Source organism: Melozone crissalis, unplaced genomic scaffold (genome assembly GCF_028551555.1).
Source record: "Melozone crissalis strain CALT ecotype California unplaced genomic scaffold, PUWL_Pcris_2 ptg000007l_1, whole genome shotgun sequence".
Classification (NCBI taxonomy): domain Eukaryota; kingdom Metazoa; phylum Chordata; class Aves; order Passeriformes; family Passerellidae; genus Melozone; species Melozone crissalis.
This window is the reverse complement of record NW_026535785.1, coordinates 4,523,894-4,595,659: the sequence shown is the minus strand read 5'-3', so window position 1 is coordinate 4,595,659 and position 71,766 is coordinate 4,523,894. Positions and strand designations below refer to the sequence as shown.

General features: G+C 40.4%; 1 protein-coding gene across 1 annotated transcript; it reads left to right on the top strand.

Annotated features, from left to right (window-relative positions):
* Positions 1–20,106: 20,106 nt before the first annotated feature.
* Positions 20,107–69,526, top strand: PLCG2 (phospholipase C gamma 2). Its single transcript, XM_054296411.1, has 32 exons — positions 20,107–20,302; positions 32,390–32,530; positions 35,072–35,165; positions 36,299–36,346; positions 38,745–38,829; positions 39,539–39,622; positions 40,970–41,013; positions 42,083–42,155; positions 43,040–43,141; positions 43,295–43,413; positions 44,384–44,469; positions 45,379–45,499; positions 46,589–46,757; positions 48,579–48,683; positions 48,912–49,001; positions 49,554–49,732; positions 50,112–50,312; positions 51,584–51,703; positions 52,628–52,808; positions 54,010–54,078; positions 55,222–55,331; positions 56,118–56,214; positions 57,145–57,211; positions 57,462–57,619; positions 60,252–60,354; positions 61,305–61,514; positions 62,101–62,246; positions 63,248–63,362; positions 64,565–64,732; positions 65,041–65,129; positions 68,520–68,704; positions 69,484–69,526. The coding sequence occupies exons 1-32, from the start codon at positions 20,107–20,109 to the stop codon at positions 69,524–69,526; spliced, it is 3,798 nt and encodes a 1,265-aa protein (XP_054152386.1).
* Positions 69,527–71,766: the final 2,240 nt, after the last annotated feature.

Sequence of the window (71,766 nt, the reverse complement as noted above, 5' to 3'; positions counted from 1 at the left end):
CGGTGCTGTCCCCATGGAATGGCCCAGGAGCTGGCTGCTGGTGGAACAGCCCTGCCCTGGAAAACAGGACAGAACACAGAGGCAGAAGCAGGGTGGGCTTGTCCTGTGAGCCTCTAAAGAGGAGTTCAGCATTGGATTGACAACACTGGATGTTTGTCCACAATGAGCTGCTCTTTCCCACGGCGCTCAGGCATTCTCCTCAGGGGGATTAAGGCAGTTTGCATGATCAGTTCTTGGCACCCAACCCCTAATAATTTGTGTTCTGAATCCTGCCTGCTGGCCTGGGGTTACCCGCCCTGGTCATCTGCAGCAAAGCAGACCCAGGCAGGACCTTTCTGCAGCTCCCTCACTGTATTGCCACACAGTCCCACACCTGAACTGGTTTCTCTCACCTCATTCTCTTGCTGTATTTAAGTCTCCACATTTTGTGCCTGGCTGGCTGGAGGCAGACCTGTGATAGCACTTGGAAACAGCAAAGGGTTCTTAGTCCCTCAGTTAAAACACATCCACTTGCAACGTGGTACAGGTTGGGTTGGAAGGCAGCCACTGCTCCTTCTCCCTGGGTGGAGCAAGGGGCTCTCCCCCATCCATTTGTCAAATCAATGTTGTTTTAGAGCTGGGGTTAAGCAGTCACATAGAATTACCTGTGTAAAAATACAGTGCAGGGAATGTTAGCTAAGCTCCACTTAGATCACTGCAGATGTGTTATTTTGGGACACATTCATACTGTGCAGTCCTTATTCAGACGAAACTGCAATTGACGTAATTTTTTCCATAATGTTGCTTTTATTTGAAATCATATCTATACATCTTGTAAAAATCAAACTAATAATAAGCATTTCCATGTCAGACTCTACTTATGGATTCATTTTGGAATTTAGTTTATAGACATGATTTGACTTCAGTGGGATTTATGTCCCTAAAAGGACTGCAGCAACAGGGGACAAATGCTAGAAAGTGGCTTTTTGTCTATTCAACATATTTGTTTGTGGAACCCTGAACAGTGTTCTAATCTTCCATCTGAAAACTGCCTTGTCACCTCTTGATTTACAGTATTTTCCTTTGCCTTGCCTCTCTACGACTCAGTATTTCTTACAAGGCAGATACTGTCAAATCTCTTTCTTGAAACATATAATAACCACCTTTTGTATTGAACAGGCATATAAATTACTCAGCTTATATGACAGAACAGAAAATAGAGAGTTGAGTATCTGGCAGAGATGCTGAAGAGTGATGTTATTATAACCTTATTGTGAAAGATTTGCCAGCAGAAAGTTACATATCTGTGAGGTAATCAACGACAATATTCCCTTTATTACAGCAAATACCAGAAAAGATTATTGTAGGATGAATTTCCAGATAAATCACTACTCTCTTTTTGGGATGTTCAGTAGCCATTCTTGTGTAGCACAGATGGGATTCAGAGCTTAAATAGACCCCAGGCAATGAAAGCCACATGATCACAGGGGTTGCCTATCAGTGTTACAGATGTATTATTCAGATCTTCTTGGGAATTTTCCCAAGATGTTTGTTTTTCAGTGGGAAATAGCGTTCCTGCAGAATTAATATCTCACAGTTTTTCAAATTTTCCTTCATGAAAATTACACCAGGAATGGAACAGCTATTTCAATGTGGAATTTGGTCCAGATGAAACCAAATCACAGTGCTTGGCTTGGAGCAGTTTCAAACAACCATCCATCCTTGCCTGAGCTGCCGACAGACCTATGGGATTTGTGTTTGGATGCTTTGTCCCTGCAGCTCCTGCAAACAGGCTTGGCTCATCTTGTGGCTGAAGAAGGGCATCCACCCTGGCAGCCACCACGGCCCTGGGCAAAGACGTGCAGGGAAGCAGAAAGAAAAACTGAAGAAATCAGTTGACAGGGGAAAAGATTATCAGGTCTAGAGGCAGCTTAGAGAAAAGCATCTGCATCCATCTGTATCAGTCTCTCCATGCCCTGCTCGGGCCCTTGGCCCTCTTTAAGCCTCTGAACCGAGCAAGGGTAATTAGGACAGGTGCAAGGGTAATCAGGACAGCCCAACACAGACACGGAGGAGAAGCCCAAATCATTGTCTCACCAGCTCCATCCTTGGTGCCTGACTGTATCCCCATTACCGAGGGCATGGTGGGAATGGCCAGCCCTCCCCTAAACATCACCTGCAGCACCCGATCAATAACGAGCAGCATTACCGTCAGCGCTTTCTGCTTGATTTATCGCTGCTTGGAAACATCAGCTGACTTTGGATGGAGCCTTAGCATCAACCTGGCTGAAGTGGAAGAATAAAGAGCTAAAAGCCCTTGGTCGCCGTTTATTCGCTGCTGGGATTTGGTGCACGGCTCCATCTCTTGGCGACTGCACGGCAGCGCTGGGGTTTGTCCCCGCAGGATGGGAATGACAGCGTTTCCTTCGCTGAGTGTCACCAAATCAAACAGGCTTTGATTTGGAAATCAGTCAGGTGCAGCCGCAGTCTCGGTGTTGATTTTTTTGTGCTTAAGGGGTGAAAGTCGCTCACAGGCTTTGGCTGCTCTGTATCTTTTCCTTTCTCTGCATTGTAGGTGGATTAGCTTCCTGATAACCTTGGAGTTATCAGGAATATCCTGGTATCAGCTTGGAAGAGCCCTCTAAGATCCTCGAGTGCAAACATTAGCCCAGCCCTGCCAAGCCCACCACTGCGGCACGTCCCCAAGAGCCGCATCTGCACGTCTTGTAAATCCCCCCAGGGATGGTGACTCCATCGCAAATTTTAAAAATGTTATCACCTCAAGACAGACTTATTTAATAGTCTGATTCTCCGGACACAGTTTCCTCTCAGGCTCCGCATCCCGTGGGATGTCCGGGACGGATGGCAGAGTCCCTGTGGTTGCCGGCAGGGGCCGGGACACTCGGGGGCCGCTCCCGCCGTGTCCCCGCAGAGCCCGCACACGCTCCCGTCCCGCAATCTCTGCTGCCCTCGCATGGCACCTCTAGGAAAGGAAACGGGCCGGGTTTGGGCACACTGGGGTTTGAAGAGGACGTGTGCCATCAGTGACCGTCACTGCGGGCTCGCAGGCACTTTGGCAGGTGCTGATGGTCATGACCCTTTCCGCGGTAATAACACTGAAAATTGATCGTCGCTGGATTTTGTCACATTCAAAGCCGTGTTCAATAATAAACCTGAGCTTCTCTAGGAACGGTCTTGAAATACAGACCTAACAAGACAAGCCATCAATCTGCATGTGTCCAGGCAGGGAGTCCTTGTCTGCTCTTTGGTGAGTGGTTTCTTTCTTCATAATGTCATTTTGCTCTTCACTAATGCTCTCCAACTAAGGTTATCAGGAAGCTAATCAGCTGGACTTCCCAAGAACAAATCATTACCTAGCAAAATATTACTCATCCTGAAGACTAAACACAGCCTCAAGCCCTGCCCTGAATAGGTATTAAAGAAGGCTGTTCCAACGTGATGGTAAGAATAAAAATTTCACTTGCATTAGGGTCTTACTGCAGTTACTAGTAATAATTATATTTTATACAGTATCAAATTATAGCTCTAGCTATCAAGAAAGTCTGAATAGACTCTGCTCCTCAGCTATGAGGAACTCCAGTGCTCTGAGTTTCTCATACTCAGTACCATTCCTAGCTATAAATTTTGCTTTCATTTTGTTTAAGCTTAATTTTAATACAAGACTGTTCTTACTGTTCACTCCCAGTGGGTAAATCCCATGGTGATATCTGCAGTGTTTTGCACACCTGTGTGCCTGCTCTCATGGCAGTTACCAAACCCCAAGTAAGCTTGTTGTACAAGGGACAGTAACTACAGCATGCAAAGGACTGAAGGTGCTGTCCCATGGGATGTGTGCCACATGCAAATATGGGTCATATGTGCAAGAGCAGATTTGAGAAGATAAGCTGCTAAACTGGCCTATCTCTGGGAGAAAGTCAGGCTGGCAGACTGAAACAGCTGAGCTAACAGCTAAACTGATCTTTAATCCCTCTTTGCTGTAAACTATCTAGAAAGAGATCACCAGGCACTAAGTAGCCTGTGTGGATGAGGTAAATGATAAAACCTGAGAAAAATCATTGGGAAACTGGGAAAGTAATAATTTTGAATCATCAAAACTACTGGAATTGTATAACTGTATCCAGTGCAAGGCATATGGCAGTTGGCATGTCTGGAGGTGACTTTGCTGATGCAGTTAGATTTAGTTGCTCACTTATGAGTCCCCTTTGAAAGACACCAGTTCAAAAGACCCAGTGGGTGTGTAGCATGAAGAAGCAGCACTTCAGAGCCAAGCCAGAAACTTGTACAATTTCACTGAGCAACATTTCTCCTAAATGAATCCTGAGCAGAAATTCTGCTAGTACTGGATGTGGGCAGTGAGTGGCATTGTGGTATCACAGAAGAAGCAGCAGACCAACAAACTAAGAGGATTAGACACAGCAGAGGAACTGATAAGAGGCTGAGGAGGGGTAATTTTCAGGATGGGGATCCTACCTGTGTTTAGTGCTCTGTTCATATGCCCACACATGATAAGTTTTATACACTGCAGCTTATGGAAATGAATACCATGACCAGTGAATCTTGTGCTGCTCCTTCATCTCTGCAGGAAAGCAGGCATCTCTCCTCTCTCCCTGTGGACTGATGTGCCTTCTGCAGGGTTTGTAGAAATGCAGTGCACAAGGTCCTAGTGAAGGAAACACCTGGTACCTTTGGACTCACTGAACCATCACTAGTTTGTCATTAAAAGGGAGGATGGCATAAATGGTCCCAGAAGAATGCACACAAACCCTGGTATGAATAACAAAGCAAGTGCCAGAGTAGCATGGATGATAGAAAAAGAGAATTTTAGGAATCTGAACCATGCAAAGATTCTTGCTGGTGTTCCTGGGTCACTGGCTTGGAACCACAGCAGCCAGGAGCTCCTGGAAGGTTTGCTGAGGGCTCCAGGTGGGAGGAGAGGAATTGGAACTGGAGCAAGTTCCTGACTGAGACTCACAGTCCACATACCACACCCTTCTAGCTTGAGGACGTGTAGTAGGAGGGATATATAAATGTAATGTGACATATATAAATCAGAATATTACTTTGCCAGTCTCTTTCTGTGTTATATACTCAGTGGCAGCACCTATAAGTCATCAATTCTGTTATGTTACCTGTAAGTACAGGATGGGGCCGCCAGTATTGTTTTAAAATTCAGTTTATCCTACTGATTCCAAACCTTAGTGCTGTAATATTGACTTTCTTTTTATTACATAGTCCTTTGCCTTTGGGAAAGGAGTATAGAAGGTGTTAAAGTTGTCATCAACAACTAATGCTATAAAATATATTTCTTTTTTGCCAACATGATTGTATCATATGGTAGCTGAAATAATAGAGATATGAATAAATATGGTTGGCATATTGGCCTCAGAATTACAAATTGTTTTTTCAGTGCTACACTCATGCAGATTTAGTTTTTAAGTATAGCAAGATAACTTCTGATAGCACAGATTCCATCTGGAGTAAAACAATAGCAATGTTATTTGTAATAATGCAGCACTGGTGGTGGAGCCTTGTTGATAAATAGTGTACCACAAATACTGCATCCCAAACACTGCCACCTGTATTCCTGATCCAAAATCCCAGCAAAGTGAAGGATCCTCCTGTCCATTTTGCAGCTGGGGAAGGTGAGGCACAGAGTGACTTGCCTGAGCAGGTTACAGGGCTGGAGAGAGCAGTGTGGCTGCGATCCCAGCAGGAACTGTGTCCTGCCATGCCAACCCTGGGCTGGGCAGAGCAGCTGCTGCCAGTCAGGGACTCTGGGGAGGATTGGGAAGCTCCCATTGCAATGAGGTGTTCTGATCCCTTGAAAAAACTCAGTGTTTTGGAGTGCTGCTACTCTCTCAGGATGCCTGTGCAGTGCTTCCTGCTCAAAGTTGTCCCTGTCCCCTTTGTGACATCAACCTCCACCATATTTACAGTCCAAACAACCTGAGTGCAAATGAGGAAGGAAAACAAGCAGCCAGCTGCTTTCCATTGAGTTCATGGGTTTCTCCTGGATGCTTTGCAAGAGTTTTGTTTAGCCCAGCTCCGGTTTCTGCCCGCAGTGATGTGAACAAGCAGAGGAGCCATGACCTCTCTGGTGTCAGTGCAGGTGGCCCAGCTGTGGTCACACAACAGCAGCAGCTCAGGTGTGGGGGTTTGAGATGTGACCTGGTGCTACAAAACCACAGCACAGCCTCGGTGATGTCCTTTGGTTTGTTATTCTGCTCTTTGTTCTCAAGGGCCTGCAACAAGCCCTACAGAATAAAGAGGATCTGTTTGCTGTGTTCGGGATTTTAGGGTATCTTTTTGAACAAATTGTTGCAAATCAGCTGCTAAAAATGTGTCTGCCATTTCTTTAAAAAGGCATTTCCTGTAAAATCAGCTGGGATTGTCACTCTGCTCTCTTCTCATCTGCACTAACACAGCACTTTGGTACAAGAAGTATGGCCATTTCTTCCTTGTTCTTTTCTCAGCTAAAACATATCCAGAAAGACTGCTGGTTTCCTTCACTCAGAGGGAAGTCTAATTAAAAAACATATTTATTATGATGGCAGGACCAGCCTACCCCTCAAACATTCATCTTTCCTTTTAACAGTAAAAATAAAAAGGAGATAGTGTTGAACCAACGCGGTGCAGGGACTCCACACACACTGCGAAGCAACTGCAGCTTTTTTTTATCTTCAGCTGATCCAAATTTTTCTGCAGAGCCTGATTTTTGACAGAGTGATTAAAAACATTTTTGATCAAGCCTGGGAAGGCAGCAAATTTGTTCTCAGCACACACATAAATAATGCCATGTCTGAAGGTCTAAAAAATATCTATAAAACATATGTCAGCAAGAAATAGCATTTCCAAGGCAGCTCTGCTCTCAACTTTTCCGTTGGAATATTGAAACAGAGATTATTAGTGTGAATTTTTAAATAATCATGGAGGTTTTAGAAAAACATGTGCTTGGTGATTCTTTTCCTGTTTGCAAAATGTTTTTTTTTTCTTTTAAGTGAATAATTAACAAATTTCTTACTCTTTTTTTTGTCACATCAACTTAATATAGAGAGATATATCTTAATGTATTTAAAGTTGTTCATAGACGTCTTGGCACAACAGATTTTTCCTTTTCTCTTTGTCAACACAAGAATCAGTTCTTTGCTGGCTGGTTGGATTTTTCATTAACGAATTTCAAAACACACAGTGCTTTGCTTAATTACAGAGTGTCTATTTTCAGCTTCCTCATCAGAAGGTAGATGTAACTGTGTAACATGCAGATTGGATTCCAGGTATTTCAGCCAATTATGCTGTTCAAGGACTACTCTTGTGGGCTTCTGAGTGGTTCTGTTGCATTAATTTTCCATGCCCTTTTACAGCAGTAAAGATTATCAGCTTGTTTACTGCTAATAAGTAACAACCACAAAAGGCCAAATTAAAACCAGTTTTGTAACTTAAAGAGACATATCTCCAGCTGATCCTCTATTTCCCATTACCTTCAACATTTACAGTGTTAGTTTTGGATTTGTGTTTTCAGATTTTTCTTATCTCCATGGGCAGAGGTGGCAAGAGGCAGATGAGGACAGCAGGAGCAGGGATTGCCTTTTTCCACAGCAAGTGCTGGATGAATATGTGTGAAACTTCAGCTTGAAACCAATTATGCCTCAGCTCTTCTCTGGTGGGAATTGAGTTAATAATAATCTCTCATTGTCTTCCTGTCCTCCTTCTGCTATTGTCTGTGCTGCAATCCAAAGGAGCACTGGTTTTACCTATTTAGCATTTCTGTAATAACTGCAGCCACAGATGTAAAGTATTCCACTTAAAGTGGTATTCTTCAGAGTGAAACATAATGTTGATGCCTCAGCTAGCTGTAGGTGAACTCAAAGTTTGCATTTTTTAGCCAAAAAAAGTTTTCTTGCATGCTTTTTCTGTCTGAGAGAACCACAAAATAAAAATGCCTGTCTTTTAAATTCTCAGCCCCACATTTCCTGACTGACCCAATATGAACCACGGCTGCTCTGCACACATTATTTCCTCTCTTTGAAAAACAAAAGAAAAAAATTAGCCACAGTCTGGCAATACCTTGCATTTCCATTGACCTTATGTCTCATCTTTTGTGGGTAGCAAGCTGCTCTTGACATGAAGGGAGCTAAAAGCAGAGCAGGGCAGAGGCAGATATGGGGTTGGAGACATCACCTCCTCCAGCCCTGTCCTTTCTGGTTCTGCTGACTGATCTCCTCCCTGACATCAAAGCACCTCACCAGTGTCCACTGTCGTAGGAGGCTGGAAATATTTTGTTATATTCTTTCTGCAGTGTCAAGGATGTTCTTTTGCTGCCTTTTTTGTCTGGCAATTTTCTTAGCAAAACCTCCTGCTGCAGCACTGCTGCTATTGCACTGCCCGCTGCTAAACCTGGCTGTTGTCGCGCTGCAAAAATCATCAAAAAGCAACTTTAGCTCTTGTCTTTGCTGTGTAACTGAGGCTTTCCTGCCACAGCAGTGGCCAAGGTCTTCTCAGCCCACTGAAGATGTCTGTCACCAAGCCAGCAGCTCTGTGTGTTCCCTCCATCTGTGCTGCCAGACCAGGGGAAAGCTGCTGACTGGCACGCACTGGGAGCAGGATTTTCTTTCTCTTCCTTAGAGGTCCTATAAGGAGACTCTTCTCCAGTTATATTTCTGCATGGCTTTTTATTTTTAGTTTTCTGTATTTTCTTTTTCGTCAAAGAGTGTCATGTTTTGTTTTGTTTTCATAAAATGTCTCAAAAATGAACTCTGTTTTGCCATATTCAAACTCTGCTTTGATAGAAATACTTGTATTGCATTTCAATCTGTCAAAACAGTATTTATTTCTAAATAGATTTATCTACAGATCTCATAATAAATTCTGATTATTATTTGCATATAAATAAATTGAAAACCTGTATTATTCATCTTCAACATATTTGCTATTTTTAAAATAAAAAAATGACTGTCAATTATCAGTTGTTGACAAAGTGAACCTGTTCCTAGTCTATTTCCTTCAGGGTAACAAACCAGGAGTTCTTTTCTGGTCTAGCTTTTAAATCCTAAGTTCCATACTTAAACAATTTTTTCCTGACAGCACGTGGGTAAACACAAGCTGAATATTCGCATATATATTATAAATGCATATCTCAAAACAGATGTGGATTTTTTCAATTCTCAGGGTTTTAATTTTTTTTTCCCCAAGAATTAAAGATATTTGACATTTTCCTAAGAGCTCAATGAGCAGAGTCGCTGAGACTCTTTTTTTCGTGTTTGTTTGTAAAAAAAGTAATTTATAAACCCCTTGGATGCAGAAAAAACAAAGAAAGAAAAAGCATTCCAAAAGGTTACAAACCAGAAGGCAAATAATTTGAAATTTGCCTAAGACAATCAGAAACTGTTAGAATTGCTGATCTCAGGTGGGGGCATCGTTAACACATTGCCATGATGCAAGTGAGTGTGAAAAGGGCTCAGCCCAATCGGGGGCTGTAAGAGGGGAGAGTCCTGCTGGCTGAGAGGGACATTGTTCAGAATTAGTGTTACACTTCTTTCTTAGAACTTTTTTTGCTTTTATTTTTTCCCCGCTGCTAGCAGCAGCCATAACAAAACCTGTCCTTGCAAAGAAGTGAGTGTCATCAAAGGTGACAACTTTTTTGTCTTTTAAATTTTAAATTAGCTGAAAGGCCCAGGCTGTTGAGAACTTGACTAGAGATTTTGTATGCTTAAGGGTTCTTAACAGTGTGCTTTTACCCAGGTGGAGTCAGAGTACAAAGAGGAAGAAACCTCCGTTTGACACTGCCTCACTAATCTCAGCAGTGTATCGCTCATTATTCTGCACGGGATTAAAGGTAGACTCTGTATTGCTGCCTTTGAGGCTCAGCAAGGCAGTTATCCTTTGCAAAAATGGGGTTAAATAATTCCCCGTGTGTGGCAGAAAGGTTCTGGAGAGAACACAGTTGGGTTTAAATTACCTGGCAGAGCCTTCAGTGTTCCAGCCTTTGTCTTCTCGCTTGTAAAATATTCTGTAGTTAGTTCCAGCATAAAAGGACTTTCTTAATCATAAAGGAAATTTAAAAAGCTGCTGCTTTTTTTTTTCTTTTTTTTTTTTTTTCTTTTTTTTTTAGAGAGGGTGGTATTTAAAAATTACTTGTCCTGTCTAAGGAGAAAAGAGGAAACAATTTTTGTATGTGTATGTGACATTTTTACAATCCTTACAAGTACCCACAAGTCCTGGATGCTCAGCTAAAGTTAACCAAGATATTTTTAATTGGAGATCAGTCCAAATAAGCACTTTTAAATTCACTTTGCTGGGTTCTTTATTCTAGGCATTGTCCCCTGTTAAATGAAGAGCATGTTAGAAATTTTCCATGGAAAGAAAGTTGGTTGTTTTTTGTTGTTTTGTCTCGGTAGAATTAAATTCTTGTGTCTATTTTTAAAGCATCTCAGAGAGTGTCTAAGTTCAGATTTTCAGTCCAACATTAGTGATTGAGAGGTGTTGTAGCTAGTGTTTACAAACATATTGTGTAGTTTCTGAATTTTGCATAAATATAATCTGTTTGGAGATGTGAAAGAATTATTTTTTAATGTAATAAGTGAAACAATAGGATTCTACCTATATTCATTTTTATAGACCCACACACACATATATAGTTGAGATCAGGAGCCATATGGGGTTGTTGATATCTGCCTGCATTTCTGAAAAATGGTCCTTTGCTCTTCTAAACTGAGGCTCTTCTGAAGCTACAAAGGTAAATTTGCTCCCCATGATACTCAGAAGTCTCTTAGCAAAAATCATGATTGTAGATCACCCCACACCAGCTCCCACCTTGATCTGTTGGCAAACAGGATCTCTAACACTGCATGCTGAAAAGATGCTTATCACAAAAACTGGAACAGAAGGTTTTGACCCCTTAACATGACTCACTCAGTTATGACTACAGTGCAGAAAGATAACAGCAGTTGCAGGAGTGATTTGCATTCTATACAAATGTGCTGATCCTGGAGATATAACCAGATGGATGCTTTTCCAAGGCACAGGCATCTGGAAGGTGTATCCCTGTAGAGCCTCTCTCATTCTATCCCTGTTCAGAAATTATCACTCAAGGATATCATTAAATTTTCAATCATATTTTGATTTTAGCGACGTTTTGACACATATTTTTACATTACTACATGCTTATCTGCATTAGGACCAGCGTGCTCTCACCATCCCCAGAGAATTCTCGTGCTTTGATTAACTGGAGGGCTCTTCTAAACTTTTCTGATGTAGCATGTGTCAGATTAAAGCTGATCTATGCATGAGTGAGCACAGATGCAAGGAACTTCTCCTCCCTTCCTGTGTGCCCTGAGGGAAGGCCTTGCACAATAATAAATCCCTGCAATCAGCCGTGTAGAAAGTAGAGAAAAACCTGGCCTATCTCAGTTTTATGATCCCAGAAAAGCTTCTACTAGCAGTAGCAAGATCAATGCTAAGAAGAGTTCAGCAGAATGGGAGGAAAAAGGAAAATGCCCATGGAGAGGAGCCTTGGTGGTGTTCTGCTCACACTGAGTCCTCCCTGGGACAAGCTCAGCCCTGCTCCTTGTGCCCAGCCTGCCTGAAGATCCCTTTCCTAAACCTCTCCGGGCTCACAGGGATAATGGGTGAGAGCAGGAGGCTGAAGCAGATGGTAACAGAGCCTTTTCTCTCCCCAACTCACCCGTGGTGCTACTCTGCAGTGAGAAAGAATTGAAAGGCTGAAAGTTACCTAGGGGGGAGAAATGGACTATTTTTTGCTGAGTTACAACTCGCTTAATTCGAAACTATTGTCAAATGCTGTTTTTTTTCCAGTCCTTCCCACTCAAAAGCACATTATTTTTATGAAATATTTTAATGTAATTGGCTTAAAAAGCACAGGAGGAAATTTTCTCTGGTTCCCTGCAGAGTCTTCTGCAGTTTTCCTTTTTTGCTGAGGCCTTGTAACATCGGTATCAACTCACTGTTGATAATAGTGGTAATGAGCTGCTGGCCTTTTATCACTGTGGATGTAGTGACTGTAATGTTTAACTCTTCATCTGAAGGTGGGATTGCAAGCCCTTTAAACATACTGGTGTTTTCTGTGGTCAAAGCTGGCTCAAGATGCTGAGTAAATAACTTGTTAGTGTATGTCTAAAAAATGCACTTTGACATTTATTTCAAATATTTTCACATGTATTTTTAAAAGGTTTTTATTGAGCATCCCAAACCACACAGCAGAGTTTTCACTTGACTGAAACTTTTGAAAGTATAATTCTGATAAATGAAAAGGTTTCTCCTGGCACAACGAGCTTTGCTATGAGGAAATGCCATTCCAAAGTCAGGACATTAGGATAAAACCTGGAAGCAATGTTCTGCCCAAGGCCTGTAACTGCTGTGAGATCTTTGGCAAACGTCCTCACCCTCTGGGCCTGATGCCTTTGAAAATGTGATAGAATGATTTCCATTATTTTTTAAAAATTGCTTAGACATCTACAAATGCCAATTGTTACAGAAATTGTAAGGGACAGCACTGTATTTTGTGTATGAGGCCAGTGGGCAGTAACTCCTCAGAGGATTTTTTAAATGCAGATCTTGCAAATAACAAGAGGCAGGGTGACTGAACTGAGGAGTAACTCAGCTTTTGAGGACTCAGACAAACATTTCAGCAGGCACCAGGTCAGCCACTTACAAGTACAACCTCCCTTCCTTCATGTCAGCTTTCCTGCTAGTGACCTTAGTAGCTTACTTTAAGTCAATATTTACTTTAAATATTATGATTAAGTGACAATAATTTACCAAGATTAAAATGCAACTCTGATAAGAATTGAGCCAAGTACACACTAGGACACTTTCTACAAGAGATTCTCTTCAAGGAGCCTGAGCTCTGTTATGCTGAGAAAATGTGCTGGGAGTGTTGACCTGTCAAGCTGTGATGGTGTTGAAGGTGGATCTGTAAAATTCACTACTTGAATTGTGCTGCTACAGCTGGACATTGCCCTCAAAGGTCAGTTTCCTGCTACAAAGGCCCTTTGAGCCACTAAAGATGATCACTAAAACCTGATCAAGGCTTCCCAGAGTAGCTGAAGCTATTGCCACGGGGAGCTGGGGTGGCACAGGACAACTCTGCCAGTGACAACAGTCACATCCTTCCCCTCTTCCCTCAGGGCTGCAGCAGTTGTTACTACCTCAACTCTGAGTATGTGAATTCTCTTGACAGGTTTAAAATCAGCTTGAGTCCTGCAGATGAAAACTTCATAAAGGCAAACCTTGAAAATTAAGTTTTCTTTATGAAACATCTGGTTATAGTTTTGCAGCTCTAACCAGAAAATCTAGCTGAGCTAACATACATCCTGCTAAGGAGTGCAGAGGCTGTGGTGGTTAGTAAATCCTTTGGCTACAAAATGTCTGTGACAGCCTCTAAAGTATTTGTTCCTCCTGCCTAATCACTCTTTAACATTTCTTAAAATTGATGGGGTAAAGGTTTTCATCTTCTGTCTTCTGTACAAAAGGTGTTTTTTCTCTGTATCTCCTGTGAGGAAGTGGCACCAGTTCTGTGACCATTATTTATGATATCCACGAGGCTGCCTAGCCAGTCCTGTGCTTCTCTTTCATGCCTTGCTTTATTCTTCAGGGGAAGCAATCAACACTTCATTACCAAATATAAGACAGGGTTGAACTTTTCAGTGCTGTAATTAAGAGAGTGTCAGCATGAACACTATAAATTCCTTTTCTGAGGGATTTACGACCAAAATATAAAACTATACTCTAGATGAAAAACTTGCCTTTCAGATCTTATACTATAAATTGTGATATTTTAACAACTCAAGGGGTCTTTAAATTTTTTAAGAAGGAAGTTAAACTGAAAAGAAAAAAGAATAAAGGAAGGAAGATTTTATTCTAGTGGTTAACCTTCTTCTTTTTAAACACACAGGCTTTGCGGGGGCAGATTCTTCAACTCAGAGACCTAATTTTCCCCCACCTGTCCTCAGCATATATTTTCCTCAGAGAAAAAAGCTCTACAGGTCTTTTTTTCCTACAAAAAAGGACTGTAGATGTCACCTGGTGGTTATCTGTGACTATGAAATCCATAATCCTTACAGGTAATTATGTTGTCTGCCTGGAAGTTATCGCTTTTGAGGTTTGGTTGTTGGATGGCAGAGCTGCTGATTCTGACAATAACTCAAATCTGTTGGGATTGTGAGAAAGTCTAAGTACTCTTATTTCAGGTCTAGTGAATGTGCTGAGTAACAGCTGGTGTTTCTAAGAGTTACTCTTTTATTGGTTTGGTTTTAAGGATTGCTTACTCCATCTGAGATTTTGTTACATCCAGCAATTTTCAGGATTCACTGTTATGATCCCCACTGCAGCTATGACTCTCTTCAAGATACATATTTTCTCAGGCTATATAACAACTCTTCAGCTTTAAGAGCGTTTTCTCAGGTAAGTCTAAGGTCATGCAAGAAATGTTGGGAATGGCTAGGTTTTATTTGTCCTTCCAAAACACCAATGAGGCACAACCACAAGTATGTCCAGACCAAAGTTTTCCTTTGCAGCAGTGTTTTAACTACTGCAGCACAGCTCTAAATACCATCAAGATGAGCAGCTCTGTGCCTGTGGGGCTTCTGGGCTGTTCAAGGGTGGTTCCTGTGCTGAAGCTGTGCCATATGACTGGTGAGGAGACTGTTGGTACCTGGCCAAGTGAAGCAGAACCAGGAGTGGCTGCTGGGGCTGCTATTTGCTGAAACTTGGATTCACTCTCTTGGATGATTCCTGGATCTGACATCAAGTAAATACTGCCATCTCCTGCTTGTAAAATGCCCAGGATCACCTGCACCCTTTAGCTCTCTGAGGTGTGAATGGATGTTTGGGTATTAGTATCTGCAGCTGAGGAAATTGGCTGCTTGGCTCTTGCTTCTTGCCACTGTTCACATAATTTCAAAGGCAGCTTCAATACGAAACATTGAAGACTTTTAAGATGAAGGCTAAAAATAATGTATGGCAGAGACACCATGGTGTGATTAATAATTATTCTGCTATTCTTATTAATTTACTACCATGGCTCCTCCTAGATGTTGTTAGGGGAATTTGTAGTGGAGTCACACTTTATAAACAGACTTCTGGAAAAATGTGAAAAGTCTTCACAGAATAGCAAACAGTGATAAGATTGCAATGATCGTCTTTTTGTTTTGCATTTAAAATGAACCACACCTTTCCCAGGTATTGGCTTTCAGGCTTTTCTTCCTTTTGTGGTGGCATATTTTGAATGTGTTCTTCAGTTCTTTTCTAATAGGTCATACTTATTTGAAACCCTTTGGTATTTTGAGTGTGATAAAGGCTTGTTAGTTTGCTTTTGGGAAGAGTTACCCAAATTGCTCCTACAGAAGAGCTGGACACAATTGATGTTTTCTTCTCCTCTTGTGTAGCTAGGGAGTATTTTTGGTGGCATTTGGTGCAGAACCTCATTGCAGGTATCATTTTGTTTCAGTAGTTTCTGCACATATAGGGTGAAAGTATAAATTAATGTTTGATTACTGTTAAATTATTTATAATGCTGACTAAAATTATGGAAAACTATTTTTCCTCTCAATAGAGTAGATTAGTCTGTTAAAAGACCTGTGCTTTTCACTTCGTTGTGCCAGCCACCAGTATTGGAAGGAAGGGAGATAAGAATTACCTCTGCGAAACTTAAGGTCTGTGTTTGGGAATTAGCATTTGGAATACAGGACCTGCCATTGTAACATGGCACAGCCCTTGCAGAAATGGTCAAGATCTTCCCTGGAAATGCTGTGGCATCCCGAGTTTTGGTTTCTGGGCACTTATTTTGGTGGCATGACTTGTTCCCTGTGATGACCTTGTCATCCTGCCTATGGGGGTAGGAGTTTTCCCCAGATTTATCAAATTGGTCTCGGGCAAGACCAATACATTAAGTCGAATGGTTGAACCACGGCTTGACCTGCAAGCAGGATGTCTTCCTACCACTATTCTTCTGAATCCCAATCTGGGAAATACTTTTAGCATTGCCACTCTGAAACTGACGTGTGACACAACTGTAGTGGATCACTTTGTGTCAAAAACTTGACAAGATAATTCCGGCGACAGTGAAACCGTACAGCCTTTTCTTAAGGCTCAACCACCCTTCTCAGACGGGCAGAACATCAGCTCGGAGCGGCGGGACAGCCCGCCCTGGCAGGGGGACACCGCGCCTCAGGGGCGGCTGTGGGCACGGGGCCCTGGGGGGACAGGGGCTCGCCTCGACAGCAGCCCCGGCACGGGGTGAGGAATCCCGAGCAGTTCTGGCCCCGCTTCGGCGCTGAGGAGGATGCGGGAAGCCCCGGGGCTGAGGGCAGGGCCGGTGCCCTGGGGCTGAGGGCAGCCCGCGCCACGAGCGCCCGGGGTGGCCGCGGGGTCAGGCCGGGTGGCGCCGCCCCTTCCCGGTGACGGCAGAAGCGGAGCCCCGAGAGGCGCCGCGGGAGCAGCGGGACGGCAGCGCCGGCACTGCCCCTGCCCCGCCGCCGCACGGAGCCCCCGCCGCCGCCGCGCAGGTGAGGGCGGCCCGGCGGAGCAGCAGCAGGTGCCGCGGGGCTGGGCCGGGGCGGCCCCGGCGGGAGGGAGGCTCCGGGGAGGGCAGGCGGGCGATGCGCGGGGTCGGTGCAGCGGAGGGTGAGGGACGGTCGTGCCAGAGGGCGGTGGGCACTTGCGCTGGAGCGGACAAGGGAGTCTGGGGGCTCCCTGAGGTGGCCCCGCCGCCCCGCAGCTTGTGTCCGGCCGGGCCCCGCCGCAGCCCAGGCTGGCGGAGAAGAAGGAAGGAAACCTCGGCAGTGTGGCAGTGCCTGACAGCAGCCCGGCCGTGCGCGGCCCTGCCCGGGCTCAGGGCCCGGCTTGCCCCGGCAGGTGGGCACCGTCATGCGGCGGTTCCGCTCCCCTGCTCGTCCTGCAGGGCTCTACGGGCAGCAGCTGCATCGCAAGGGCCGTGCATCGATTGTTATTAATTATTACTGCTATGGTGCCGCACTGGTGTCACTGGTGCGGATCCATCCGGCGAGGTGATGTCCCCAATCCAAAGGCAGAGCTCCTTGCAGAGGATGCAACAAACTTTTTGCAATGCCCAGAGCACATGGGAAAGTTTAGAAATTGACCAGAGACTTAGAAATTGACCAGAGACAAACTTTGGACTGCACTTCTTGGTTAACTTTGTGTGTCTGGAAAGCACCTGCTGTGTCATGTGGGTGAAATTATAACAGACTACGGATCCATCAGTGGTTATCTGAGCTATTCTTTGCTAGCTGGTGTGTTCTTAGCTTGCCTTTTCTAGATTTTCCTCTCAGTGTTATCATGAAGAGAGTTACAGGCTATACACCAGTCTTTTGCTAAGAAAGGCTTGTTCGTTGAAGTCTGAAGTAAGCAAAATAAAACTAAGTGGACAGGATAGATTAAATAGAATTTGGATTTTTTTTTTTAATGTCCATGTTCACTTGGTTACTGGCAGTGTGTCTTTTAGACTTTTTAGTCCAGATCAGTCAGTCTTTTCAATTGAAACTTATCAGAACAGGTCTTAGACAAACAGTAATAAGTGATCCAAGTTTTGCTTATGGTACAGGGCACCTTCAAACTTTAGCTCCTGTAATTCCTACAGTCAGAGGGAAAGAGTCATGTCTGTGTCCAAGCTGGAGCTTGTAGCGTGTTTTGATGATTATTAACTCACTTGCTGAGTCCTGTAAGTGGTGCTGGATCTTTTCAACTGAGGCTTAAGTAACTTTTCAGCAGAGGATCAGTGATGCTTCTGTTACACACAGTATCTTGTAGTTCACACTCTGCTGGGTTGGAGGCATGCAGGTAATGGGCTGATGGAGGTCATCACAGAATTCTGCTACATGAATGGGTAGAAAGATTGTTAATTCAGGTTCTTGTGCAGTGATGGGTGTCAGGAAGGCTGGCGGGCACCTGTGTAAGACAATTCCTGATGTTTGAAGGTCTTATCCAAAGACTTCTGTTAGTTCTTTTACTATTAGGCAGCTTCCTGTGATGTTACTCTTAAAGTGGAACAGGTAGCCAGAACAGTCTAGGAGTGGTCAGTTAGGCTGATCAAATATTGCAATATTCTTTCCACCTTAAGTCAAAAACTTGGCTCATGACTTAGGAGTTAAATTAGAGTAAATCCACTGTTCTCTCTGGTTTCGGGAGAAAGAGCTCCTTTAAAAGGGGAAGTACAGTATATTATATTCAACAGAAACTGCTTAAGAAGCCACCTCTGAGAGGCAGTTCCTTTGTACTAAGGGAGTTATCTCTCAAAAAACCTACTGCATTGCCCTTTATTAAATAGCTGTACTTAGAAACTTCTTGTCTTGTTTTCCTACATCATATTTCATTTAACAGCCATACCTTGGTCTGTAAAAGGCAGAGCTGATGTGTTTTTTATAATCTCTTGAAAAACTATACTCATTTAAAAGTTCAGTTTTTTGTTATTCAGTGTGGTGTTGCACAAATGCTTAATCCTTGTCCCAGATCACAGCTTGTTTGTTTTATTCTGATTCTTAATGGAAAGAGCAAAGTGAGAAGACTGGGTTTCTATTTTTTTAATTAGAAAATAGACATTGTTCAAAGATTTTAATTTAATTGTTTATATTTCCCTCCTTTCATTTCTTATTTTAACAAATCATTGTAGCAAGATGACCATGGCTGTCTTTTTAGGTGCAGGCTTGCCATAATTTAAATGATTATCTGATTATTTTCAGGTAGTCTAAGAGGACCAGTTACCTTATGGCTAAAAGAAAATAATAAATTTTTGCTTACAGTACTTCAAAGTTGTTCACTCCCTCCCAGCTGTAGAATTGGGACACATAAATTTTTTCAGTAGTATAAGGAAAGAATACTCCATTTTTTTATTACTGTAACAAGGCAATATGAAACACTAAATGATGTCTATGTTTTGCAAACCATGTGCTCTACATCCTGCTGTAGAGCACTTCAAGCTCACGGTTGGCAGTGTAGAGGTAAGAAGGGACTCTTGTGGCTTCTCTGTTAACTTGCAAAAAAAAAAAAAAAAGTGTTTATTGAAGTGGTAGAATTCAAAAAGGGATTGGAAAGATTGCACCGGGCAGCTTCAGAGTCAGGGAGATGGCTCCTGAAGCAGCTGAGACACGGTGGTGAAAGGCAACTGAGTGCTGGTGATGAGAGGGAGCAGCAAAGGGCGGTCAGGGGGCAGCGACACGCAGGGTGAGGGGGCGAGGGCTGGCAGAAGCCTCGAAGGGGAAGCGAGAAGTGCCACGGTCGAATTAGCCATGAACACGGAAACTGAAACTGCTTGTGATGGAGAGCAGCGGCCTGAGCAGAGAGGAAGAGAAGCAGAGAGGAGCCGTGGCTGGTGCTGCATGCACAGAGAGAGCTGCTTCAAACCTGTCCTGCTCGGGGATCGGGCTAAGGGGATGGCTGGGAGCTATGTGACAGCAACCCCTGCGGCTTGTGTGACAATGCTGCTCGTTCATGGGTAACGGAGCAGCTTGCAGACCATCCTGTTGGTAAATAATCTCACTGAGGAGTAATCAGGATTGTAATTAGCTGTTCGGTGCAGTGATGTGGGAGACCAGAGATCTGCTGGTACACATCCCCCTTTTGGTTGTTCTGTGCCAAGATGTGTCCCAAGTGTATGCACACAAATACCTGCCACCAACATGTGGGGAAGAAAAGACAGACTGTGTAGGAGAAACAGAGCCATGAAGTTTTAAAAGTGCAAAAACCGATGTTTAGACGTTGCCAGCGCTTAGTGTTTGTATTACTCATGTTTTCCCTTCGCTCCAGTTCTCAAAAGGACAGTTACCTGCTTTACATTCTCATGAGGTGTCATCTAATACTAACAGAGTGCAAGAATTGACACAAGCTGATGCTGCTGGACCTGCCCTCTGTGAGGCTGTTTGTACCTCCTTGCAGGATAAACCAGCAAGGGTTAATGTTGGCCATGTACCTGCCTTGCATTTGCATGGGCAGGACTCTTTGTTAGGTATCTAACTACATAAATGTGATCTTTAAAGAAATGAAAATGCTGTTTTAAATATTGAATTTTCTCCCTTTTTGTCCTTATATTTTCTCTCTTCAGGACACTGAAGACCATAAAAGTTTGATTAAAAAGAAAAAATGCCCAGAAAGACTATAGACTATGGAGTGATGCCTGAGTATGAGAAAAGCCAGATCAAAAGGACCTTGGAACTGGGAACTGTTATGACAATATTCAGTCTTAAGAAGAGCAGCCCAGAAAGGAGGACTATTCAGGTCATAATGGAAACCAGGCAGGTAGCATGGAGCAAGACAGCTGACAAGATTGAAGGTTTCTGTGAGTATTTGCAATGTGCACCTGAATTTGGAGTTACTAATAAATTGATGTGCTTGTTAAATATTAATTTAACATGCCTTTTATTAACATTATGAAGATTTTGGCTGAAAGAGTTTGGTAATTTGCTAAGAATATTTTGAATTGTTGTAATGTAGACAAAGAATCTTCTATAGCTCATTTTTTGGGTATCTAACACTACTTAAATATGATTAACATGCTTTTATCCTTAGCCTTGTTCTTAAAGTTTTAGTCTTTGAATATCATGGTGTTTGTGTTCTCTGAATTGACAGACTGTTTTCCATCATTATGTCTTATAAATTCAAGTGAGTAATTATTCTTTACCACTACTCTCAAAAAAAAAAAAAAGAAAAAAAAAGAACCAACCAACCAAATATCTTCAAATACAAGGAAACTGAATTAATTCACATTTTGGTATTCTTGGGCAATTTGCTGTCTGAAGATGGAAGTCATTATTTAGGATCATTGTTGGAAAGTACCAACGGCTTGGGAGGATGAAGGTGTGAGACATGAGGTGGTTTCAAGGCCCTGATTTGGTATTGTCTCTTTAGTTGATACTGGAACTGAATAAACCCATTATTTATAACAAGGTCAGGAAATAGAAGGGGAGTGTAAGGCTAGATAGGGCTGCAAAAACTAGAATAGAAGAATAAAGTGAGACCAATCCTCAGTTCTTACGAACACAGCTGATGCCAGGAAAGCTCAGCCTGGGCTTTCTGTGATTTGTGCAGCTCAGGGTGGTGTAATGATTTTACTCTACAGCTGCTAAATTGTCTTTGTCCTCAATAAAGGAATCGAATAGTTCATCTGAAATACCAGAATCATTTATTGGTCTGTTGAGGTGTGGATTTTTAGAAGGTTTTGGTTTTTTTGGTGAATACACAGTAAGTTAAAAATCCATTGGTCTGTAAGGTTGCAAAGACAGGCACTGAGAATTTGCATGATTTTGAGATTGTCTGAGCAGTTTCTCTTCATGCTCTTGATTTAAAAGTGTTAAATCTCTGCTACTGTTTCCATTGATTCCTGTCTCATTCCTTGTGGAGACTGGACCTGAAACTGGAAATCAGATATAGTGGAAGTAAAAATGTGGTTGTCTGGGAGGATGTTTTTATCATTGGTGGTGAAAATATGGTCGCATTCAGTGTTCTGGGGAAAAGCAAACAGGGCTGGACACCCAATTAACAGGTACTCTGGATCATAATCTTTCATTGCCCCAATTTCTTATGTGACAAATGAGGTTAATTATCCTCTCTATAATGATGTGTGTGAATGCAAGTACAAGTGTATTGCTGGTACCGTGCCAAAAAACAAGTCCTGGGAGAGCATGTAGAATTCAGTTCTGAGAGCAGTGCTTGAATATTGTTTAGCAAATAAAGCCTGGGGTTTACACACAGAGCAATAAGATTACAACATAGCAGAAAATGACCACTCAGTGAGGGAAGGAGACCTCAGAGTCCTCTGGCCAAACCAATCTCTGACCATGTGTTGAAGCCTTGCTGTAGCCATTTGCACAGAGGGGACAAATTTCAAGCTGAATAGACTGTGCATTCCAGATGTTGGGGTCAACTTTTTCTGTCTTGTAATCACCTTTTATCAAAGCTTTCTGTGGCTGGTGTGTGTTTGTGTAATAATAAATAATACATTATTAGTTTGGTCCATGCATAGATTTTAATGCTTTTGAAAGAAGGTGAATATTGTAGTTTGACTCTTAAACCTGGGTGATCCTGCAGGGGAATGACTTGTTTCCAGATCCAGGCTAGAACAGGGAATATTGCTCCAGATCTGTGACTTACCCAAAAGCCATCTGCCTCCCCACAAGAATTGTAGTGCTGTGACAGTTTTTGAAATTGAGCAACACTTCAGTGACGTGTGTAACGCTGGGAACTTCAGGTCTGAAAATATGGCCTAGTCTAAAGCACAGATATGTAAAATGTTGTTTTATTGGTTTTAAAAGCAACGAATCTGCCCCAACAAGCTGTATTTTGCAGGTATTGTTCCAGAATATGATATGAACAATTGCTCCAACTCACCATGAACCATATCTGGTCTGCTAGAAATGAAAGTCACTGCAGTTTTAGCTTGCTGACAGTGTTTGTGCTGAAGAGGAAGGAAGTATTTTATTTAGTTAGTTAGTTATTTGTGTGTTGCTGTTGCTTCTTTTGACTGAGACTCAGGCTTTCTTTTTGCTTGAAAAGTGGAAAAATGATGGATTTGAAGCTTTGCTATTTGAGAATTGAATGGAGTAGCCTCTTGAATATGAATGTATATGCTGGTAGACTGTATTGACTTTGTGACAAATAAAACCCATGTTTTTGTTTCTTGACTTTTTTTTTAAAGTAGTTTAGGGCAGAGAATTATCATCTTAACTATTATAATATATTCATATACTTAGGCTGTACAAAATCTAATATTCATGATATGATCTTAATGGTTGCTGTTTGCATGTGTGTCAGTCCAGGACCAATTAATATTCAGTATGAGTGGGAAAGTTAAGATGGTTTCCTGTTCCATGTGTGCTATTTTAACTCAAGTTTGGCAACTGCTCTTTACAGAAGGCAGAAAACTCAATGTTAGCATCTGCTATGGGTTTGTGTTTCTAAATCAGAGAGTGAGGAGAGTTCTTTAACTTTGGGGACAAAAATAGGCTGCTAATAGATAGCAAAGACAGAGTCCTGTGTTGTGTTGTGAATTTTGGATGTCATAGTGCTGATTTTCTTGCTGATGGACTGTAAATGTTTGAAGAACACTCAAATTCCTCTAAGCCAGAGTTGATTATAATGATTACAATGACCTTTTCCAAGTTTGGTTAATATTGTTTTGGAAATGATTTAAGTTAAGCCTCACAATAACAAAAAGGCAGCTACTCTTATTCTGGAATAAATTGACCGGAGCAGGGGAGAGATGTAGGATTAGCTATGCTTATATAAATATTTACACAGCCCCATGGGCCCAAATGTGGCACTACTGTGTATTTTAAATTGCATTGCTCATAAAAGGCCCCTTTTGTTGCAAACCTGCCAGCATATCTCTTTAGAATAGAGTGAAAGAGTTGCTAAAATTAAGGATATTTCCTGCTCAGTGCAGATGTGTTTCTCTGGATGAGAAACTTCAGAAAACTCTTCCTAGATCCAGGCCTTTGGTGTGGTAAGAAGTGAGGATTTATAAAGGCTAGGAAATGTGGTTTAAACAATCCTTGTCTTCATTGTGTGGTTCAGATCACACAGTGTTCAAGTACTGGAGATTCTACATTGACCTTTTGAGAGATTTGAGTTGCCATATACAAAAGGAATTTCTAACAGAAAGGAACTCAGGAGAAACCTCTGTATTTTCCCCTAAATGCAAGAACACAGGTTGGTTGTGTCCTTTAGAGGAGGATATGCTATTTCAACAGTAGATCAAGAGGCACTGTATTTCTGACTGTGCACGACATAAATTTGAGGTAACATTTTCACAGCCCAGTATTAAGCAGGTAAATTCCAAGGTTAGTCTCACTTGTGTACCCAGACAGGCATTTGAGAGGATTAACTTATTTTTGAATGAGAGAAGAAAAGGTTGGTTTCCTTGTACAGAGGGATTTGATTTGCTTGTTTAATTTGTAATGGACCCTTTTCCTGCAGAAGCTAATCCCTGCATCCTGAGTGGGTAACTGTGCAGCTGCCAGCATGGTCTGCTGCAGTGCGTTGCCTCTGATGGTGCTGCTGTGTATTTTTGTTGTGTTTAACCTTTGCAGCTGTCTGTGGGTCTGGATGGGTCACACACACCCAGGGTGGTTCTGCCCACCTCAGAGTGTCCCTGGGGGTGTTGTGCACCCTGGGACTGCAGTGACAGGCAGAGGGGAAGGGAGAGGTGGCCAAGGGAGGGCAGGGTTTGCCAGGACCCTGCTGAGACACGCGGCTCTGTGGCTGACAGCTGGGCTTTGCTGTCTGAGAGGGCATTCCAAACTCCCAAATTGTGGTACAGCATTTATATGCACATGAATGAATTAAGCCCCAAAGTTAGGATATTTGAGCTGTTGTAGAGCAAGCAGGTGGTGAGGTGCAAATCTCCAGGAAGCTGATCCATTAAGGGTATTCCATTCTTTCTCGATGCAAAGTGCTTTCAGGACAATTATTAAGGGAAAGCTCTGGGTGACTAGAGTTGGATTAGTCACTGGAAAATGTGTGAGTTTCTGCATATTCTTCCAAGAATGCCTTGAGTGAAGGGATGATTCACAGCCAGGAGAATTTATACTCTCAGAAATCTGTGGTGCCATCCTTGAATGTGCAAGTGTGTGATTCTCTGTAATACAAGCATGCTCATTTCAAGGAAGATTCTATTTGAGGACTGAAGATGATTTCTCTGTTTTTGAATACTTAGGATTTTTTTTTAATAGAAAGAGGTGACCTGCTTTTGTAAAATTATATAAACCATATTTTAATCCCTTATTTTTTAGAAAAGAAAGATAACCTTTTCATGTTTTTTTAATGTTCTTTACTTATTGCAAAAGATTCCATAATAAAAATATCTAATGACAATTTAGTTGTGCAAGCTCATAACAAGAAATAGGTTTAAAGCATCAGAGGGCCATAGTTAGAAAAAGTTATATATCAGCTGTGAAACTGCTCTTTCTGTATGCAGAGTGAGAGGTCAGATAAGGTGGGAAGAGAAATGTTAGTATTAATTTATTCTGAAAACTTTCTCAGAGGATGAAGTACCTGCCCTGGGGAGTGGCAGAGATGCAGGCATCATGTCAATGTAATTGCAGAATTATGAAGCAGGGGAATAAACACTGTCCTTAAATTGAAGCTTTTGATGCTCGTGACACACCACAGTACAACAATAGCAGCCATTTCTATTTTCTGCAGCCCAGACCTTTATTAATGCAATAAGACTGTCTTGTGTCTTTTTTCCATTTATAACAGAAACACATGTTTGACAATGCATAACATGTTATTTTAGAATTAATGTGAACTGCTCATTTCACATTGTCTCACTGCTCTAGTTTTATGTGTCATAATATTTTTCCAGAGTTTGTAGAAAAAAGTGACCATTTTAAAATAAATGTGCCATCTCAAAGTCATTTAGCATTACCAATTTTTCATTTAAACTACAGAAAAGTGTTAGCAAGTGTTAAGTTCACTTGAGATTTTCTTCCCTGCTGAACAGGGAAGATTTTACAGAATTTGTCCTCTAGAACATGATTAAAAAACCCAGACATAAAATGAACTTGAATTTTCATGTTTCACAGGTAAAGGGAGTGTGAAAACTAAAATCAGACTTAGTAAATTAATGTTAAAAGTAGAATTAGAACCTGTGGGAGCTGCTCTGCTTTTTTTCAGTCTGTAAAATTGTCCTGTGCTTTCAGACTTTGTTACACTGCCAAGCAGGAATTACTAATTTCTGCCAAATGTTGCACCTGGATATTTAATGATCAAAGCTCATTATAGGAGCTGTGCATCTGTAATAGAGTCCTGTAGATACCAGCACCAGGTCAGGCCACATTCAGCTGACGGTGAGGGGAAAAGCAGGGATGTGCAGTTTAATTTAATGGCAACCTTCTGTGTGTTGCCACAGGCAGTGCTGTTCTACCTAACAAGGCTTAGGGTTTTTTATCTTTGTTTTATTTTGTGAATTTTATCCAGCAGCATCTTTGCCTTGAAATTAAATTTTGATAATGTTGTTTTTAAAATCTTTGCTAAAATGACTGCCAAAGAGAGCACATTTTTATGCTGTGCATCCTTTGGGCTGTCAGATACATTGGGGAACTTCAAAAACTTAACACATAAGAGTGTGTTCATGCATGTGGCTCACATTCTTAAACATTGATTTTTTTTCTATGTGTTAAACAGCTGAGTAATTTATTTAATAGAATTATTAATACCAATGTAAATTTCTTCTGTGGTGGAAAGCTTGTTTTTTTCCCATTGGAGGAGATGGTATAAACATTTACAGATCTGTACCTGTCTGGGAGAAGTGATGAGCATCTATCTATTCTGGTGAGGAGTATGAAATGAGTGCTTAATTTGGCTTGAATACTGGACTTGATCTTGCTGATTTCTAGTAGGGATCTTTGTTTTCCTTTGTTTTCCTTTCCTTACTGCTTGCAGAATTTTTGTTTGAATTTCCTTACTGTTTCAGACTTAAAGTGATAAATAGACTTAACTCAGACTGAAAACCCCGAGTCTCTATTTTGTCATTGGCTTTCTGCATTCTGAATACTGTTAAGGAACAATATGTCATTGCGAAGTGAATTCACTACTTGCTCTTTTTGGAGTAGCTTCACAAAGGAGCATTCAAATTTACCTCTTTTTGGTGTGTTTTGAAATGGCTGTATTTCAGTTGTTAGCCAGGGGATCTTTGTGTAAGTCTTCAGCTGAGTACATGGAGCTTGGTTTCTGTGGTCAAATGAAAAAATGAACATGTGTAGCCTCTAGCTCCTTTCAAATAATGTCTTCCCTTTAGCAGCTCAGTTCTGCAATGTCTGATGCTAACTTACAACGACCAGACTTCCTGTCATGGCCAGCCAGCAAAACAGGGATGGAATGAACTGCACAGACCTCAGCACCCCTGAGCTAGTTGATCAAAGTGAGTGTGAGATGTAGGTACTCCATCCTTTTCCCAAAGTCAGGTTTATAAGCCAACATTTTTGTTTTGTTTTGTTGCATGGAGCAGAATGTAAACTTTTATGAGCACATATATAAATTTTACTCTATTCTTATGTCATTTTGTGGAGATGCCCTTTAATTTTTAATATGAAAACGGTAGCCAGGTGTACAGCCCCTTGAATTCAGAGTTCAAACTGGGAAGCACTGTAACATGATGCTGTACTGTGAGAAGTTATGAATTTAGCAGTAATTTGTTGTTACTGTACATGCCAGCTCTGTGTGACCTGATTACGTAAAAAACGCTGTGGGTTTAAAAGGTGCACTTCTCTAAAGCTGATGTCAATCACTCAGCTAAATCCCCAGAGGACCCCTGGAAAGGTACTCATGGGTGCTTTCTCAAGGTGCACCACACTGTCTCTCAGGTTTCATCCTTGTAACTGTGTTCTCAGAAGTTTTGTGGCTGATCTCTAATGACTTCCTTGGGCTGCTGAATGTCTCAGTAAACTTCTCTGTTTATATGAGCTGAATTACTGTCCCTGCCATGCTGCAGGACATTTCTGCTTTCTTGTGACTTTGTCCTCCAAGAGAAGCCTCACCTTGTTCCCTCTAGAGTGACAGACAATTTGTGTTTCATTGCTGCTCTGAAAAAAAGAGGCTGTTAAAACACACCTTGGGTAGTTAATATTTAATGCTGCAAAGTGAGAGCAGAGCCATTGTCCTCACTAACCACCATGAAGTACATTTGCAAAAGGCTACTAAAGGCTTTCTTCATTCACTGGGCACTCATTTGCACACAGCCTCTGTTGCAGTGGGCAGTTTCTCACTTTCTAAAATGAAATCTACTTTGGAATATTTTGTAATGCAAATTTTTGGAAAAAAAATGTCTGGTTCGGAGTGCAGAATATTACTATACATATATACACATGAAAATGCAATTGTATTCATAGAGAGAATGGCCAGCTCATGTCTTGGTGCACACACCTTGGGTGATGAGAGTCTCTTATTTTCTTCTTCAAAACATTACCAGTAGTTTCCCTTAAGACTTCTTGAGACTTAATAAAATAATGCTCGCAGCATCATTTCTGACTCTGTAAGCCTACTCTGACACTCTGTGTAGGCTTTTCCTTTTCCTTCATTAAGTATGTGACTGAGTTTTGAGCTGAGCACCATTTGTGGCCACAGATGCTGAAGGACTCCTGGGGAATCTGGGCTTTGAATGAGGAATGTTATCTTACAGAACTCTGTCGTTCATAATGGCAGATTCAGGTAAACTTTTACACTGTTACTGTAGACTTTTCTATCAAGGGTGCCTTGATGGGTTGACAGCCTCTAAGGTTTTTTGACCCATGCATTTACATGCAAGCAGCCTGATGGTCCAGGCTAACATTACCTGACTTGACTGAAGGTGTTCTTGCAAATTTGCCTTCCTCCAGTGAACTTAGATGGACATTTCCAGCCCACAGAAGGTGCTCTGCTGGTGGCAGTGGCTGTTTTTTTTCAGCAGGGCCTGTTCCCCAACCCACCTGTCTGTTCAGGTGCTGGATGGTTCTGTTCCCACCCAGAGGTGACTGGTGGGGTGACCATTGTGGCAGACAGAGCCAGAACTTCTCTCTTTCAATTGCTGTGGAGCACAGTGTTGTGTTTTTTTCCCAGTTCTCCTCTTGACATTAGTTTTCTACCTTTGGTTATCTTGTATCATGTCTTCCCCTCAGCTTGCACAGCACGTGCTGTACTGAAATGCAGGTTCTGTTTTGCCATCTACCTCCAAGTGTGACTGCAGGAAATGTAACAGGAATTTGTACCTGCAAGTGTGTGACTGAACATGATTGCTGCTACTACTGGGTTATTTGAATGGAGATCAGTGGAGATGTTGAGGATCAAAAGTTTATTGCTAAGTTCATGGCAGTCAGGAGCTCTGTCAGGTGCCCTGGAAGGCACTGAGCAATTCATCTGTGCAGTATTGGGAAAGTATCAATGTAGTAGTGTAAGGATCCATTGAATTCACTGATTTGCCAAACACAGCAGCAGGAGCTGAAGTTTGGCAGCTTCAGGCTCCGAACTGCCTCGAATGCACATCCAGATCAGAACCTGAGACAGTGTGGTAATTGAAGGTGCCTTGGAGTCTGGTATCCTTAAGAGCCTCTTGAGGGAGTTGTCAGAATCAATCCGTGACCGATGAGCCTGCTAAGGAGATGCCTTCAACCTGGGGAAATAGTCACATAAAGGGATGGATGAACTGTATACTAATTGTGGGTTTTAGAGTGGCACTAGACTTTTATAAACTGTTTGGCTGGGGACTGGCTGTGCTGGGGGAGTGCTCTCCTTGTCTTGCTGGATGTGAGTCAATTTATCTACAGGGCATACTTTGATTCATGTCTCCTTAGGAAATGTTTTAATCTTCTTTTACCTTTCTTGTGGAAATTGCACCTGCAAGTGTATTGGATTTGGTTTGACTGTGCAAGGTGTATCTGTCCTGGTCTGTGCCTTTTTTGGATATATCAGGCCCCGGGAATACGTGTCTGTGAAGCCAGGGCAGGATATGGCTCTGCAATTTGCATGTGGGATTGAGAAGGAGGAAAGCTCCAGTACTTCAAGGCAGTACAAAGATAGTGTCTGAAGTGTTGTGCCTGCAGTTCTGGCATAGGTATGAAATTACATTTTAATTGTTCAGTGACAGATTGTGCTGTTAAAAAAGTTCACAGTAACTGCGTAACAACTACGTTGGTGCAGTTGATTTACTAATCTGAGTCTGAAACATGTTGCAGCTTTTCCTGGCCTGCTCCTTTCTTGGTATAGTTGGAATCAGCCATTCTGGAGCCACTGGGCATCCTGTGAAGGACACAGAGCTTAGTGCAAGACCAGAATTAATGCTTGGCATTCATATTTCTCTTTTTTCCCTTTGATCCTCCATATTGGCTTTTCTTACAATAATGTAGAGTAATACATCCTAACCAACCCTATGAAATGTCATTAAAATTCATACATGTATTTTCTATTAATTTTTTGAAACTATAATGTGCATTGCATCTTTATTTCTGTAAAAATCTAAAGAATGTTTAACAAAACTTGTGTTTTGTACCTGTTTCATTTATTTTCTAAGGAAACATAATGATATCTAGCCCAAATGTTGTAGGATATATAGAATATGTTGCCTGAAAATAATAGGGATGCTAAATTTTGAATTTAAGTTTTTTAATATAAATATTTCTTTCTCCTCTCTTTCACTCAGTTTTGTTCTCTTGCTGAACCATTCCTCTCTTGGATGTTTATTCCTCTATGGATGTTTAGCAATCAGGGTATAGCGAAACCTTTTCTGAAAAACCATTTGCAGAAGCAATAACATGTCTGTGCATACAGAAATCCTTGTGCCACTCTGTATATACACATAGGTTCATGCAGGAGAAGGGGATGGTGGGGTTGAAAGGCTGTAGTGCAAGGAGAAGGACTGTAGTGAGTGTGTAACTGAGGGCAGACATTGGGTAAGTTTGTGTGTTTATTTCAGAGGTCAGTGTGAGGTAAGAGCCCCTGGAAATGACAACAGCAATGCAGGTTGTGAAATCTCTTTTATCACTGCTTCTAGTTTGTACTTTGAGAGGGCCTATTGTTGTGTTGTTCATGTGTGTGGATTGAAAGGAGTCTGAAAGGAAAGGTATGATTCACTTTGAAGTTAAAACTGTGTTTTTCAGCAGGGTTTTGTTGGGTGAAGGGAAAGCAGAAGAGGTGACTGGGGTTGCCAGTGATTGGAATGAGGCAGCCTGGTGTGCAGTCCCGTGCCATTTACTGCAGCCATGCAACCTCCTCCCCTCTCCATCTGGGTATTTTTGTCTCTGCTTTCTGATTCTTCTCTGTTGATATTAATGTGAATTCACGGTGTAAGATCAGCTTTTTTAGATGGTGACATTTAGGATGGTAATTTGGATACATCTTTAGGGATCCACGTGAGACTCTGAATGGTAAAGGGATCAGAATCATCATTAGGAGCTTTTGGTTCCTGGTCATTTATAGGCACAGTGTGAATTTATTTTAGGAGTTTGCATCTAAATTTAAGGGTCTTCACCAATCAGACATGCAGATCTTAGGAGATGTTTTTGTGGTTTGAGAGGGAGGCTGAGACATTAAAACCTCTACCTTGAGAATAATGATTCTTGGAAAAAAGCACGTAAGAAAGATGCCTGTATCCTATAATTAGTTCAGGTTAACCTTTGAGGTCTCATTTTCACAGTGTAAGTTGTTTAATGACTGTGAGAAAGGAGTGTCTGGTAGAAGTTTGGCCTGGGATACTTTGCAGAGAATAAGTTCCAAGATGAGTTAATGTTTTGTTATCAGGATTTTGTTGATAAACTTCCTTGCTTGTCTGTCCATGTTGGTATCATAGAAATGCAGCGTTACACAGGTGGAAGCTTTGCTGTTGTTCAGCTCACCTGTGTCTGGCAGCGGAGCTGCTGTTTCATTATGTTCTTAAAGGTCTTCTGTTACTGATGAGGTGCTCATTTAAAACTGGGGGTTTATATTGTGGCATTCTTAAATGCAGGGACAGAAACCCTCAGCTGTTTTCCTTGGATCTTGCTAGGTCTGATAAACACATTTTGAGAGCAGCCATGAAATGTTTTTGTTCACACTTTGTCCTGTAGCTCGTAAGTCAAGACTGTCCAGAAGTGGAAAGAGCTGTTCATTTCTCTGGTCCACAGGCAGAGCAAAACCACTTCCTCAGTTTTCTAATAAGTATCTTATCTTGAGAGCACACATATTTCTATTTCAGTGCTGTCTCCCTCCTGTTCTGCAGGCCCTGTAGCAAGGGTTTGAAAACAGGGAGCTGACTTGGGGGAGTGTGTGCTTGTGCAGGGTTCCCGTTCTGCCGTGCTCCAGCATACCTGTGTTCTCTGGAGAGCTGAGAGGTGAAAGTGATACAACAGGTTATGTTAAATAACACAGATCTCTCTGGAGCTGGCCATCAGAAAACTCACAAACATTTTAATTATTAAGCTTGATTTTCTCTTTATATTCCTACTTCAAATATTTTCCTTGAAAGTACCAATGACTGTACTAGCTCACAAGGTTAGCTGTGTAAGATTTATGTGGATGGTTTAGGTGGGTAAGGTAGAATTGTATATTTTCTTTTTTGTTTCTGAACAGTTTTCATGGCAATTGGGAAATTACTTGGTTAGAGTTAATGCCATTTGTGAAATCACATTTTCTGTGACCCAAAGGGCCGTGTATATGCACCTTGTCCATGGAAAATCAGAGACAGTGAAGTAATAAAAATATGACATGTTATTTTTCTTCTTCTGGTCCTTTTCTACTATTGTCTGTTATTATTTATTTGTGGATTTATGGATTGAAAGCTGGCATAATTTGCATTTCTTGTCCAATACAGATTTACATTTTTACATATATAGCTATTTTCTATGTGTGTACATACTTTGAGTTATCCGTCCTAGCATTTCAGGCTCTGCAGTTGTACTGACTGAATGTTGTTTCCTTTCAGTGGATCTGATGGAAATAAAAGAAATTCGCCCAGGAAAGAATTCAAAGGACTTTGAACGTTGCAAAGCAAGGCATAGAGAAGAACACTGCTTTACTGTTTTTTATGGAACCCAGTTTGTCCTCAACACCTTAAGTTTAGCAGGTACTTTTATCTTTTTTCTTTCTTCTTTAAGGTTACTGATTGAACAAGTCAAACACATTGATGGAACAGGAATGCACAGAATACTGTGGTTTTAACTTCTGCAGTTCAGGAGTGCACCAGATGCTTAAAATCTGGAGCCAGACCTTTCACTCAGCCTTTCTTGTCTGTGACCTGCTGCACTTGGAATGTTTCACTTCCCAGTGGTGCGTCATGCAAGTGTCATTTCTGATTTTTCTAGCAAGGTAAAATAACTCCAGTAAGGTTTTCAGCACTGATGGCAGAGGTAACGTTGCCCTCTTTAAGGACAGCCATTCAGTGTGGCCAGAATATTGTCCTAACACTTTTGGTCTGGCCAAAATGATTTTGGATGTAGTAGCCATAAACAGCTGTATCACAGAAATTTTCCTATCACCTATGGGCAATTGAAGACTAATTTGGAAAAATGAAGTTTTAGTTTGGGCTATTTGTGTGCATGTCACCTAATAATACTAAACCTCTTCTAAATAAGTACTAGGAGACCATAAATAAAATTGGAAAGTGATAAATTTAAATTAAGAGATCTTGTGAAACAAAGGGAATTTGTACCCTTTATCTATAGAAAGGGTTGGAACACTTTTTATTACAGGCAACATTATCCAGGGTTACAAACCTAAAGATTTTGAAATGAAGGAGACCAAAGATTTTACAGTAGAGGCTGAATACAATTTCTAACTAGTGGAATTTACTAAAAGATTAATTTTCTAAAAGGTTTGTAGTGGGTCCTTGGTCTAGAACCATACAGACAATTTATTTGGAGTTGTAGTTCTCTCTGTCCTGAGCATGAACATGCTTCTCCATTTAAATCTTAACTTAATTGCAAAATCTTAATGTGACAAAAGGGGAGTGCTTTGTAAGTATTTAAATATCGACAGCTTTTGTTTTTAATTATTTATGGGATGAATTTCTTATAGATTGCAGTACTAGAATACAAGTTTTTTGCAGTCAGATGCTTTTGAAATGAAAGACTAATCCTTTCTTAGAGGTTTTTAAATAAGTTTTACCATTGTTGACTGAAGTCTGTGAAAATTTTGAGTAAATGGCTGTGCTTACGTGCAGCTGTGCCAGGGAGTTCAGCTTGATTTCCTCTGACAGCCCCTCCAGTCCCTCCCCCATGGCAGTTCTCAAACCAGGCCTCTGCCAATGCTTTGAAAACACTTGGTACCCTGAGCTGTTGCTGTAATGCTGAGCTGCAGAACAACATAACTTCCAGTTCAGGGGGAAATCCTTTTCCTTGCTGAAGGGCTTTGTGGTGGTTCCTTAAAACAATATAAAAGAATTGTTCCTTGAGGGGAATGGTGGCTGTCATAAGGGGCAGAATTGTCTTGGGAGAAGAATTGGTTTGGCAGTGGTGGTGGGTGTTCTTTCCAAAATTGTAACTAATTGAAAAACATTTCAGTGGGGAGCTGAGGCTGGGCTCCAGCTTCATCCTTGGGGTATAAAGCATTGTTTGAAAGTATGTTTAAATAAAATGTAATCTTTACCTTTTGAGAAACTTGTTTGCTTTGAAGGCTGATAAAAGATTTCAGCTCCTGAGTGAAAATAATTTTTCAGAGCTGGTTTAATTGAAGAATGCCTCCATGCAATTTCAGAGCCAGCCTGCTAAATCAAATGGACTTCGCCCAGCTGAGGGCTGTAAAAATCACATCTCATGCAAGGTTATTGCAGTTTAGCTGGTATTTCCTAGGCAAAGCTGTGCCCAGCAAGCAGTTCCTCATCTTCCTTCTGTTGGGCTGAAGAATTACCAAATGCAATCATGATAAATGATGAGGACTCTTCTGATTTGGGAATTGGAAAGGCAATCTAAATTTTAAACAAAACAAAGCAGTGATTTACTAATTTGCAGGGCAGGGAGGAAGATGTGCCTGGCTTCTAGCTAGGCCACATAAGGAATTTTAGACCTTTTTTTGACTTGTATTAAAATGTGTTATATACACTACATCAATTTTGTACGTTGCTCCCTTACTGTTTGTCTTGCCAAAATTTAGTCTGGAACGATCTGTGTTGAAAGGCATAGTTAAGATAAATAGAAGGTGATTATGTCAAAAGCCAGTATATTGTAATTTTGTTGTAAGTTGCTGGGAATATAATGAACCAGCCTTATTCCACAGCAGCACTGAGTTCTTTTGCCTGTGTCCTTCAAGTTGCTCTGATCTGGGTTCTGGGCTTTTGCCACTTTGGAGACAGAAGATAAGAAAATGAATTTTGCTTGTGTTACCACAGGAGCTCAGCAGTAGTTTTATAGTGTTTTTGCTGAAGTATTGAAACTTTCCTACTCTGATAAAAGCCTTCTAAAAGGAAGTATTTTTTGTCAGAGCTTACCTAACCCCAATTTATGCTGTTTTTTATTAGCCTTATTAGTAGCAACATGAAGCTATGCAATGAGATTTATCAAAGAGGAAGGTTATCAGCAACTTTGTATACTACGGTTTATCTAAACAAGTTATGTCTTGGTTTTGTGTTGATTTTGCTTTGATGTTTACCATAGCATATTACTTTTTTCAGCTGACTCTAAAGATGATACTGATAAATGGTTGTGTGGCTTGAATATCTTGTATCAAGAGGTCATGAGTGCTCCCACACCTGCAATCACAGAGAGGTATGTGGGCATATTTTCACTTGGTGAGACTGGGAATTGAAAGAGGAAAATCTGAATGAAATTTTTAAGGTTCAACAAGTGGTGCTTGTCAATTACACTAAGAGCACTTTCCAGTTAGTGTAGGACACTGAAACCTCATATGGAAATTCTCAATGTCTGTTTTGCTGCATAGGTGCTCTGGAGTCACACTCTGCTTCATACAGTAATGTGAACTTGCCATTCACCTTGTTCTGTGCACCCAAAACAAAATCTCTTCATGAGGTCACAAGAGCAGCTGGTGTTTGTGTGTTGGCTTCTTGGAAAATTCAAAAGTCAGCCATATGAAGGTGAAACTGCACCTTTGTCCTTGAGAGCATGTTGTGTGTGAAACTGCTCAGGCTCAGATTGCCAGTTCTGTGGACAAGGTTTCAGAATTTCAGTATTTCCAGTATGTCTCCATACCCCATTGCTTTCCATCACTGCTGTTACTGCAGATATGCTCTGCCCTTACTTGCTCCCTGACCAAACTGTGCCCTTGACACTGGTGTTGTCAATCAAGAGTAATTCCTCTTGAGGCTGTAGATCAGCTTAGCAGTGCAGTCATCTTTTAGATCAAAATTGCGTATGTATTTATTTACTATTGGTGCAACTAAAAGTGTTTTACTGTGCATCTAAAACTGACATGCACTGTAATGAGGATTTTCTTTAAAATTCCTTAAAACCCTCTCCCTTCCCTCTAGTTTTTAATTTTTATGCATCTAACAGATATTGGAGCCAACAGCTCAAAGATAAATCTGGCAGAAATCATTGACTTTATGGAGTTACTTCAGTTTAGATTAGCTGAAGTTTTGGCTCACTTTATCCTCTTACTTTATTACAGCTTCTGGTTACTCATTCTTTTCTGTCCTGCCCACCCTTCCCTTTCCTGTGTTGTTTATGTGACTGTAAAATGCAGCAAAGTACATATTTACAAATGTGGTAAAAAAAACTGGCTGGATCCTTGAATGCTGCACTGGTAATGTTTTGCTTTGCTAAAAGAGATGAATCTTAAGACCTTTAAGCATTTCTATTGAGCTTTGTCTATAGATTTTGAAATTTCATTGGCTGTATATTCTTTATAATTCTATGATTCTTTTTTCTCCCTCTTCTACAAGCTGGCTGAGAAAGCAGATCTATTCTGTTGATCAAACTAGAAAAAATAGGTAAGAAATTCTGTCTTTTTTCAGATTTTTTAGTGACTTTTTGTTGCAGATTCTAACATGGAATGAAAAGAAAACAAATAATTCATTGTCCAAAATGTGGAGTATGAGATCCCTGAAAATGGAATTTGCCGTTGCTTTACCAACTTGAGTTTTGCCTTTTGCTAAATAAAATGTGTTCATAGCATTCCCTCAGGTTTATGTACATGGTATAATGAGGAAACAAATGAGGGCAGCTAAATATTTTTAATTTTAGCCTAGAATTACTTTGCCAGAAAGAGCAAGGTGTTATTTTAGGGATTCAGCTCGGCTGGCAACTGCCTGGTCATGGCCTTGTCTCTGCCTTGTATTTGGATGGACCAAAGCCAAACAATCACCTCTGACCTGGTGCTTCTCAGGAACCCAGGGGTTCTAGCTCCCAGTGTGATGTGTGGCTTCATGTGTTTGGGTTTCAGTAGTTCTTTTCAGGTCCATCTGTGATGTGGCTTTGTAGCTTTTACACACAAAGGAGACATTTTAAAAAATGAATTCAGCTGCACACCTCTCCTTAGAGTTGCCAGAAATCGTGTGGCACTGAGAAGAATGTTAGCTTTTCCTCCCTTCTGTGTTATCATTGCACCACGATGTTTCTCTTTGTCTGGAACAGGCATTTTATTATTAAGTACAAATCAGTGTAGAAAAGCTCATGCTTTCCCTGTTGTGTACACCTTTTCCCAAAAGCAAACTGCAGTGAGGTGTTTCACTGTGTGGCTGAAGCTGTGGTATTGCAGGAAATCACACCTTTGTGCAGACAGCCTGTGGCACTGTGCAGGCTGAGCTGAGACCCCATTTCAGAGCTGTGTTTCCCCAGCTGGCCACAGTCCCATCCTCTACTGGACATTGACTTTACCCCCGATGCATTTTCAGAACTAACCCTGCAATGGGGGTGTGTTGTTGGGGTTCACAAAGCAAAAGCAAACGTTAGGACGGAGCAGCTGTGGCTGACAGTAGGTGTCTGCTGAAGAGGTTTCATTTGTTGCTTTAGGATTGTTTTATTGCTACAAGGCAGCTTGGTTGGGACTAAGGAGACTTGCACTGTGGAGAGGGCAGGTTTTCCTTCTCTTCCTAGATGATTCATCCTTTTAGAAAAATTCAGGATAGGAGTTTGGACTGAGGTCTGTTGTGTTCAGAGCTGTGGTTTTTAGGAAGATTAATTGTAAGGCTACCAGGCAAGTCCTGTTCCACAGGTTGATTCTTTTTCCAGTGGTAATGAAATCCCAGCTCTTTGTTTTCTCTTGCCCTTGTCTGGCCAGAGGAAATGGCTTGTGCTTGGTGTTTAGTGTACAAATGGAGTGCTCCTTCTTGCTCCTAATAGTGGTTTTTTCCAGAGGTCTGGCGACGAGGCAGAAAGACAGGAATTTCCTGAGTTCTAATCTGGCTTGGGCATGGACTTTGGCTTAGCTCCTTCTTGCTTTGCCTCTTTGCCTCTTGCACAATGGAGATGAGAATATCTCCCAGGGTAGCTGCCGGCATGGACAATGTAGAATGGAAGTGTTACTTTCATCTACGTGCTGATTGATTTTGTTGCTTTCAGGCAACTCTGTTCTGACCCTGTGTTTGCAGAGGTTTAATGGCTCCTAAATTGTGCTGTAGGCCAAGGCAGAGTTCCTCAGTCTTGTTTTGTTGGATGTTGTTGGTATTGCTTTAATATTTTGTGGGCTTCAGCAATAGGACCCACAGGTCTTGTATCTGTGCTCTCTTGACTTGCTGCCATGCTGTTATCTAAAAAACTTTGGTTTTTGAAATGTTACTGGGATATCACTGGGCATTCTGAAGCTTTGTGAAAAGAACCAGCAGGTCTGTGTAAATGGAACTGGAAGGGAAGACTTGGTGGAGAGGAGCATGAGATCGTGTTCAGGTGTTGCAGGAGGGAAGAGTCTTCCTGCTGCAAATACGCATTACCAGACTGAATAACATCTGGAGAAAAAGGTTAAAATGGTATTGAAAACTGGGGCTTTTTATTTTCTGTTTGTGCTCGTCTGTTTGGTACAGCCTTTCCATGATGTTTTCTGTGTCTGTAATCCAGTTTCAGTGGAAGAAAGGCTGGAATTCATCTGACCATGTATAAACATCTACATTTGAGCTGATTATCTAGATCTGATTACTTACTGAGACAGAGATACATATCTATGCAGCATGATTATTTTAAATCCAAATTACTTGAAATGTCTCTTTCTCCATGTCTACCTTGCTTCCACGTAGCTGTTAAGTTTATATAAGTTTACAGGTATGTGAGATGAACCCTACACAAAATGTTTCAATAATCACATTTTTCTGTTGATAAAAATATATGAGTAGCTGTCTAGACACAGCACATTGTGGTGATTTTGCTATCCTTTTTTTTTCTCCTTTTTTCCCCCAGTATCAGTCTTAGAGAGCTGAAAACTGTCCTTCCCCAAGTAAACTTCAAAGTGAGCAGCATGAAGTACTTGAAGGATAAATTTGCGGTAATTACCTGATTACTCAAATGTGTTTGGTAGTATCTGATAAGCGTTGATGTTTCTTTTTAGGACACTTCCTTTTTTTTGATTTATATAATGTACAGTGATTAATCTGTCAGCTTGGCTTTGCCTGTATCTGAGGGTATAAGAAAATACAGACAAAAATGTTCCTTCTTTTCATTGTGTGGGTCACCAAAGCCAACAGGGTTTTGAGCTCCAGTACTGAGCAAGTACGTAGAAAAGTATTTTTTAGTTTCTTCCACATGAATTTCATCTTAATTTTTTTTTTCAATTTTATCAACTAATAACCTCTTCTCTCCAACTGATGCCAATATTAATAGCTTTTGAAGGTCATTCCATTCCTACAGGAACCTTGAATATCCCCACCCTTTCCTGCTTTCCAACTCTCCACCCTTAAAGCAGACATTCTTGCTTCTGCTGGCCCAGCTCACAATGACTAAATGATGCTCCACTTCTCTCTTGGTTATGGAAGTGGAGTGAGGGTGCAAAATGCAAGGCCAAAGATGAGGGCTAGGAACACCATGTCATAAACCAACATCTGTTTTCTTGTTTGTATTCTTAAAAACATAAATAAATTTAAAAATTCAAGTTGGAGTAGAACAGAGAATGCCAACTGGAGTAAGAGTAGCTTGTTCATTGTGCAAGGGGCAGTTCAAGGAATTCTAAATTCAATGTGTGCTACTTTGTGTTGTAGGAAATAGGTGCTCACAAGGAAGAGCTTACTTTTGAACAATTTCATTTGTTCTACAAGAAAATCATGTTTGAACAACAGAAATTGGTAAGCTTTTCATAAATTGTCTTCATACTGCTCAACTTCTGCATCAGAGTAGTCAGAGCTGGTTATCTTTTTGTTTGTTACTGATTTTCTTTTTTCCTCATTCTTGTACCAGAAAAAGAGTGAGTGCTGTACTCATGTGTAGATCACAATCACTGTCAGCAGTTGGCCTAAGGAGATGAACAAGTCATTCATGTTGCTTCTTGTGTGTTGCTAGTAGAGAGATAGGTATAGACATTAGTGGGTTTTTGGGAAGAATTCTTTTTGTGAGTTTATTCAGGATGCTGAATGTCTTTTCATTAGGTTTGGCTGGTATTTTTTACTGGTAGAAGCAATTCCATATTCCAGATTAGCAGCAGCAAGTCCAATACAGGACATGCATGAGACAGTCCTTGGGAGGCATAAATGCTGTGGAATTACATTTTAGCTAATTTAAGTGGGCAACTGCCTGACTGTTTCCTTGTATTTGCTGTACAGATTCATGAAGCTGGTGGAAACTGCTTACTTTTAGTGACTCTGAAAGTTAGGAACCCTTTAAAACTGTGTGAAAACACATAATTTGAAATTACTTGCATGAATGTCTTTCTTCACTATGTGCTTATTGTGGATTCAACTTTAATTTTGCAGATGCTAAAGTAGAAGCTTAGATAGTCAAAGTCAATGCTGATTTTCTGGCAATACAGCTTGTGCTGTTTAAAAGTGATGCTGAAATCATGGTGAAGTGATAAAACCCCTAGATTAACTGGCAGGATTTTAGTTTTGGCCATGAAAGTCCTGTTAATTAGCCTGAGCAGAAAGCTGAAGAGTAAAACACACAGCAAAGAGCCTCTCTGACTTCTTTAAGCTCCTGTTATTGCCCTGTGTGAATCATTGCAAAGAAATTTCTCAATTTGCTTACAAGTGCTTTGGGTCACTTGATAAGTTTCCTGCAATCTCTAACGATGCTGTGCCAAGCTAGAAACAATTTAGGTTTTATATTCACTTGAATAAATGTGATGAATGATACTTAATTCCAGTTTTTCTGTGATATCAAACAGTAAAAGCTCCCCAGAAATTTGACTGCTTGTGCTTTGTCAAAGCAAGTATTTTGTCTGAGAATTGTGTTCACATTGAAAGGCCTCAAGTGCAGTTGCCAGCCTTGGCAGTATGGTTTTTCTTATGTATTTAATTAAAAATGTGTCTTGCCAACTTGTGTGCAACTGCTCTAGAGCAGACAGGCATTTATTTCCCCTTCCAAACCAATGGACATTATTAGAAGGACTCAGATAGAAAATTGGATATTTTTTATTCTTTATGTTTTTTCCTTTTTTTTATGTTTGATGTTTTTGTTTGTTTGTTTTTTGTTTTAAGATTCTTGATGAATTCAAAAAGGATTCCTCTGTTTTCATTCTTGGGTGAGACTTTTCATTTCTATTATTTTTCCACATTTTCATATGGTTGTAGTGTTGCAGGATTGTTTTTATATTAGCTCACTTTTTTTTTTAATTTTATTTTTTGTTGACTCTTTTTGCATTCAGAAAGGTGAATTTACATTGCAAGTAAGTCCTGATGATTGCTTTTTACTTTCTGCCTACAAAAATGGTATGGACTGAAGTTGCCTGTCCTCTGATTTTATAAAGAGCTGAACAGAGCTGTAGAAGGACAATTTGATGCAGAAAGTTTTGCTTCAGTCTGGAGAGTGGTGTGGTGCACAGGCTTTGCCAAGAGCTGAGCTGAATGCTGATAGTAATGGTTTCTGCATCTTCCACTTGATGGACTTGAAAGTTTAAGTAAGATGTGTACAGCATGAGGAAGGTGCCAGGCATTGCTGATTGTGGATTAAACTGGTTTATCTTAGTTTTGAATATGACACTAACAGATTAAGGAAGTAACTATAAAATTTGCTCTGAGTATTTCCTTAACTCTGGGTCATGTAATAAACTGTGAGGCTGTTTAAAAGCACAGATTTGTAAGCACCTTCCTGGTACCAGGTGCTGCTGTGTTTGTGACTTACAGAAGGCACATCAGTGATACCACTTTTCCTTGGTGCAGCTGCACCTTGCCCCCTTTTTCAGAAGATTTAGGTCTATCACAGTAGTTCATCTAAATATTACAAAGAAGGAATTGCTGGTGAAGTGTGGCTCTGTGATAATTTAAAAGGAGCTTTTTCCTGTGCCTAAACTAAACTTACTGAAACCCTGGTCAAGTTAATGCAGCTCATTTGCTACAAAGCAATGGCTACAGATTTGATGCTTTTCCCAATGAATCCCTCTCAAAAGTACATCAGGAATCCAGGAGGCTCAAAATGAGTAATTGGATGATAAAAGCCTCCTCTAAATCCCATTGAAATTACAAAAAGTCTCTTACTGGTGGCAGCACCTTTATACTGTAAATCCAAGGTACAAACCCATGTAATCTTCTGCTGTAACATCTGATTAACCTATCTTATTTCTTTAGCTTCACTTTCCCTTTCTTTTTTTAAAGAAATACTGACCGTCCAGATGCTTCAGCAGTTCACCTCCATGACTTCCAGAGATTCCTGCTACACGAGCAGCAGGTGGGAAGGTTACAGAAATACTGAACTCCTTTTCTTGGGGTTGTATCACAGAATTCTGTGCTCATTAAAAAGAAATGTGAAGAGCCATAGAATATGATTGATGCCACTGTAATACTGGGCCTTGAAAAGATTTCTCCTTCTCCATTAAAGTCCACAAGAACTATTATTTTTCATCTGTATAAAGCTTCTGAAGGTGCACCAGAGGACAAGAGGGAGGACAAAGTAAATAAGGTTTTAACAAGCCTCCACTTAGTCATGTAGATAAACAGACAAGGTTAGAAATAAATGCTGTGTGCAGTCAGAGATGAATGCCTGGTCTGGTCACTGCTGTCACCAGAGGAGCACTGGGGTGATGCCTTGGCCGTGGCCCCATTTTTGCAGCTCTCACATTGCTGCCTGCCTGCATTGCAGTCAGAGGTAATTTCCTATTGAATGGAGCCAGTTAGATGTCCCATGCCAGCAAGCAGATAAGGATGAAGGCAGGGATTGGAAATGTGTCTTCATGGATTCCTGTAATGTTATTTAGCACAGACTCCATGTGAAAAAATGGTGCAGTATTTGCTGGGCACTGCTGAGCTCCAGGTTTGCAAATGTGATTGAAAAGTGAGACCTACACTTCCTGTGTAAGCTTGCTACTTTCTTTTTCTCCCAATTTCACTGTTTTCAAAGGATGTTTTCTAAGGCACTGTTTTCTAAGGCACTTAGAAATGAAAGAGATTATAGTTAAGGCATGTCCAAGCAGGCCAGCTTTTTTCCCTGTCAATGCACATATGTACTTAGATAGTGTGTCTCTCTCTGTAGATCTCTCTGTTCCTTGTTTGATTTTAGTACTGAATAACACCACTTCTAAAGTTTTTTTTTTACTGTATTGCAATTATCTGAAGGAATCTTGGGCACAGGATCTCAGTAAAGTCCGAGAACGAATGACAAAGTTTATTGATGACACTATGAGAGAAACTGCTGAACCTTTCCTCTTTGTTGATGAGGTGAGATAATGGTGCTTTGTAGTAGTTCTCATAGACTTCTTTCACAGAATTTTCACTGGGTGTCAGGACTTGTAGTCCCCTCTTGCTGCATTGCTGGGTTTCTTTTATTCTCATAGGGTAAAAATGTTTAAATTCAGTCTCTTTGTATTGTAGTTCCTCGCTTACCTATTTGCAAAAGAAAACAGTATTTGGGATGAGAAATATGATTCAATAGATGTGCAGGACATGAATAATCCTTTGTCCCACTACTGGATTTCCTCCTCTCATAACACGTAAGTTACCAGAAGTCCCATTGTCTATCCCAGTTCAAAAAAAGTACAAATGTGAGAGAGACTAAATTATGCCAGAAATGTGCTGTGTGGATGTGTGAAACCTTCCTACAGTGTGGTCTAAATGTGACAAATGGAGTTTCTGTGACTCTTTTTTCCCCTTCTCATAAGATCTTAGAGGTTTTGAGATATAACTCAGCTTCCAGAAAACGCAAGTCCTGTGGATTAAACTGGTTTATCTTAGTTTTGAATATAACACAAGTAATAATCCGTCCTGGTAGAAAATAAAAAGTCCTGGTAAAAAATATAAAGTATTGAGTTTAAACTGTTCTGAAAGCCTCTCTGCTTTCAAGAATTTAAGTTACTGAAGGGGCTTCCTTTTTTTCCAAGCACCAACGGCCTCACTGAGCTCATGTCAGAATTCATTAATTGTACAAAGTATGTGATGATGAGTTTGAACTGTCTTCAAATGAAGGGGATTTGCTCATCTGGCACTGTAGTGGAAAACAAGGTGTAAAGAGAGGGAGGAGAGATGAACAAATAAAATAATGCAGGGAATGCAATAAAGTGGATATGGATATAGCATGCAGGTGTATTTTGAAGTATAAGGTGTGATATTACTCTAAATACCTTTCACATGCTCATGCATGAGCACGATGAGGTTTAGGTGGGTTTCAAAGCTCATGATTTGCTCTCTAGAAGGATTTCAGGTTGGTTGCTATTTAGATTGAGCCTTTAACCTGCTCTAATTTGGTCTGTTCAAAAACCTGATAGCATCAAGTTCAGCAAAGTCTGTTTCTTCCGTCAGAATTAGAAAAACTGAAACAAACCAAAACAAACCAAAACAAACCAACAACAACCAAAAAATCAACATACACTGTCCATAAGAGGAGGCAAAATGTCACTCATAAGTGAGTGAGAACTGGTTGAAATTGACTGCCTCTCTTTTTTAACAGTTCCTTTTGCTCCTTAGGTACCTGACAGGAGATCAGCTTCGCAGTGAATCCTCCACAGAAGCTTACATCAGGTGCCTCAGGATGGGATGTCGATGTATTGAGTGTGAGTAAAGACCTTGTGGAGTGGTTTGTAACATTTGGTCTGTACAAGTAGTTTCCCCTGTTTACCAAGAAAGAAAAAAGAACTGAAATCAAGAACTGTTTGCTTTCTGAATTTGAAGTTAGTCATATAAAATCACTGATTCCTAAATTGTTTTTCTTATTTCTCACCAATGCCTTGTTCACTTCCTCTGATTCTTGTTCCCAGGCAGTTTTAAGAGACTCTTCCTAAATCTCCTCTCACTTTACACCAAAAATGAAATCGTGAATCCATATGAAAGCTTAGGATTTAAGCTGGAGTACTTGTATAGCATAGATAGTTTATTTACCTTCATTGTAATACAGACAAGCCTAAGGCACAGAGATTTTTGTGATGTTGTGCCTTTTGTCATCCTGTTTAACTTGCTTGTAAATCAGTTAATGTCTTTGTTCTCCAGCAATTGTGTATGTGTCTGCAGCACTGTACTTATTGTGTTCCTTATGGAGAATTTTCACTTCAATTTCATGTTGTTTATTTGACTAATGCAAAATGTATCTCAAATTAGAGTTTCAGGGTTGAAATAAACAAAAGACAGAAGCTCTCAGCTTGTCACTTGTTGGAGTGTATTTATCCCTAGAAAATTACTGTAAACTAGTAGATTGACACTATAGTTGCCTGACTCTCTTATTTCCAGATTCCCACACAATTATGCTTTGGGAACATTTTGTAATGTATTTTATTTGTCTTGCTCTTAGTTAAGTAAATTCAGTTTCCTCTGTGAGAGAATAAATTCATCTGATGGGATATTTTATTAGAATATTAAGGTCTATGAATCAGTATATAGAACACTGAAGTTTTGGATGTATTCTTCTTACCAGAGTAATTTCAGGAGCTACCAGGTCTCTTACTTTTCCCACTGCTTGTGTTTCCTAGTGGATTGCTGGGATGGTCCTGATGGGAAACCCATCATTTACCATGGATGGACACGGACAACAAAAATCAAATTCGATGATGTAGTGCAGGCAATCAAAGACCATGCCTTTGTTACATCTGAGTACGCTTTATTTTCCTTCAGCCTGTTTTCATGTGTTTAGACCTTTCTGAACTGAATTTCTCTGTAATCTAGAGCAAAAAGTAATCAGAGAGTAATGGATTCCAATAGCCTTCATTATTGCCACATGTGGGTGTTTAATAGATGCTGTTTTGAGGAGGAGTTCCAGAGCGTAACCATTTGTTGCTAAGGAAGACAGTGAATACTCTAAAGTATAGTGTTTCCAGCTCCTTTTTTGGGTCTTCTTTTATTAAGTTGCAAGTGAAACTTCAAATGCTTAATAGTCTGTCTTAAATCTTACAAAAAATAAACAAAATGGTACAATTGACAAAGAATAGTCTGTCACATGGTGTTTCTGTTATAGGGAAGGTCTTAGCTGAGAAGATACAGAACTCTTAGCGTGTCTCCTGAAGTGGTAACTTCAGTTTAGAGCTGCATCTCTGCCCTTCTTTAACTTGTACTGAGATGCCCTTAACATGAAAAATATTACCCAATAATTGGGGAAGAAATCAAGCTGTCAGTGTCCTGTTTTTCCATGTTACCACTTGGACACAGAGATGCAATATTTTCCCATGTGGATCAGTGTCTGCACAGGAACTTTGTGTTAGTGACAACCATAACATGGGATGCCTTAGTGTTAGTGACAACCATGCATGGGATGGTTTCAGACTCTTCTCAGAGTACATGTGAAGGAAAACAGACATGATTTTGAGGAGAGGAGAAACAAATTTTCACATGATGGTGCTTTAGCAGTGAATCTGCACCCAAAGAACTGGGAGGGAGTCTTTGTTCTTCCAGATACTAAAGTCTTAGCTGGATAAAGTTCTGAACAACCTGATCTAACCTAGGAATTGGGTCTTCCCAAAGAAGGGGTTTGGATTAGATGGGCCTTCACAGGTCCCTTCTGACCTTGGCAACTCTGTGATTGCACGTCTGTTATTATTTGTTGTGTCTGTATCTTCCTTTTGTCTTCTTGTTTCCTTAAAATATTTTTCTCTTATCTGGGGGCTGAGGGAGGGTGTTGTCTTCCTTGCCTTGCCAGCTGTAGCAAAACGAAACTGTCTTCATTCACTTTGGTTTTGTCCACCAAAGATACCCAGTGATTCTGTCAATTGAAGAGCACTGCAGTGTGGAGCAGCAGCGACACATGGCCAAAGTGTTCAAGGAGGTGTTTGGGGATCAGCTTTTGATGAAGCCTGTTGAAGCCAGTGCAGATCAGCTCCCATCACCAACCCAGCTGAAAGAAAAAATCATCATCAAGGTAGGCTTGCTTTGTGTGCTGGGAGAGAAAATAGGAGAATAAGAGCAGGGGCCTGAAATACTGTTCCTGACTTCACAGATTAGTTTCAAGAAACCCCTTGCTTGAAGTGCTTACTGGTTACATTTGCCAATAATGTACAGTGTTCTGTAAAACTCTGTATTAAAGTGCTTCCTCTTGGTTTCCTTTGCAGTAAAGTGTTGGCAGTTCAAGTGCCAGATCAAACGTCAGCTCTTTTCTAAAGGTCTTCCACCTCCTGAAATGTCACTGCTAAATTTCAGTGAGGGTTCGCTGTTGCAGATGTTTCATCACACACGTTTTACACCATGTGGCCTGCTTAAAAATGATATAAGTATGTTCTTGAATAGGAAGATAGATCAGTATTACTATGTTTTTTTTTCAAAGACTGCCCTTCATTCAAGTGAAACCCAAAGCTCTTGCGGCTGCACACTGAAGTTGTAAAGATTTCACAAATTGATGAGTGTTTGCTAAGTCAGTGTGATTTAAATATGCAGTTTAGGGAGCCACTTGTGAAACACAGAGGGACTGCTCTGAAAGGGCAGTCCCTGTCAGTGTAGGACCTTGTGGGTAGTGCAGGTGTTTTATGAGCTTTGTTGTGCAACAACAACACAAGCAAAAGGTTTCTCAGATTGAAACTTTTCAAACGGCAAAATTTGGTGAACAATCTCAGGGCTGCTTGTGATCTCTGTAGTAAAATAATAATTACTTTTGTCTGTGCTTCTGTTTTCTTGCTCTTGTAACAGTATTGCATCCTATGTATTAGACATCTGAATGGAAGAAATAAGGGTAGATAGGTATAAGAATATGCTCTCGAATGTAAGATTGGAAAAACCAGAACCCCACTATAAGGTGGAAAACTTCTGTGCTTAAGTTTTTGGGATTTTTTTTGTTCTCTCCAGACTGTCTGTTGTCTCCGTGCAGAGCAGAGAGGGAGGCACATGATTAATAATAATGTGACAGATCTGATTTAAAGGGAATTGCAAACTATTATGAGTGTGCACAAGAGAGCATCCATATCACTCTGTGCTGTCTAAAAGAGCATTGACAAGTCTTTAAATAGATCAGCACCTGCCAGTGAGCTGGTTGTGTTGTTTGGCTTTTGTTTGGAAAATGTTGTCAGCAAACAGTCACAGGCAACACCTACTTCACTGGTCTGTGAGATTTTTCAGATAGGCCTGTCAAAATGAAATCAGCCAAGAGTAGGCTGTGCAGAACTGAACATGGTTGAGGTCTGATATGAGATGATTAATTCCATCATTAACTGCAGTTAAGTAATTGATGTTGCCTGTGGCCCGTTGAGACACTTCTGTGAACTCTCTAAAGAAAGTAGAACTTGACCCCTTTTTTCACAAGAGATTTCCCTTGTACTAATTTTTCTCATAAAAGGGTGAATTCCTCATTCATTTTAATTCCTTATCTTTTCCTTTTGTTTTGAGTTTTGTTCCTTCTGTGCTACTTTCTGCAGAAGGATTCCTGTTTATCCTTATTTCTTGGTATGTGTCACTTCATGTTTTCTGTTCTCCAAAGAATGGGGAGATCTTATCAAACTACTTGTTTCTTCATTGCTTCAGTGATACCTCTGCTAGTTTTTTTAACTTTTATTAATGGGATCTAAATTTTAAAGAAACAAGTTCCAGCCCTGTTATTCCTTGTGGAACAGTTGCTGTTATGATAATGACAGAAGGTGGGTGTGCAATAGAGAGAGATACTTCCAGTAACTCTGAATGTGCTGAAAGACTACGACTGATTTTGTGTGATTATCTCTGAATGTGTGAATGTTTGTTTTTTTCCCTGTTTTTTAAGCACAAAAAACTCGGGCCAAAGGGAGACATTGATGTGAACTTGGAAGAAAAGAAAGAAGAAAAGAAGCAACAAGGAGAACTTTACATGTGGGACACAATAGAACAGGTATTATTTCTATGACATCTGCTACAAGTTGTTGATCAGTTCTGTAGTACTGAAAATTTACGTGAATTTCCTTAATATTTCTGTAAGTAATATTGTCAGTTGAAGAAGTATGGATGAGGGGAAGACAGTTTTTTTTTTATTGTTGCACCATGTTTTGAGATTGTGGTTGAGAGTGATTAGTGAGTTTCCCTCTGTTAATGGTTTTAACTTTTAACTCCCAACTTTCAGAAATGGACTCGGCACTACTGCGCTATTGCTGATGAAAAGCTTTCATTCAGTGATGATATAGAACAGAATGCTGATGATGATTCATCCAAGGTGATGGCTGTGTTTTATTGTTTAAGCATGTTCTTTTTATTATTTCAGATTATTTCAATGTCTACAGATGTGTATTTTTTATCCTGATGAAATTTTAGAGATTCTGTATTAGATGACAAGTGTGGGGATAAAAAACTATAAAAGGGTCTTTGCCAAGGTCAACTCTAATTAACCTTATTTTTAATAAAGGCTAATAAACTTTTCCCTCTGTTAGTGGAGGACTTGCAAGGAGGAGTACAAGGACAGTGAAATATAACTTCAGTACTTCTGTGCTAATGCTGATGTTTGCACTAAGTCTTTTAAGTATTACTGCTATTCTCAAACTAAGCAGAATGAACTCATGTGTATTGTGTTATTAATGTGTTACTTGGCTGCTGTGGATGGTATAGCAGGCTAATTATAAAGGTGATTGGCTGGAGAGTTCAGGCCTAGGAAGAACTGAAATCCTGAAATAGTGGTTATAGATGGTTATATATAACCAATAACAACTACTTAGTTTCAAAGTCATAAAACTAGAAATGTGCTATAAAAAATTCTTATTTTCTGGTCTAGGAAGTGAAACGAACTGAACTGCACTTAAAAGAGAAATGGTTCCATGGGAAAATGAAAGGGGGGAGAACAACTGCTGAGAAACTGCTCCAGGAATATTGTGCTGAAATGGGTGGCAAGGATGGGACATTCCTGGTTAGGGAAAGTGAAGCTTTCCCCGATGACTACACCTTGTCGTTCTGGTACGGTCACTGTCATACAGATTTAATGGGGGATTTGTTTGTCTGGGTTTGGTGTTTTCTTTTTTCTTCTGGTTGGAGCATTACAAGGAATAGTGTCAGATGGATTTCTAACCCAGAGAGCTGTTAGGCCAAGTTTTGCACAGTAAGTTTATGCCACATTTTAAACTACTGTAAGTTGGAAATTATTGTTTTTGGTCCTGTAAACCTCCCTTGTCAGAATGTTTGTTGTTTGTTACTTTGGCTGTTTTATGAGGTGACACAGCTTTCTTGCCTCTTCACAAGCTCCTCAAGTAGTTGACCAGGAATGGGTGGGGAAATGCTTCGAAAAAAGAAAATCTGTTACAAGCCCTGTATTTCCCTTATGCACCCTCTACTCCAGGAGGTCAGGCAGAGTCCAGCACTGCCGGATCCGTTCCACCAGTGATGGGGACGCTGTGAAATACTACCTGACAGACAACCTGACCTTTGACAGCATCTATGATCTCATCCAACACTACAAGGAGGCCCACCTGCGATGTGCTGAGTTCGAGCTGCGCCTCACGGATGCTGTGCCCAACCCCAGCCCTCACGAGACCAAAGAGTACGTATGGAAGCCAAGCACTGCTCTCATGTCACTGTCCTTGCCTTGCTTTAGGTGGGAATTTTGCATAGAAAATTCCCTGGATTCAGGAGCACAAATCAGAGTTGCTTGTCTGTGGAAGTTTGAGGAATAGGCTTCCTGAAAGACGCTGAGGGGTCGCAATGACTTTGTGAGAACCTGGTACAACAAAGAGCGGTGACTGGGAAAGCAAATTTCCTAGCAGCAACTGGAAGATCAGTGAGAACTGTAATGCTGTGGAAATGTGCCAATTCTTCCTTTGTCTGTGCAGTGTTTTACAACACCCAGTGGGTTGGGTTGGATGTTCAGTAGTTGGCTGTGGTTTGGCAACTAAGTGGTCATGGCCTGTGCCATCTGGAAGCTCTGTTCCTGGGGCAGGGAGCCCAAACAGCTACATTTGCCTAACCCCACCCTCCACCTCACCCTGTCAGAGATGGTTAGGCTATCTTCACCCCGTGTGATAGGAACTAAGCACAGTGTTTACTTCCAGCTGGTAATTGTCTGCCACAGATCCTGGGCAGAGCTTGCTCTTGTTTTTTGGCAGAACATTGTTATTGCTGCCCTTTGTTTTGTTTTCTGTGCAGTGGGCAAAAGTAAATATTTGCATGTAAAATACTAATCAGTGACTTTAAAATTCCTTTTTTTTTGTCCCGCTGGGATCTGGGAGTCACTGACCACCCATAGATTACTTTGGTGGCCAGTGACTTGGGAAAGAGAATTTAAGGGTTAGACTTTCCTGCCTTTCTGCATAAGCTGGAGATATATTGCCATTATAAGTGGCCACAGCTTCACTGAAGGCACATTGGATCCAAGACAGGTCCATCCCTATGGTGAAAGATAAAATCAAGCTCTGAATAAAAAATACAAATCCCTGGTGTCTTTCTTTTGCCTATGTTTAGGCATTATCTTAAATCTACTATGTCAAAATGGAATAAATACTGAAAACCGAATGGCAGACTAAAAGCGGGATGCAGTGCCTTTGTTTCAGGAACAAATGCAGATTTATGTTTTATTATTTCAGACAGACAAGGTGTTCTGATATATTCTTGATGCTTTCATCCAAAATAAACTGCTGTCTTACAATGTTTTGTAATAAACTGCTGTCGTAGGTGCCAAGGTGGGGAAAATCTAATGCATAATTTTTCTTAGAATGTTTGAAACTCTGTTGTTAATAACGCTGTCTGTTATTTTCCAAAAATGACATTTGACAAGCCTTGTAATGCTTTGCCCATTCTGGTTTTTCACTGCTGCAGTTGGTACTATAACAACTTGAGTCGGGGTGAGGCAGAAGACATGCTCATGCGAATTCCTCGCGATGGAGCCTTTCTCATTAGAAAGAGAGATGAACCTGATTCTTTTGCCATGACTTTCAGGTAAGAAAAGACAGGTAGGACTACCTTGCCTAGCAGCCCAACAATACTCTGGTTTTTCTTTAAAAAAAATAATGATATTTTCTTCCTTTCAAATTTTGAATGATTAGCGTGGTTGATTTGTGCAGCAGGTCCATGTATGAGAGTATGTGCAAGAGTTAATTTGTGACTGGCCTGAACCTTTATGCTTTTATAAAGATTGTTTGAGCACCAGCTGTCCTGTTCTTCCCATACAGAACTATGGGTGGCCCTTCTTTCATTCCCTGACACTCCTTGCTGAAGAGTGTTATTTTAAAGTTTCCTTCAAGACTACAGTGCAGATGCAGGTTCATCAATGATTCTATGTCCTTATCCCCTAGAAATCTTGACCTGTCATAAAACTGAAATGTCAAAGTGAAATTGTTGGCTTCTCTTACCAGGGGAAATAGTTTTGAACAGTTTTGTGGTTCTTGAAAAAGCATTAATGAAATATATAGAACTGTGATGTTCTGCATCATGCCTTCAGATCAAATTATGTTTCTCTGAAAATGCATAGTTTAGCAAAATATAAAGTTGCTTACTTGCATGGCTTATTATGTATTGAAGTTGTCCAAAATTCCCCAGTCTCCTGTTTACTATGGGGTGAAGTTTTCTGCTGTTACCAAGGTGGACATTGAAGTAACAGGAGCTGCAGCATCTCAATAAAACCATTTCACACCAGGAAAAACAAGGAGTACCAAAACTTCAACAGCTTGAAAAGGGTGTAGGGTCGTTTTGGATGGGATGGTTGTCAATGGATGGTTTTACTGCAAACACAAACCTTGCGTCCAAGCACAAGAAATTTTTTTTCTTTAAAAACTGATTTCCATAACTATCAAAATAATTAAATAACCATAATAATTGAATAAAGGAGGCTTTGCTAGAGACAGCTGTGCCCTTGTTCTGCAGGGCAGAGGGGAAGGTGAAGCATTTCCGAATCCAGCAGGAGGGGCGGCACTTTGTGCTGGGCACCTCGGCCTACTTTGAGAGCCTGGTGGAGCTGGTGACCTACTACGAGAAGCACCCGCTGTACAGGAAGATGAAACTGCGCTACCCCGTGACAGAGGAGCTGCTGGAGCGCTACAGCACGGTACTGGGATGGGCTGGGATGGACTGGGCTGGGCTCTGGTTCTGGTACGGGATCTCTGCGGGATGTTAAGCAGATCAATTTCTATGAAATTGAGATGTCTATACTGACTTCTCTCACAAAGGTGTGAAGAGCAGCTTCATCTTTGATGATTATTTGCTTAGAGAAGCCCCACTGTGTACTGGGGGTCGTTGCACTACTAAAATTGTTTTTTGGTAATAGCCTTGCCTACAGTTGGCCCTGAATTCTATGGCTGAAGTGGGCATTGATTTTAAAATGATCATGCAGATGCCAGTTGCTAAGTGCTTCAAAAAAAATGAAATACTCTGCTGTGCCTCTCACTCTGGACATTTCAGGGATGGTGTCCCACTGCCTTCTGTGGTAAAAGGTACCTCTGAAAGCTCACTGTGAGATAAGCATGAGGAAATCTCCCCAGGCTAGAGAGGAAATCTCTCTAGCCATTGACTAAACAAGGAGCCTGGATAATTAACTGAGGATAAAGGGCTGTTTTCTGGATGGATGTGTTTCATTTTGAGGGAGTTTTGCTTTGGAAAGCCTGAGGTGCTGTCTTCACTTTTCAAGTATATGTCTTTTTGAAGCTGCAGGAAACTACATCTGGCAGATCTGCAGAAATCAAAACCGGAGGATTTTGTTTTTTCTGGGGAGTCTAAAAGAGACTAAAAAGATTTTATACCTCAGGATTTTTTATGATGTTGCCTATAGCAAAGGTTCTGTATCTTAGTGCTGGGTTCTGATGGAATCACAAGGAGAGGATAAAATGAAAAATCGACTCTGTATATTGTTGTAGAGTCATCTAATAATGAAACCAGTGCTGGTACTGAAGTACTGTAACACAGAAATCATAAGTGCAGATATTTCTTTTCTGGTTGCACATAGAAGAGTATTCACAATAAAAAAATCTTTTGACTGATTAAAAGATACCTTTATGAGGTATTTCTGTTTCACCAGGTTTTACTCAGTTCATTAAACTGAGGCATAGACAGATTAAATAACATACTCATCTTCGGTTATGTTCAACTGTAGAAGTGAGCAAAACACACAGAGATGACTGGCTTCCCTCCTCTTCTGTTGGCCTGTGTGCTGTCAGAAAGGTGGTTTCAGAAAGAAATGTTCAATAAACATGAAGTACTTTTATAACTTCTTGATTCCTGAAACTTGATTATTTTTTCTTCCTTGTTTTTAGGAAAAAGATATTAATTCCCTCTATGAAGTCAAGATGTATGTGGAGCCCAGTGAAATCACCCCCACAGTGGTATGCTTTAAGAGATATGTTCACACTTACTGTAGACCTCTGAAAATGAGACTTGTTGGTTTCCTGTTGGCAGAAATAAAAAGAATTGAAAGCATCAGGCTGCTTGGTTTAGGGGGAGAACTGGACAACAGAAATTGAAAGGGTGTGACTTTTTTCAAGCTTCTTGTTAAAATTTGTACCCACACATTTTCTTGTGTGCAAATCCTGTAGAGATTCACTCAGTCTGGGAATTTGGGCACTTTCTGCTCTTGAGTCTGTGGAGGTGATTTGGTTTGTGGGTCTCCAAATTAAATACCTGTGAGAGGGTTTAATTTGAGAAGGCCACATCTTCAAGGAAAGAAAGTACAACATGAAAATTTCTGTGTTTGTGGGTGTCTGTGTACTCTTGTTCCATTAGCAAAGATCTTCTGCATGCACAAATAAGTGCAGAGTTTATTCACATGCTTTCTATAAAAATTTGGTGCCTTTGGTCTATTAATGAATTATTAGAATTTTTATCCTTTATATTCTGTTTTAAAAACAAGTGTCCCAGCAAACATTACTTGTCTGTAATTCTTGCAGTGCCTGCCTACTTGCAAATTCTCATGAGAATCACCTGCTTGTAAATTTTGTCACTAATTCTTTTTAGTAATTTTTGCTGGTGAATTTGCATCGCTGCTGAAGCATTTGGGTAGGAGTAAATTCAAGATAAAGGTTTAGCTCATCCTGCTGAAACTTTGTCTTCCCAAAGGAAGTGTGATCAGCAGGATTGCTGATGGGGTTTTGAAGTGGAGGTTTTGTAGGCACCTCAGCCTGAAAACTCCAATGTGTTATAAAAATAGAGGATTTATATTTCACTTTGGGTTTTTAAAAATTTTTGGGTTTATGTTTTCTACCTTAATTATGTTGCAGCACCTAAGAAAGATTTTATTTTTTCTTTTTCTTTTTTTTCCAAGCTGATACTTGTGTAGTACCAAAGTAGCATCACTTACTTCCACCAATAGATGTCACTCAGGAACTTCAGTATTTTGTTTCTAAGCTTCATAACAACAACAACAAAAAAATCCAATCTGCCCTATTTTTTTTTTTTGTTTTAAGATTGCATTATTGATTATTTTCTGACCTGTCCCCTCAGATGACCCCTTTGCTCTGTTTCTCTTAAAGCCTCAGAGAACAGTGAAAGCCTTGTATGACTACAGAGCCAAAAGGAGTGATGAATTGAGCTTCTCTCGAGGAGCTTTAATTCATAATGTCACAAAGGAAACTGGAGGCTGGTAAGGACAAAGATTCCTCCTGGGAGGACTTCTGGTGACTTTCTAGATGGAGGAAAAAATGAGCTTTGAGTAATAGTTTTTAAAAACTGCCTGTTGTCTGATTGCTGCTTATTAACTGTGCCCTTACAAATCTTTATGCCAGTATATTAAAAAAAAACCAACCCAAACACAAAATCCCCTCATCTTCAATTCTCTTTTCATGTCTTTTTCATTTTTCTATCCCACAGCAATAACCTCAACCTGCAGAACCTCCATAGTGTGGTATATCCCCTATTTTTCCCATAATACCTCCATCCTTCCTGAACATTTGTGTTTTGGGAAGTCATTGCAATCATTGCTCTTCTTCTGTTCTTGCTCTGCTAAGCATTTCTCAAACCCACCTTTTTTAGTGCTCTGTACAGTCTCCTTTCATAACAGGTTTTCTTTTTTAGCTGGCTTGTAAATTGCTTGGAAAGCTTGGGAATCTAATGTTTCCCTGTAGTTTCTACAGGGTAATCAACCACATAATAGTGTTTTTAGTACTGGTGGGGGAAAAAGCCTCTTAAGTCATTAATTGCAGTTTACAGTAACTGTAATCCCTCTGAAATCATCTGTTACTACAGTTAATGATTGCTTTGTTAGAGCTCTTAGCTACTTCATCATTTATATTTTTGGTGATAGGCAGCTAGACCATCTAGTGTAGGGTATTAATGACCAATTTCTTGGGGATTATTGCTTCATTAATAGTCTTTTGAAGCACTTTAATTTTTTTTTTTCCATTCTCTCTACTTGTCTGTTTAAATTCAGGTGGAAGGGGGATTATGGAGAAAAAGTCCAACATTATTTTCCATCTAATTATGTTGAAGATCTGTCATCTGATAACTCTGCTGAGCTTGAAAATCAGGTGAGGGTAATGGTTTGCTGCATTTCCTTGGCTACCTGCTGAAGTGGAAGTCTGGTTTATACACTCACAATTCCATGTGCTGTGTTTGAGGGAGCAGAATAGAGGGATCTATGCATTCTTCATTGTTCTCTGGTGCTGAATATTTTTGTCAGGATATCCCTTGCTGAAAGCTATTTAAGGAGATAGAATATCTTGAGTTGGAAGGGACCCCCACATATCTATGATTTTATGATAGCTGAATTGGTGAGGCTTTAGGAGATTCTGGTTGTTTCCTGCTAATAAAAATAATGAACAGTGTAAATTTTTCATAGTTTGGCTAAACAATAACATTTAAAACCTGGAACTTAATTGGTTTCCCTGTATAATCACTGTCTTAATATTTACAAATAAGAAAATTGTATGTCCAAACACACCTTGAGTGGTTTTACTCTCCATTATTAAGTTTTTATGCATAAACCAATCCTGTTTGTCAAAAGAATCTAAAAAAATTTGGTCCTCTGTCTTGGACAAAGAGCTCTTGAACAAAAGAAAACAGAACTGAACAGTAATAAGTTTTGACATCTTTGGATTTCAAAAATAAAACATTGAATTCTTATGTTCTTCTGAAGCACTTCCAGTGATTTTGCAGAAGTCTTTGGAGAAAACCACAAGTATTGCATTTCTTCCCCCCTGGTTATTGTAACCTTAAGCAGAGTTGAAAAAGCAGCAGTTATGTCAGGACAGGAGCTACCACAAAGTAGTCTTGTTTTGACTTCTCTCACTGAAGAGATCCTTGTGTGTTTTTTGGATATGAAAACAGGCTTTCAAACATTATGGTGAGCATGCTGTCAGTAAAGCTGAGATTAGATTTAATGGTGCACATTTATTATTTGTTAATGTCCTGTGTGTGTTCACTCAAGAGATTTAGGGTCAGATTTAAATGTTTTTCAGATCATTGAGGACAACCCACTGGGCTCTCTGTGTCGTGGCATCCTGGTGCTCAATACATACAACGTTGGTGTGTATTTTCTGATGCTTATATATGGACTCCTGACCTTTCTCTATTAAGTAGACTCTTTTATCTTAAGCAGGAGAGATTTAAAAAAAAACCAAACAAACCCCTCAAACACCTACTTGTATTAATATAGCCAGCAGAATTAATATGTTGAAACTTGGTAATACTAAATGCTGCAATAAATCAACAATGACACCTTAGAAAGAGCTGTTGGATTTCGGTATAAATTTCTTGCTATGGTATTATCTAACAGTGAAAATGCCACAAGGAAAACACAAAAAGCCTTTTGTCTTCATTCTGGAACCTAAGAATCCAGAAGATCCATGTGTTGAGTTTGCAACTGATAAAGTAGAAGAACTCTTTGAATGGTACCAAAGTATCCGTGAGATCACCTGGAAAACAGCAGAAGAGGTATTGCTGCAAATTCATCTGTTGTTGTTTTAATAATGTGCTGCTATAAATTTGCAATAGCTTTTGTCTTTAGCTGCCCTACACTGCTAAATGTTTCTCTCACATGGTCCTTCACCCTCTTGCATATTGCTGTTGTCTGCTCATTTTATTGATGCTGTGCATCTTGTTCCATAACCTCTCTGGTGAATAGTACATGAATTAGCATTTTATGTAAATTGAGGTTAACAGGAGTTTTCCAGCTGAGTACTGTATTGCACCCTGCCCCTCAGTGCAGTGTGCTTGCTAGGCCGGGGTGAATACCACTACAATTTTCCATCTGGTCACACTGGTTCATCCCAGTGTTGAGCAGAAGCTCTGATGGCAGACAGTTCTTTCCAGAGCTGTGAATCCACCAGTGAGGGTGTGTGAAATCTGAGCTGCCATTCCCTAAACTCTTCTTGTCCTCTTTGCTAACTCTGTTTTGCAGTGAATACAGTGGCACTGATAGAGGATTGCTTGGCTAATACTTTATTTGTAACTAATTACCACATTCTGGATTTCCCAGTGCTTCAATAGTAGTATTTCCTAATACTTGCCAAGAGATTCAAGGATTCTGCCTAAGTTTAGCTTCTATGTCCCTCTACTGCCACTGAAAGATATTCTTCAGGACTTGCTGTTCCTGTTCTGATGCACTAATTTACCTCCCTGTAATCTTTTCTAGTATTTAAGAAGTCTTTGTCTTGACCAAAAAATCCTTACTTTGGCTGTGCTTAAGGATACTCTTTTTTGTTGCTTTTATTCATCTTTTATTAAGTGGGTGATATGGTTGATAGAAAATGTGTTTCAGTGTTTCATGCTCATGGTGTTTATCTGTCATGTGGAGTGGGAGTGCTCTGAGGGTTGTCCTGATCCTATTTATAGCAGACAAGTTGATATCTCAAGCAGAGGACTGTAAATCCAGCAAGGGGAGAAGCAACAGGAGCTGTTGACCTGTTGTTGGGGGAGGAGAGATACAGTTCTTGTGCCAGGCTTTCATTTAGAAGTAAAAATGAGAAAAAGAGGAACACGACCTAAAAGAAGTGCCTCCAAATTGAATGTTTTTTATGTTACAACAATGGCTCTTCAGGAGCCTGGCAGCTTTTTCTCTCTCCGTACAGTTGGAGAAGTATTAAACAGTCTGTGTTCAAAGATGCTTTAAAACCCATTTCTGTCAGTTGAGAGGCTTTTCTCACAGCGTGGCCTCCACAAAGTTCACATGACAGACTGACTGCTGCAAGGGAAGGGGATGAAGATGAGGAAAGGCCCCTGTTGCCAGTACAGTTAAGAGGCTGAATTTTGGGGAAGGAAAAAGCACAGTGAGTTAAAACTGTGCTGCAACGTGATACAGGGGGATTTTTAAACGAGTTTGGTTTTGGACAATGTCTGTTGTGCACAAAAGATAAAACTAAGCTTCATGTCTCTTGTAATCCCTGCTCAGTACTGACACTTGCCATGCTCCCTGGGGTGGCTGTTCCTTGCTCTCCTGCTTGGTTATCTCTAGAGGGTTCTGGCTAGGAATGAGCCCATGCCACCAAAAAGTGATCTTTTGCTGCTCAGAGCTTTGGTTACTGTTGAGCAATGTCTGGGAACTGTGGTGGATCACTAAGTACAATGAGGTTTGTACAGTTTTTTCTCAAGGTTATTTCCAAGTCTAAACACTGTATTCCTCTTTCTTTTTCTTTGACTTCAATTTATAATCTCTGGTTCAGTGAGATATTCTGGAAACCTGTGGCTCCCTGGTTCTGATTTTCATTCCTTTTATGTTTGTCGTGTTGGGGGAATTCTTTTGGAAGGCTTCCTGACTGCTGCTGCTTCATGATCTTTGGTGCCAAAGCTAATCACTGTTCAGTATGGGACTCCTCTAACATGTTTTATCCTGTAGCTGCTTCTTGTGCCTGAAAAGCCTCCAGCCCAAATGTCTCCACTCAGGACACGTCCTGCTGCTTTTAGCAGTTCCCAGTCTCTGCTGGCAGGGAACACTGCTCAGCTCCCACAGAGCAGGTGCTTGCAAGCGTGGAAGTGGAGAGAGCAGGTTTGGTTCTGGGGATTTAACAAGCTTGCACATGATTTTCCATACAGAACATGATGGGTTTGGTGCACAAATAGAAAACGACATAGAAATGATGCTCAGAGAGTTTGAATTTCGCTGTTTAGGAGTTACTAACAAGACTCTAGTTCTGCCAAGGATTATAAATAGATACAGAAACACTTTACTACCCTTTGCATTTTTTCTGCATGCATTTGCATTTATATGAGGTATAGGGTTAAGAATGTAACTAAAATTGAGTTGAGTAGAGCCACATTAAAAGAAAAAAAAAACGTTGCCAGGATTCCAAGCATGACTGATCAGGGAAGAACTGAAACCCTTGCTTACAAAACAACACCTTTGTCCCCACCAAAAAAAACCCTATAAGAACATCCCCAACTAAACCTCAGCATTTGGTTATTACCTGTTCTCTGAGCTGGGTCTAAAAGTGCATTACATCTGTGCAAGTGTCTAAGGTATCAGATAGGAATCTGGGCACCAAAGAAGGCTTTCATTAGAGTGCACCCTGGAGCTACTGTGCCATAATACTCAGTGTTCCTAGAATCTAAACTTCGTTATGTTTTCCAGGAGAACAGGAGGAAATACTGGGAAAAGAATCAGTTAATTGCCATTGAATTATCTGATCTAGTAATCTACTGCAAGCCAACGAGCAAAACCAAGGACAATTTAGGTATTGCCTTTAATATTACATTTGATTTTTACTCTTTCTACTATCTTTACAGATGTTAGTTGGGATTTTAGGTCTGAAGATAAAAATCTGTCCTACTGGAAAACAAAGCTCTGCTTCACCCAGGCAGTTTTCAATAGCACTTTGAAATTGTACACCAGGGAACTTAGTGCTGCTCATCTATCACAAAAGAGCTGTCACAAATTTTAATTAGTTAACTAGAGACATCCTTTCAGATGTATATTCCATGGGGAAGCTCACTAGTTATATTTCAATTTACTTTTTTGAGATTAAAAACTCTGGCTGAACACTTGTGATTTGTTTGTAAAAAAACCTTCATAAATAGGTTTACTGTGCATTTGTTAATTTTACTGTGAGAACATGTTTGCCAGGACTAAGCTGTTGGAATGATGTATGGCTTCATAACATAACTGGGCCTGTGTAAGTGCAGCTGTGGATTCTGACACTGAAATATGTACTTTTAATTCCAGTTTTTTGTCATTGCTGCTGGAGAAGCCAGTAAATGTGCCCTTTTTCTTTAAGTTTCTTGGTAAATGTTTTTAATAAGCTGTCACTGCATTTAAGACATTATAATTATAGTTATTTTATGAGGCATTGGCTGACCCTGGCTCACCCTTTCTTCCCCCCATTTAGACCCAGAAAAAGATGTCTCATTTAAATATGTGTTATAGTGATCAGAAGTACGTTATTAGCAATGATGAGATGAGAACATGACTGCAGGCTCTTATCTGCCCTTCTGTAAAGCATGTGGCAGGAAGGCAATTTCAACTTTCAGGCTTGATTTTCAACCATTTTGCCTGAAAACAGTGCCAGTTATTGCATTAAAGGACAAGGCAAAGCAAAGTAAAACAAAGTCTTGGTGCAAATACAGTATAAATGTCAACTTCTTTCTTCCTTTGGTAACCACTCTTCTTCCTCCTCCCCCTGTGTAGACAATCCTGATTTCAGAGAAATCCGTTCTTTTGTGGAAACCAAGGCTGAGAGCATTGTGAAGCAAAAGCCACTGGAGCTGTTGAAGTACAACCTGAAGGGGCTGACTCGTGTCTACCCCAAAGGGCAGAGGGTTGACTCATCCAACTATGACCCATTTCGCCTCTGGCTTTGTGGCTCCCAGATGGTGGCTCTGAACTTCCAAACTCCAGGTAATTTTCCCTTTGAAAAAGAATCGAATCCACCTTCTGTTTCACTGTAAATGAGCCCCTTTATGGCCCTTCTGCTTTCTAATCACCATCCTAATTATTTGAACTTCTCTGCAAGAAGCTGGAGAAGTTTGAAATTTGGTTTTTCATGTGTAGGTTGCCATCCAGAGCTGGGCCCCAGAAATAGATCTCCAAAAGCCCTGTCTCTGCGCATAACTGCCCCCAAGCCCTGAAAGATTTATTTCACTTTCATCTCTTGGTAGGAAGCAAGCAGATATATTTCAAGTGAATTTCAGAAGAATGAATACAGCCAAAGGAAGGCTGTATTCCACTTCATGGTGAGGGCCAGCTAGTTTGTGATACACTGATAGGAAGCTAACTGGGGATGGAGATGGGGTTTTTTGGGATTGGAATTGGTGAAAAATGGCCTGTCAAATTCAGTTACTGAAGGAATAGAGTCTCCCATCTTTCCAGCTCCTTCTGATGAAGTGGTGACCAGAAAGAATTGCAGAGAGGAGCCATTAATCTGGTATTTCCTTAGCTTTATTCCAGGGGATCTTGTGCTGTGACTGTTTAACTCTCTCCCCAGATAAATACATGCAGTTGAACCATGCCTTGTTTTCCCTGAATGGACGCACTGGCTACGTGCTGCAGCCAGAGAGCATGAGAAATGAGGAGTATGACCCAATGCCAAATGACTCCAAGAGGAAATTGCAGATGATTATGACAGTTAGGGTAAATCTCTTTTGTAAATTATATTTTTTATAAGTCATAAATCTCTATAAAACTAAAAATAAAGCTATTATGTTTCAGAGCAAGATCTGACAGGTTGTCAAAATACTGTTTTTAAATGTCAGTGCGTGTTCGAATAAAACTAACTTCACTGGTTCCTGAAAAGAAATATATGTCTTTATCATGCTAATGAAGAACATGCTATAGGACTGAAAACACAATCCTGGGATGATTTTGTGTAATTGCTAATAAATATATCAAATTAACTAACTTGAATTTCCAATCAAATGAGTTCTTAGTAGAAAGGTCCTATTGGAGATTGATTAGCAGCAGACTAACTAGTTCAGGGATTTTGAGTGTGAAAGAAAGATAGTTATAATGAAATATAGAAACTAAACAGAAAACCTAATAAGCTGATCCCCCACTTCATATTTAATACGCTATGACTTAATCTGAATGCCATTCTCATTTTTCTTCAAGAGATGAGTTTATGATTGGAAAATGTTGCCATCTTGACCGGGTGCCAAACAGGGCTGAACTTGTTTCTGTTTTCAATTGCTATGCAGTAAGACAGGTTCTTTAAAAGTATTTTTTCTGAGAAAGAAGAAACACATTAATTACTCTTCACTACAGTTTAAAGGTGAGGTAAACAGGGCCTGTGAATGCAAAGCAGAAATGTCTTGAAATGGGTATGTAATAAACACAGAAGAAAGATAACAGAACTTGTGCTCCGGGCTTGGCCTGGAGCTGCACACTGTGTGTAATGAATGTCAGCTACATTGTCTTTTTTTTTCCTTACAATGAAAATCATTGAGTTACCCAGACTACTGGAGAGGTTGTTATTGTTGGCACAGATAATACATGCAAACATATTCAAGAGAGAGAATGTGTGCTTTTCCATGTTCTGGATTTTTCCCCCCTCTTGTTCTGTAGGCTACCTTCTGTTAGCAAAAATGATGCCAAGTTTCCTTTGGAGGTGGTTCTAATTTACAGTTGCTTTGCAGGTTTTGGGTGCTCGTCATCTCCCTAAACTTGGTAGAAGCATTGCCTGTCCCTTTGTAGAGGTTGAAATTTGTGGGGCTGAATATGACAACAGCAAATTCAAGACAACAGTTGTGAGTGAGTATCTGTGGGTTTCTGTGTTGCAGGGATATGGTTCTACTTCTAGGGTACTTAAACAAAGTGAGCAGAGGATGAACATTGCAGGGGGAGTAAGTTAACTGTAGCTCTAGACTGATGAGTCACAAACTCTTGTTCTTTTTCTTATCATGGGGCCTGTTAATTTGAGAAACTTCAATGTATATCAAATTTAGGAAAAAACAGTACTATTGCAGTTTAGGGAAAAAAAAAGACCCATTCTGTTACGTTGTTGCACATGCATAAGTTTGTGTATTTGCATATTTAAAAAAACACTGTCTTGGGAGTGCCTCCAACAGTGCTAGTCAGTTCCCAAAAGTCTGGCCCAAATGGGGAGTTACTACTGTGAGCTCCAGACTGTGTTTATTTAAACTGAGGTTCTGAGACTGGCACCCCCTTGGAGGCAGCTTGGGTGTATAGGGCTGTAAAATATTTTAACTTGAAATGCATTAGAAGTTTGATCAAAGCTTAGTCCTGGGGAGTTTTGGATAAGGAATGTGTTTGTGTGTGCATGAACTTAAGTGTGCTGAAATGGGGCAATATTTCAGCCACTTCGTACTTCACCATTTAGTATTTCTGGATGCAACAGTGTTCCTCTGGTAAAAAATAGGCTCTGGTTCTGATTATCCAAACCAGTGATACCAGTGGAAAATAACCACAGCATCAGGAGCAGAATGTGCATTGTGGCTCCTCAGTACTTCAGAGAAGATTATTATTTAAACTTTCTGTGAGAAGTGACCAAGAGTTTAGAAAGCAAACTTCCTGGCTGTGTCACATAAACCAAATCTTGGTGTTCTGTGCATAGCTACAAAAATTGGACCAAGGTACATGAGTCTTCCTAGAGCTTTTCCTGCTTTCTCTTGGATATGGAACATGAGGCTTATGAATGTGAGAAATTAATTAGCTTTTTCTTCTCTTTACAAATACATGTCCTAGGAGGTTTTATATGTTTGAATACAAATAATAGCTTTTCTTCATGGATTTTCATCCCTGCCAAGTTTCCTCCCACCCCCACCACCAAGTAAACAAATACAAACTTTCTGAAGCAAGGTTACAACGTGAGACAGATGGCAAATAGGATTTTTGGGCTTCTATATCCCTAGAAAACTTCCTGGGATACACACTCATATGTGAATGAAGTGAAATTATTGCTTCATACTGCAAATGTTTCCTTTTCATTACAGATGACAATGGCCTTAATCCAATTTGGGCACCTTATGCAGAGCAAGTGAGATTTGAGATTTACGACCCAAATCTGGCGTTCCTGCGCTTCGTTGTTTATGAGGAGGATATGTTCAGTGATCCCAACTTCTTAGCACATGCCACTTTTCCCATCAAAGGAATCAAATCAGGTGAGATCAGCAGCTATAATGAGGTGCTGTTGAGCATTACTGAGCTGTGCCTTCCTCTCTGATGCCTCATCCTGCCTGGATGAAGCTCCTTCCTCTGGCTTTACTTTTCAAGAGCATCTGAAATCAGGTGTTTCTCAATTTTGCCAGTCTTGCCTTTTGCTTCTCTGCAATTGCCATAGTAGAGCCTGCTCTCAGCAGAGAAGCATTTGAGCACTGAAGAATGTTCAAAGTGTGCACCATTTCTGTGACTGTGAATTTCCCCTTGATGGATTCTGTAATTGCCCTTTGTTTTCCTTCCCCTGGCCCAGGTTTTAGGTCAGTTCCTCTCAAGAATGGCTACAGTGAAGATATAGAGCTGGCCTCGCTGCTGGTGCACTGTGAGATGCAACAAGTTCTGGTGAGAAGCTCTGGGGTTTGTTGTGTGCACTCAGGGTGTCTGTTACCAGTTCTTTGTGGGAACCAGGAACTGAGGATTCAGTTTTCTGTTCTGTATGTGATGTGCTGTTGTCAAGCATTTCTTCTGCAGGTACTGGGGAACACAAATAGCACAAATTGAGTTACTCTCCCTCTGGGTGGACAGATTACACGGTTGTTAAAAGAAATAACACACAAACAAAGCCTCATTACCTCCAATAGTTTTTGCTGTAACAGCATGGTCGTTGTCTTTCCTTGTTAACTGACTGATACCATGCAAAGCTAGCTAAAATCAGCTTTGGTTTCATAGATTAATCTTTTTGTTTTTAAAGGTCCTACATAAAAAGAAATCACTTCAGCAATAGAAGGTAGTAATTTCTCCTAGTATTTCATTAAAATAACCCATCAAGTAGAAGACCTATCTGGTTCTTAAAGAACTGCTAATTTCCTCCTTTTAAGCCTCTCTGAACACCTACTTGAAATAGTAGTATTTTAAAACACATGGGGGAAAAATAATGATGCTCATGAATCCAGGCATTAAAGCAGCTGATCTGTGAACAGTATTTGTTGGTGTTCCAAGGGTGCTGCTGTATATGCTGATTTGTAGGATATTTTTCAGACTCTTTCTTAATAATATATTACATAATTTAAATACACTTGTGATATGATGAAAGTTTAAAGATGCTTCTGGGAAGTGGCTATTTCAGGGTGCTTTCCAGCACCCTTCTGATTCAGAGAAAAAGAAATTTCAAGTTCTTATTTTTAGTCTGTCAAACCATTCAGGCCCACGCTGCACTTCACACTAAGTGACATTATTTTCCTGATTGAAACATCAGCTTCTGTGAACTCTAAGTCATTATGTCTCTGGAGGGACTTGTACCTGCAGTTGCATACACTGAACTGGAAATTTGTGAATTCAGTCACATTGTTCTTCCCAGAGGAGTGGAAGCCTTTTTCAAACATTCTTTGTGGAGGTTTTTATGAAGCCCCCTTATAACACCTGGTGTAAAATGACAGTGTGTGCAATGACAGTGTTTGAAAGCTGTGGTAGGTTCTCTAAGTTCCTTCTGTGGGCCAGCCAAGGGATCTGAGAGCAGGAGAGGATCAGAAGCTGAGACCAGGGATGTGTGTGTGTGAAGAGGAGACCTGTATCCTTTCAAGATAATATTTAAATTGCTCATATTTCAGTGACTCAGGTCTCATAGGGGAGGCCTGGTAAATTGCTGGTTCTGGGCTTGATCCCTTAGGGAAAACTGACAAAGTCACCATTGCCTAATGCTGAGCATGGACATCACTTGTGGATACATTGCAAACCCCTCCTGCTGCGGTTTCTCTTCAGGAATCCAGATCATTATTGCCTGGGGCAGGAGCAGCTCTCAAATGTTGTTCATAGCAGCAGTCTGTCCCCCAATCTGTCAGCACTGACTCCTTTGACAGTAGCACATTTCACACTCTAGAATCCCCTTCTGCTTGTCAAGCCAAATGAAGATGCAGCTCAGCTCAGTGTTTTTACAATGCCTCGTGGCAATGCAGTGCAGGACAACTTCCAAAAACTTCCTTTTGTTTGGCAGCCTGCAACAAGCCCAGACTCACCACATTGGTCAACTCTAGAACTTTTGCCAGGTCATTCAAGAAGCATCAGAAAAGATCAAGGCTTCCTCTGTTCCTCTGCTTCTTTTTAAGAAGTGATGGCCTTCCACAAAATAATGACATTTAATAACAGGCCTTCCATAAATAATGCCATTTATAATATCTGTTTATATACAGAGCCCATCTGCATGTGCTTGGAGATGAAATACAGAATTGTAATGAGGAATTACAGATGGCTGTGAAGTTTATCAGGAATAGTAAAGCAAAAACATTTTAGACATAAATATACACATTTGTGAATTATTATGTGGGGCCTTAGTTGCTGTACAACTTAAACATGTTTTTTGATGTTGTAGGAATCATACTATACTGAGGTGGTTGTTGCACTTAAAGGCATGTCTTATTTGCTTGAAAATTGATTTACTTCCTTCAGAAAGTGCATGTACTTCTTCAGCTTTGTCTGACTACAGTCAGCCTCAATGCTATATGTGTTCTTGACTTAAAGATTGAAGTGGACATCTTAAAATACAGCTTAAGCTGTACCTTTGTGGATACATTTGTTTACAGGAACTAACAGTGGTACATATGCATCTTGATGATTACACCTGGGAATTGGTAATTAACAATCTCCATTTCTTTTGTGATTTGGAAATACAAAGTTTCCTACTCCTTTACAAACAAAAATTAAATAAATTATCTTTAAGTCTTAGTCAGCAGTATAGCAGTGAGGCTGTTTCAGTTGCTCCAACCCATGCCTGCAGAGGAATGTATTTCAGGAGGTAAAAAGGGTTTAGGAAAGGATCTTGTTGCTGTAACTGAAACCTCTTGGGTATGTTGCTAAGCTATCAATTTTCCTAGATCTGTACTGAATGCAGAAAGAGGCATTCTTATTAGTATGCTGCCTCTGAAAATGTTTGGATTTATTACATTTATTGATTGCATGTCATTTCTTGTAGAAGGAGTATCTTGTTTTGCTGCTGATGTGAAAATTAAGACTTCAGTCCTGCCAGTTCTGCTCCCCACTAGTAACTCTATAAAGAGGCAGCTTTTGCATCCAAAGTTTTGAAGTATTAAAATAATTTGAAGTCCTAAAGGGAATCATGATGATTGCTTATGGTTGTAAAATATTTTGAGACCTTCTACTGTGGGCCACAATAGAAACTCAGACCTACTCAGTTCCTTTGCAAGTACTGAATTGCCATAGTCACATAAAAATACAGGATCTGTCCTTCTTTCTTGGTACATCTGAGTATTTGCTGCTGTAAGGGGTCCTATTTACCAGTCAGTATTTTGACCTTTAGTCTACATTTCAATAGAAAATCCGCAGGATTATCACTTTGTCACATGATAGGCAAATATGATGGAAGAACCAAAACCTAAACATTTAAAAGTGTATTTTTAATATTATTATAATCTGATAAGCCGTTGTGATAAACTATTTTCTGTTCTTTCCTCAACAGACTAGATGGTCTATTAGGGAAAAATATTCCAAAAGAAGATTCAGATAGACAAATTTTTTGATCTGTGCTAGAATGTCCCTGATGCCTCTGTCACAGGGTATGACTGGTCTTACTGTGGGGCTGAGGAGGTTTTTTTAGTGCTTTCTAAGTTTGTTTCCAGAAACATTCCAGAAACATCCAATCAAACTAATTTTATAAAATGTTCTATGCAGTTATTAAAATGTGGTTAGGAAAACAAACTCATCCCCCAAACTGTGCTGGTTCTGTCTCATTTTGGGAACGATTTTTACAAAATCTCTTTGATTTCCAATGTTCCTTTGAAGGAAAGTGAAGAGGAGCTTTATTCCTCCTGTCGGCAGCTTCGGAAGCGCCAGGAGGAGCTGAACACCCAGCTGTTCCTCTATGACAGCCACATGAACCTGAGGAACCCCAACAGGGATGCAATTCTGAAAGAATTCAACGTCAATGAGCACAAACTACAGATTTATCAAGAGACTTGCAACCGCAGGTGGGTTGATGATCATTCTCCCTTCCAAGGCAGCTCTGTCTAGATAGGATTTATGGTAAAGAAACCTCAGCCATACCAAAGGAAACATCTACAGAGTGGTGAGGGTAGAATGAGCTCATGTGGAATGAGAAAGGGCTGTAGAGAAGCCAGGCTGGGCCTCAAGCCACTAGAGGCCAGCAGAAGCTGAGGAATGTGTGCAGAGGAATCTCAGTGGCAGTGATCACAGTGACACTTGTAATCCTGGCAGGTTTTATATCCCTCTCTGCTGCTCTCTGGGAGGGAAACCTGGAAGTATATACAGACAAATAAATAAACCTCTTCACTCTTGCTACACTATCAGAGTTATGTCCCTGGAAATGTCATGCACATATGAGATATGTGGGAACAGATACACAAACCACAAAAGATAAAGCCAGTATTGAGTTGTAACAGCACAGCATTGTCAGTTCAGTGTCAGTGCATTATCCAGAGCTTAGGGGAAGGTTCCTTCTCCTTTGCTGCCACCTTTGGCTGGGTGTGAGGGAGATAGAGGGAGGCTTCATTGTACCAAGGGGAAGTTTTGAGTCGATCTCAAGACTTTAAATATTCTTGCTCTTTTTTGTGTGTGCTGAACTGCTGTGTGAATCACTTATTTACTCCCATTTATTGAGGGAAAAATTGCAGTGCTCATTGCTGGTACATTACTTGCCACTGGTATCCAAGTACATTGAATTTGGTAGACTGTTTTCCTCTGAGAAGTTCCTATTAGGCCTGACTTTTTCCTTTTCTTTTCCCTTAAGATTAAAGGAGAAGAAAGTCAGTAACAGCAAATTCTACTCTTAGAGCCCATCATTCTTTGATGTGTGCTTTACGGTGCAATTCAGGAAGAGATGAATTTATCCTGGTCGTCCAACTCAGTGACGGTCTCATCAGACAGAATGACTGGAAGAAGAGAAGGAAGGGGAAATATGGATTTCCTTTATAATTTTTCTTCTAAGTAAAACTGTTTTAATATCTAATAATTTATATTCTGTACAAAGCATACCCTCTGTGCAGGCCAGAACTTCTGTGTATTCAAGGTTTTTAAAACTTGAGGATGTGTAGTTGGATGGACCTCACTTCTCATTATCAGTACCTGAAGTACAAATCATCTCCTGCATGTGTGTACAAGGCACAGTGTCACAGATAAGACAGTCACAGCTATTTGCATGCATGGGATCACACCACTTCAACAACCTGGCTCCTCAAGATTAACTAGTAGTGAGCTTTTAATTTATTAAATGCTGTAAAAGCACTTCTACACCAGCATTGTCACGTCATGTATGTTACAATCCTCAAGACAGCAGATTGTGCTGCTGATACTGTACAAAATATTTTGGGCAGCTATTGTCTCTTATTAAAAATTTTCTGTTACATTTTCAAGAACAAGATAATATGTTAATTTTGTTGAAAGCAAATACCCTCTGTTACTGTAGTTGTGTTTTTCTTGTTGAACTCTCTTTAAAGGTTCAAGAAAGGAGCAGTGTGTGAACCTCTATTCATAGCCCCTGTGAACTTCTGTTCACAGCCTTGAGGCACTGGAAGGAAAAATTTTAAGATATGCAGTAAGAGATATCTATTTGTTTGCAGAAAGGGAAGGTATTTAAATTCTGAGGAGCACTTACTTTTGTACAGTATCATTTCTGCAAATCCTTTCAGCTGCTAATGTGCTTAGAAATGAATTTTTAAATGAACTGTCAATTTTTAATCTTGCAATCCTACACAGACGATAGTCGAATGATAGTGTTCTGTAAATGTAGACTGTTTTCCCAAAATGTTACTAATCCAAGAATGATACTATGCACAAATATAGAGGTACATCCTTCTGGTGCCTTTAATCAAATCAAGAACATGAAGCTGCAGATGAGAATACTTGTTAGATTAGCAAGTGTATTTTCCTGCCAGAGCAGAACTAAAGGCTTTCGATGGAATATTTAACAGCAGTTGTCATCATTTGTGTATCATTCGTCCTTTGTGCTTGTGCTGTATTGTTACCATCAAATTCCTGGTTGTTGTATCTCTACATGGGATGAGTTTTGCTATAAATATTCCCAATTTCAGTGTTCAAGTGTGTGCAGAGGAGTTCAGTTTTTGGAGTGACTGCCTGAGGCATAAAATGCTGCTTCCACAGAGCTGTACTTCTGATCACAGAGGACTTGCACAGATTTGGGATTCATGCCCTGATGCAGCTGCCTCAGCAATTTTCAGTTTCTCTTGCTCCCCACGCTGTGAGTTCTGTTGTTTCAAGAGGCGCTTAATTGATGCCATTGTGCATTCACAGATGATGGTTTGAGGAACCCCCTTGAGGCTTTAGCTATTCTGCAAAGACAGTCTTGTCTCAGAGATGAAAGTGTTATAATAGTGTATCCCACAATGGGGTGGCTTCTGTAAATTTTTTATTATAAAGAAATTAATTACTAATCACCCAACTGAAAACAGAGAAAAGTTAAAGGCAATTCTCTCCTTTTCATCCTCCTTCCTGAAATCAGTACCCAGCTGTGATTGACCTGTTCAAGGATTAGATGGGTGTAAACCCTGCTCAAAGAAAAAAAAAATCAACATCAACTGTAGATTTGGGAGGTGGAGCTATAACCTAGACTGCTGTATAGAGCTGGTTTTATCTTCATTATCCAGGTGTGGATTGTTCTGCATGTCAGAATTCTTTTTAAGCTCAGTTCTAGAGCAGACCCAACCAAACTGTCCATTTTTCCTGGCTTCCTCCACTGGGGTGTGTATTCCTGACACAGCACAGCCACTGTGTGATGGACACAGGAGTGAGTCCCTCACGCTGCTCTTGTGCAAATATTTAAGAATTAGCTCATTTTGTAGTCCTTTGAAAAGTGCTGTGCACATTCTCCACTCATGCATAATGTCAGGGGTTATAAGAGCCACTCCATCAGTATTTATGCAAATGCATTTTGTTTTACAGTAAAACTTTTCCCCAGAATATGGTGTTACACGGTGTGCAGAATGAAAATACTGCAATGACTCTTCTGCTGACTTGCAAATGGTAGGCAAGGCTATTTTCTAACTCTTCTCTTGGT

What these genes read in the sequence shown, in the direction of transcription:
- PLCG2 (XM_054296411.1), top strand. Translation starts at nt 20,107, where the DNA reads ATGCCCAGAAAGACTATAGACTATGGAGTGATGCCTGAGTATGAGAAA. An exon ending in TGACAAGATTGAAGGTTTCT is followed by an intron (nt 20,303 to 32,389) that starts GTGAGTATTTGC and finishes GTTTCCTTTCAG; the next exon opens with TGGATCTGATGGAAATAAAA. An exon ending in ATTTCCTCCTCTCATAACAC is followed by an intron (nt 43,414 to 44,383) that starts GTAAGTTACCAG and finishes TTTGCTCCTTAG; the next exon opens with GTACCTGACAGGAGATCAGC.